Raw genomic sequence first — 72,089 nt, forward strand, 5'->3', positions numbered from 1 at the left:
CCGGTTTTCACAGTGGTAATGAACAGACATGTATGAAGCACCCACTATTAGCTTTGGATGGATTCCCGCCAGCCTGTTTAAACTTTGTGCCCCACACTGATGGTTTTCCACAACATGAATGAACAAATGTGAAAACACAAGAGAAATTATGTCAGTTTTATCTGCATCACACTATTACATGGGAGCTGGTCCCCTGGCTATAGGGCGAGTCGACTGGAAAAGTACTCAGGCTGACGGGGTCTCAGGGAATGTCCTCATTTACATGAGTCCTGGGTCTCCTAGTTTGTGGGGGGATTGGAGAGCCGGTGTCACACAAGGACGGGATGAAGTCTTTTTCAGGCATCCGTTCTGTTAGACATGGTCTTGCCTCTCTGGCTTACCCAGTTTTGCTCACGCTAGACAACAGCATGTCAAACAAAACAGTCATCTCTCATACCCCAAGCCCAGGAACGTGTATGTAACAATGCATGTGGGGCTTTGTAGCTCTGAGGCTTGTGCCAATGACAAAATAATTCGTAAAGGGGGACTGAGACCAAATACTGAAATGAGATTAACTGTTTTGCCAGTTATGCTGGGTGGTGGGGAAAGGGAGAGGCACAAATAACGCGGTATCTTCCTTTAGTTTATAATATCCCTAGTCTATCCTCCCATCCCTTAGCAAATGTAATATCCCAACATCTGGACAAAATGCAAAATATTATCACCAGGAACCTCAAAAACTGTGAAACACAATAGTGAATAGAATCAGCTACACAAATTATGAAACTTCCTATTATTATTATTTTTTTTTTTAGGGATATAATCTTTCAACATTTCCAGCAGGGAAAACCATTTTCCCTGTATTACGGCAGGAACGCACCACTGCCCTTTCAGCGAGGCTCCTCCTCTTACAAACCCTCCACCTCTGTGAGGGAGGGGGTGGAGGACCTGTGTTTACTACAGGAGCTTAAACTTAAATAATTAAAACAAAATAAGCCTTTGAACACCGCACCGCTAAGTCAAGAAAAATGTAAGGTACCCAGGCAAGCTACCTGTCAGCTCGGCACCTGCCCGACTTCCTGCCCGTTGGCTTTGCCTTGTCATCTTTGTTAGCAAACCGGGGCCCTTACCTGGTTCTTTGTGCTCTAACTCCCACCTTGAAAGGCAGTTCCTGTCATGTGTTCCGGTCTTGTTCCTTTCAGTCTGGCTTGTATCCTGTCTGGTGTTCACGTTTCCCAAGACCCGGGAATGTACCTTGTTTCTAGCCGATATGCAACGTGGTCCTGCGTCTGCTGTGACTGCCTTGGCAAGAGCTCTCTGTCTGTTCCAGGCCACTTGCCAGCCCAGATGTCTGCAGTCAGAGCTGCCAGACCCCCTCAGCTGCAGAGTATCTGTCTGGTATCTAGTCTTTGTCCTTGTAATTCCTGCCCCATGGAATTCGAACTAGCTGTTTCTGGTGGTAGATTAATGCTTGTGAGGGGGAAAACTGGGGGTGTGGTCTCAGAATGTAGCTTGATGTCAAGTCAAGGACGGTCTTGAATGCTTACTCAAGAGGGCGGAGTTCATTGTGGGCATAACAGGGAGCGACTGTTCTCTGAGCAGGGTAATGACAGGGTCCCAGCCCACTTCAGGAAGCGATGTTAACAGTATTTCTGGCATAGCCCCGCCTGACTCAGTGGTTGAGCATCGACCTATGAACCAGGAGGTCATACTTGGATTCAAGGCCCATGCTTGTGTAGCAGGCTTGATCCCCAGTGGGGGTGTGCAGGAGGTAGCCGACCAATGATTCTCTCTCATCATTGATGTTTCTATCTCTCTCTTCCTTTCCCTTCTTCTCTGAAATCAATAAAAATATATTTTAAAAAACTATTTCTGGAATAAATAGGATAGGAATAGGACGTTATTGTAAAAATGCAGCTGGAATACAGTTGACCCTGGGACAACGAGGAGGTTAGGGTAATCCCCAGGCAGTTGACTATACTTCTTTGTATAACTTTACCCCCAGGCAGTTGACTATACTTCTTTGTATAACTTTTTTGACTATACAGTTGGCCCTTCGCATCCATGGATTCAGTCAACTGCGGATCAAAAGTAGCGTTTGGGAATGGGCTGTGGCGAATGCGAAAATACTGTTTCAACCTGCAGTTGGCTGAATCTGCGGATGTGAAACCCAAGGGTGGAAACCTGCGGTCAGAAGCGCCGAGTGCATTCACTGAAAAGCATCCGCCTGTAAATGGCCCTGAGCAGGTCAAGTCTGCGTTGTTCAAGGGTCAGCTGTCTAACTAACCAAGACCCGCACTGAGCTGTGCGCTGCGAGTGGAGGCGGGAGAAGACTGCGCAGAGCCAGGCCCGGCGCCGGGTCCACCGGAGTGACTGGGTGAGGCTGAGTTAGCGATATGCTCTTTGTGGGTGGGGTGGGGGGAGGTGGGTGGGGTGGGGTGGGTGTGTACTCTTGGACCTGGTAGCTTCCGGTAGAGAGGGGGCATCTGTGCGGGGTAACCAGAATCCCTGAGATGGAGGATGGGGCCGGGGATGGGTCAGCGTGTCCGCGTGGAGACTCGCCATGGCTTTATGATGCTGTGCGGTGCCTGATGGTGGAGAGGCCTGTGCACGCCCTGTGGACCTGAACTTGAGCTCCAAGGCAGCCTCAGGGCCGCTGGAGCCGGATTCAGACCACACCCAGGGGGAGCCATGAAGGCTTCAGGCAGAGGAACTGATTCAAATCTAGCTCACGTGTGTACAAGCCGCGTGACCAGCGCAGGTTACCTAGCACCTGTGAGCCTGCGCTCCTCAGGTGTAAAACGAGATAATGACAATGCTCTCTAGCACGGGTATGAGGCGTAGTGATGCTTGACTTTAGTGCTTCTGGTGTTGTTGCCACAAAGTAGATGCGTCTTAAATTGTAGCTATTATTCTTATTATTACTAGACTTTGGTGTTCACAAATGATTACGGTATTTTGTAAAATGTGCATTCTGAGTCATCGGATGAGTCGCTTTGTGTTTTTACAGTGTTTTTTTTTTTTTTCACTTACATTCTTTTTAGTTTAAAAAATAATTTAATACTTTTTCATTGTTGGCAGTATTGCAGACGTCCCCTTTTTGCCCCTTTACCTCCCTCCACCCGGCGCCTGCCCCACCCCCGGCTTTCACCACCTGACTGTCTGTGTCCGCGGGCTGTGCACATATGCAGATGCAGTGAAACCTCAGTTCTCAAATGTTTCCCATCTTGAACAATTTGGTTCTTGAGCAAGGTGTTCGTGGAAAATGTCTTGCTTCTTGAATCCGACAACCCTTTCATGCAGATACCTGGGAGATCAGTCATGTGTCTTAGATGAGAAGGGAGAGAATGCATGAGTGTGAGTCAGTTTATGCTGTTAACATCTCAGGAAATTGTGCTGTTAATGTTTTTTTCATGTTTTTTTTTGTTTTTTTTGTTTTTTTGCTTTTGTTGCTGCTTATTATTGTTAAATACATACAGTGAGTCATTAAGGAGGTTAGTGATAACAGCAAAATAAAAAGGAAAGTTGTGAGAACAATAGAGCTTAAAAAAGAAATGATTGCTCATTATGATAGAGGTGTTCTCCTGTCTGATCTGGCTACCGAGCATGGCATGGCAAAATCAATGATTAGCTCTCAACATTAAAGGTTAAGTGCTAGTGTGCATGTAAGTTTTCATTTTTTACTGTACATTTCATTTCCCTTTTGTTAAATTTTCATTTACATTTCATGTCCTTTTTGTTTTTAAAGTGTTTATTTATAGATTAACCAATACATTCAAAATGTACTGTTTATCAGAATGGTTAAAATAAGGAATCATTTGGGGTCTGGAACGGATTGATTCAGTTTACATTACTTCTAATGGGAAAAATGATTCGGTTTCAAACAAATCACTTCTCATACAGCCTTCTGGGACAAATTAAGTTAGAGAACCAAGGTTCTACCGTATGTTCTTTGGTTAATCTCTTCCTGTCCCCTATACACTACTCTCTAAGATATGTCAGTGTGTCCATGCTTCCATGCCTCTGGACCAATTGTATTCATCAGTTTATTTTGTTCATTAGATTGTGCATATGAGTGAGATCATGTGATATATGTCTTTCTCTGACTGTCTTATTTGCTTAGCATAATAACCTCCAGGTCCCTCCATGCTGTCTGAAAGGGTAAGAGATCCTTCTTTTTCAAAGTTGCATAGTATTCCTTTGTGTAAATGTACAACAGCTTTTTTATCCACTCATCTGCTGATGAGCACTTGGGCTGTTTCCAGATCTTAGCTATTGTAAATAGTGCTGCTATAGGCATAGGGGTGCATATATTCTTTCTGATTAGTGCTTCCAGATTCTTAGGATATATTCCTAGAAGTGGGATCACTTGGTCAAATAGCAGTTCCACTTTTAATTATTTTAGGAAACTCCCTACTGTTTTCTACAGTGATTGTACCAGTCTGTATTCCCACCAGCAGTGTACTGGGGTTCCCTTTTCTCCACATTCTCACCAGCACTTCTTTGTTGATTTAGTGAGGTGATACCTTATTTTGGTTTTAATTTTGCATTTCTCTGATGATGAGTGACCTTGAACATCATTTTATATGTCTATTGGCCATCTGTTTGTCCTCTTTGGAGAAGTGTCTATTCAGATCCTTAACTCATGTTTTAATTGGATTATTTGTCTTCTTGTTGTTAAGTTGTATATATTTTGAAAATTAAACCCTTATCAGATGCATCATTGATGAATATGTTCTCCCATACAGTGATTTCCCTTTTCATTTTGTTAATGGTTTCTTTTGCTGTGCAGAAACATTTTAGTTTGATGAGTCCCATTTGTTAAAAATAAATTACAAATTTAAAAAGTTAAAGTTGTATATTTTAATTAGTTCAACATGACACACATAGTGAAATAATTATTACAATCAAGTGTATTCATCTTCTCACAGTTACCTTGGTTTTGTGGTGAGAACATCTGAAATCTACTCTTCGCAAATGTCCAGTATACTATATGGAATTACTGACCGTAGTCATTATGTTGTACATTAGATCTCCAGGACTCATTCATCCTACATCACTGCAACTTTGTAGCCTTTGACCAACATCTCCTCCTGTCCCCCTGCTCATGGCCTCTGGTAACCACCCTTCTATTTCTGCTTCTAGGAATTCAACTTTTTAATATTCCACTTATAAGTGAGATCATGCAGTATTCTTCCTTCTTCACTGTGTTTTTAAGTTCTCTAGTTCCACTGAGGCTCTCAGGACTGGGAAGGGTAGGAAGTTTTAACGTATTTTATGGATGAGGATCCTGGGGCCAGAGTAGGGGAGGCGTATAGTGACACTGGGGTGCAGGCCTTCCCTTCACACCCACAAGCCTGACCAGAAATCAGCAGTTCTGGGAGGAATGTGCTGAATCTCACCAGGTTCTTAGATCTTCCCTCTTTGTATTTTGCATTGTAAACTCTCCCTGGGAACACAAATTAATTATGCCTAAGTAACCATCTGGGTGCAACTGCTTACTCTCCCTTCTGGAGAAAAACAGGAGCCCACCCCCACCTCCCAGCTCTTATCTCGCTGTGCAATTCATTTGTGCTAATACCAGATCAGGTTTACAGATTGGAATCCTTGTTCTCTGCAATTCAGGATTCTACTTCAAACTCTGTCACCATCTGTGCGGACTGCATGGCAATGGGTGGGAGGTGGGGGGTGGGGCAGCAGGCGGTGGACCCTTGGCATGAGTAATCCTGCTGGGCCTTAACTTGCAGAGGGCCAGGCCCCCTAGGCCATGTGCGCAAGCACACAGGTCAGCGGGGCAGGTCAAAGGAGAGGGTGCAGGAACCCAGGAACAAAGACCTGTCCCTCACTGTCATCCATTGTCCCCAGTGGAAGCCATCCATCATGCAGCTTCCCGCCACAGCTGGATGGGCCAGCTGCCTCCCCAAGGGATCTTTTCTTTCTCTGGCTGCCCCAGGAGAACTTGATGGCTGTCTTTACAAAGCTATTTCCTCTTAAGACCTCTTATGCACAACGTTTTGAATACTGAGAGGCCACCTCCATTTAGGACCCTTTTGAAGTTTTTTTTCATTGTGGTGGGCGGAGGAATGCAAACTAGGGATCATCCTGGCTGATCCCTCAGAAGTTGTCCACAGCAAAATGGGGGCTTTGAAGTCAGGTTTTTGAGTGCAAAGACGTGTCATGCTTTCGAATCTCCCTTGTCTTGGTGAAGAAGAAAGAGGGAACAGGCGCATCAGGCAGCCTGTTGCTTGTGTGAATCGAGTGGTCCTGCCCCTTTTTCCTTCTGATGTGATGGTGTGAGCACCGGGCGCCCAGTGAATCTGGAGGCACATTGTTCTTGCATGTATGCATCACCCAGCCTGTGGTACAGCCCGTGTTATAGACGTTTTCCCAGAGCCCCGAGTGAAGTCTGGTTATGTTCAGTCGTGATGGAAACAAGCTGCTTGTGTGTTGCAAGATAGCAGATGAGATTTAGTGACTCAAATGAGCAGTTAACTTAGATTTAATGGGACGGTAATTGTGCAGTGAATTTTAAATGCCCTTTTGATTATTGCATCAGGGTTTTATTGAAATACACACTTGGCATTATGTCTTGATGTTTTAAAAATAATTACATCAAATCTAATGAGAGAGAACCCAGTAAGAACATCCAATTATCGCTCAAGGGTGCCAGGTTTTCTATTTCAGCTTTGTGGTTTTCACTGACCTTGACATTTTTCTCCTAATTGTGATATAATGGTAATACATTTGGTTGGCATAATTAATTATTATTCTCATTGTACAGTTTTTCTAATAAGGACCCCAAATAATCTGATCTACATTTTTCTTCTTCAAGCTGCTTGCTGCTACTCACATTTGTTTTCCACTTTCCCCCACCAAGCTGGTGAATTATGAAACAATATACTTATGATTCCCTAGATCAGTGGTCAGCAAACAGTGTCTCATGAGCCACATGCGGCTCTTTGGCCCCTTGAGTGTGGCTCTTCCACAAAATACCATGTGCGGGCGTGCACGTACAATGTGATTGAAACTTCGTGGCCCATGCGCAGAAGTTGGTTTTCAGAAAGGAGATAGACAAAACAAGTATACAAGACAAGTGTGGATGGGAGAGTTGGAAGGGGTTGACCTCAGCGAACGTACCTCCATAAGGTTGAGGATGTTTTTAGCAAAGGCCAGCTTAGGAGTACCCTAATTAAGTTAATAACAATGTACCTACCTATATAGTTTAAGTTTAATAAATTTGGCTCTCAAAAGAAATTTCAATGGTTGTACTGTTGATATTTGCTCTGTTGACTAATGAGTTTGCTGACCACTGCCCTAGATTAATGTGTTCTTTAGTCTAATTCAAGAACAGTTTGAGAGCCTACACCATAGTAGGCTTTGTACTAGGTTCTGGGACATCAAGGTGAATGCAAATATCCCTATTGTCTGCAAGCTTTGCTTCTTTAGTCTTCCTCATCTTTCTCTTTCACCATCATAGTAGTTATTGTCATCCTCATCATCTATTCCATATGTGCTCTAGGAGCCCTCACACTATCTTTCACATGTCTCCTCTCAATTACAGCTCATAAAAACCCTATGATTAGGTGCCAATATTATTTGCATTCTGCAGATGAAGAAATTAAGACTTGGAGAAGTTAAATACTAGGTGTGCCAGTTAATGCAGATTTTGTAATCAAAGAAAACACTATAATTTCAAGAGAAACATCAAAAGTGCTTTATTCAAAGTAATGTCCATCACGAGCTACACATTTCCCCATCTTTTAGGTAATTTATGGATACTGTCCCAATAGAACTTTTCTTGTTTTGAGGCAAACCATTCAGTGACCCAATTTTCCACTTCTTCGTATGCTTTGAAGTGCTGCTCAGAAAGTGCGTGTGCCATCGATCGGAACAAGTGGTAATCTGAAGGAGCAAGTTCTGGTGAATATGGGCGGAGTAGATCAATACTTCTTAGGCAAGATCTTTTAACATGTCTTTAACTGGTTTTGAAGTGTGTGATGGTGCATCATCATAAAGCAAAATTACTTTGCTGTGTCCTCTGGAACATCCTGGTCGTTTCACGATCCAAGCATGGTTCAGATTGATTATTTGTTGTCGGTAGCAATCAGTATTAACCGTTTCACCTGGTTTTAGAAACTCACCCTCCTGATCCCACCAAACACAGAGCATTGTCTTCTTTCCGAAGCAATTTGGCCTTGCAGTCAATGTTGATGGTTGACCTGACTTAACCCATGATTTTGTGCATTTGGGATTCTCAAAATAAATCCACTTTTCATCACTAGTCACAATTCAATGCAAAAAAGACTTTCTTTCATGTTGTTGAAGCAACATTTTACTGATGACTTTTCGGTTTTCCATTTGTCTTTCGTTCAGTTGATGTGGCACCCATTTTTCTTCCTTTAAATTCTTTCCCCTTGCTTGTAAATGATCAGAAATTGTTTGCTGAGCAACATTTAATCTTTCTGCAAGTTGTTTTTGAGTTTGACACGCATCTTCATCCAAAAATGCTTGTAATTGTTGGTCTTCAAACTTTTTCAGTTGACCTGGATGATCTTTATCTTTCACATTGAAATCATCAATTTAAAAGTGTTTAAACCAGCGTTCACAAGTATCTTGAGATGGAGCATGTTCACCATAAGCTTCTCGAAGTATTCAGCAGGACTTTTCTTCAAAATAAAGTAATGAATTATAACTTCCCACAAATGCTCTTTTTTTGCATGAAATTCAACATTTTTTAAGTGTAAAAATATCTATGATGTTAACACCTTCACCAAATTTGACATATGAAGTTTTGAAACTTGTTGTCAATACAACAAAATAATATACATATCAAATCGCATATATATCAACATATGTGTAACTCCATCTATTGAAAAAAAAAAAACTGCCTTATTAACTGGTACACCTAGTAGCTCAGCAGTGGAGCTGGGGTTCAAGCTGAGGTCTGTTTGGTCAGGGTTTCCACCCTTAGAACCTCAAGTCACCCCTCATGTCACTCTTACTCCCCACATTTGGAACAGCTTTCCAGGATCTGCAGAATGGGATGAAGTTCCCAGGGTCCTCCAGGGGGCCTCGCTTACCTTTTAAAGTTCCTGTTCCACTTCTGTGCCCTGAGAGTTAACCCAGTAGGTGGGACTACTCAACTTTCCCTTTCCCCTGCTCACCAGGGCTTCCTTTGCCAGGAGTGCCAACAATGTCTGTTCCTTCTTTTCTCCATCTGTCAAAACCCTTCCCACTCTCCAATGCCCCATCTCTCTGAAGTCCTCTCTCACCCTGATAGCAGTTCTCAACTTGTGGGTCGCAACCCCTTTGGGGTCGAACGACCCTTTCATAGGGGTTGCCTAAGACCATCCTGCATATCAGATATTTACACTGCGATTCATAACAGTAGCAACATTACAGTTATGAAGTAGCAACAAAAATAATTTTATGGTTGGGTCACAACATGAGGAAGTGTATTTAAAGGGCCAGAACGTTGAGAACCACTGCACCCTGAGTTAGAATCAATCACACCTTTCTCCATGAATTCAAACCTTGTTATGTCCTTCGCCGTCAGTAGACCATTCTGCCTTGTTTACTGTTCACTTTCACCCTCAGTGTTTTCCACTCCATATGGTTCTTGAATGGATCTTGCCCATCTTGGTAGCTCCCTGACACCCAACACAATGTTTTATTAGTATGAGTCCTAGAACTACTTGCTAAATTAAATATTTATTTAGCTGCAAGACATGGATGGCACAATTTAAGCTGTTATAAGTTAGGAGAAAATGTGTTCTATAATTCTAAGATACAGTTTCTGAAATTCTATACTAAAGGGCTTTATCTCAGAATCAGATCATTCAGAGAGAACTCAGAATGCTTTTTGCTTTTTGTGAACTAGGTAACTAACTACTAAAATTCTAAAGAATCATAGGAAAGATAAGGTTTCATCCCTGAGGCTACTCACAAAAAGAAGAAGTTTAAACAAAACTAATATAAACATGAATAAGCAATTAAGCATAGTGGTAAGGAATGGCCTTTGGGTCTAAAATAATGGAAAGGTACCAGCATGGATTTGTAAATTTAATCTTGTTTGTAGGTCTAGCTATATATGCAGGGGTGGCAAAAATAGGTCTACAGTTGCTTCTGTATCATTATTTATTATTTTTCCATACACACAACTGTAAACCTGTTTGCCCACCCCTGTATGTGTGTGCATGTGCGCGTGTGTGTGTATTCTATATAATAAAAGGCTAATATGCAAATTGACTGAATGGTGGAACAACTGGTCCCTATGACATGCACTGACCATCAGGGGGCGGACTCTCAATGCAGGAGCTGCCCCCTGGTAGTTAGTGTGCTCCCACACGGGGAGCGCCAATTAACCAGAAGCCAGACTCATGGCGGGCGAGTGCAGCAGTGGTGGTGGGAGCCTCTCCTGCCTCCAAGGCAGCGCTAAAGATGTCCGACTGCTGTGGGCCTAAGCTGTCAGTCGGACATCCCCTGAGAGCTCCTGGACTGTGAGAGGGTTCAGGCCAGGCTGACGGACCGCCCCCCACCCCCTCTGAGTGCAAGAAGTTTATTCATTGGGCCTCAGTGTACATATAATGTATATCACATATGGTATCACATGTCTTGACTTTAGGGTTAGTTCTCTTCTATGCTGCATGCTTTTGCCTTGATGTATCTCTTGATGCATTTACATATATAAATTATTCTACTTCCTTATTAAATGGTGAGCTTGCTGAGTGGTTGCTCTTAAGCTTTACCTAGCCTATCTTAATGTTTGGGAAGGAATGATGACAACAGCTAGCACTGCTTGTATCCCTACCATGCACAAGGTTCTGGTCTAAGTGCTTCTGTTCTGTTCTCATTCTCTTTTATGTATGAGGAAATTGAAGCATAAGTTTAAGTAACTTGTTCATGGTTACATATCTAGTAAGAGGTTATCCTACCAGAGTCCAACCTTAATAATGCCGGAGATAGTCATCTTACCCTGCATGTGCTTATGACTTAGTTTTTTGCAAGTGTGTTAACACATTCTCTTATATTATTCTTATTTACTAATCAACTTTACTCTAATAACTGTACTTTTTTCCTGGAGGAACAAAAATAAATAAGTGGCCAGCTCCTCTCAAAGACTCATTTACTTTGTGTAGATTCTAAAACCCCTCATATGGAGATTCCTGGTTGGGGCACATGCCCGAGTTTCAGGCTTGGTCCCTAGTATGGAACATTGCAGGAGGCAGTGGATCGATGATTCTTTCTCATCATTGATCTTTCTATCTCTCTCTCCCTCTCCCTTCCTCTCTGAAATCAATAAAAAAAAAATTAAAAAAACCTCAGGTGGCAACAGGAAAACAGAGTTGTCTCTTTTCTCTCAGTATAAGAAAGACCTCAGGATCTAGTGGGAATGACTTCAGAGCACTGATGACCTGTTTTCTTGTTCTGACATCTATAATAATAAAAGGGTAATATGCTAATTAGACCGGATGTCTTTTGGATGTCATTCAGGATGTCCTTCCTGATAAAGCCTGGGCTGGAGGGAAGCCAGCCCGGGTCCCGAGTGCCTGCAGGTGGCCCGGAGGAAGCCAGCCTGCATCCTGGGTGCCGGAGGGAGGCCGGTGCCAGCAGCCAGGGGAAGGAAGGCCTACTCTTGCACGAATTTTTGTGCACTGGGCCTCTAGTAGTTAATAAAATTTGTGGCATTAGACAAGCCATTTAATCTCCTGGGGATGAACTGGATGGTGAGGCTAGAATTAACTGATCATCAAACGCTCTAAGAGACTTTTAATCAGCAACGACTAATGAATTTTCAGTGTGTGCCAGATCTCACAAGGTGACTGAGTCAGGCCAAGCCCAGAGTTGAATAGCTTATTAAGGCCACTCTCTTAAAGCTGACTCTCGGCCCTTTTAGTTTTATGTGGAATATGAGGAGGAGTTTTATTTGTCTTTTGATTGAAAACAATAACATTTACATCTAAAATGAATCTTATTATCTTGTTTATGCACTGTACAGCTCTAGGGGGCACCGCTACATTAACTGTGATGGGCATGACACCCTTGGAATTGGGCAATGTAGTTAGTATCTCAGTCCTTGGCAACTCAATTTTCCAAATAAGTAGCTCCTTTGATATTGTTTTATTTCTATGTTAGGACAAAGCTCCACATTGTAGAATGAGAGCTTAATATAATGGCAGCGCATCAGCAGGTCTGCATGGTGCAATGGATGGAGATCTTGCATCCTCTAGGTCCCTTGTATCTCTTGATCCAGACTCATTTACTTTGTGTAGATTCTAAAACCCCTCCTGTGGTCACAGGAGACCAGCGTTGCCTTTTTTCTCTCAGGGTAAGAAAGAAAGCAAAATTGAGCCAATGATGGAATTGCATTCAAAATAGAAAACTGGGAGCAGATGGTGAGGGAACGAAACAAGTGTACCAGGCTCAAGGTCAGGATCAAGGGATGAAGGGAGAGGCAGAGATGAGCAAGGCATGGAGGTAAGTGCAGTGGTGAGGAACATTTGAAGATTCAGCCAGGAGTGGGAAGAAACAGAGCCAAGGAATCAAGATTTATATATGATTTTTAGCAGATTCATTTTTCAAGCCATGACCAAAGGTTCCAAGAGGCCCTCACCTTTCTCTTAAAAGGCATCCAGTCACCTTTTTGGTAGTGGTCAGTCTGAGTCCCTTATCACACTTATCCCAGAGGTATTTGCATTTTCAGTATGAGCCTGGGGATGATAATAGAGCGTTAAGTGCACCTTAAGTGATGGTTGAGAGAGAAATTTTGGGAAAGGACACTTCTTGGAATGCATCAAGTCAGGTGACTCCCTGCACATGCTTTTGAAGCCTGGCACAGTCCAGGAAAGGGAGAAAGCACAGGGACATCCCCACTCACGTGGTCCCAAAGGAAAATGTTTACCCGGAACTGAGAGAGGTTTTCTTTCCTCTTAATCAGGGGCCCTCAGACTTTTTAAACAGGGGCCAGTTCACTGTCCCTCAGACCGTTGGAGGGCCGGACTATAGTTTTAAAAAAAAGCTATGAACAAATTCCTATGCACGCTACACATATCTTATTTTGAAGTAAAAATACAAAACGGGAAAAAATACAATATTTGTATTTGCATGTGGCCCGCGGGCCGTAGTTTGAGGACCCCTGCTCTTAATAATAGAAACTCCACAGTCCACGTACTTTTGAGTTTCTTTGTGTGTTTTTTTTTTATTTTTATAATTTTAACACTTTATTAAATTTATTGGGGGTGCATTGGCTAATAGAACTACACAGGTTTAAAGTGTGAAATTGTAAAATGCTGCCTCTGTATATTGCCTTGTGTGTTCACCACCCATCATGTAGATATTATTATCACGTAGTACTTAGAGTCTTGGATAGGCAAAACAGTTTTTTCCTGACTCCTACAGTGCCTTCATGACTGTATACCATTTAAAATGAAAACACTAATTAGTTACTCAATTCAACATAATTGTCTATATTACTCACCTAAGTAGTTGCAGAGTGTTCTGGTTCCCAGAAAAATGACATCAATTACAAATTACCCAAGTTCTTTACAATTCTGTAATCCCAGGTAACCCATTCTCTTCTCTTTCTCTCTTGCTCTCTCTCTCTCTCTCTCTCTCTCTCTCTCTCTCTCTCTCTCTCTCTTTTTCTTCCCTCTCTGCCCTCCCTCCCTCCCTCTCTCTCATTGCCATGTATATAACATACACACTCATCACACCTCTGGCTTTCATTATATTCACTGCCCTCTGGTATAGTTTTTTAATAAATGCTTGTGTTATATTCATTATTTATTCTTAAAAGTGATAATAGAAAATAAAGGTTCTTGCTTCTGAGGCAATACACAAAGGGTTATGATAAAATTCCCTGAAGAACCGGTGGTGTTTTCTCAGTTCTGCTGTGAAATTCTCAGTTCTGCTGTGTTCAGTTCTAATTATTGTTCAAGAAGGGATTTAAACCACGACTTTTCTATCTAGGCAGACTTTATAGGACGGCCTTTTGCATTTATCTTTCAGTCACCCCCATTGGCTTTCTGGTACTTGCTGGCAGGATCCCGCGTTCCTCAAGCGCCGCATCAGCCACACAATAGTACCCTTTCTCTACCCTTTTGCCCTGTACTGTGGGCAACACTTCATACTCTGGAGTTTTCTCCCTTAGCATAACCCTGCATTCTAATAAAAAATAAACATTTGATCTTTCCTTTTGATTCCTTATCATAGAACTCCTAAAACACTTAGACTTTCCTGAGTGAGGAGTGTCTTTTGTATGCTACTATGATGATTCCTAGTGGGAGGTGGAGAAATTGGGGCATCAGGGAGTGAGAGTAGGGGACTAGATAGTTTCAGGATGGGGGTTGTTTGACAGAAAATAAGAAGGTATGATTAGAAGGTTGGAACTTCCAGCCCATCCCTGCACCTCCAGGAAGAGGAGAGGGACTGGAGTTCTCAATTATCAATTGTCAGTGATTTAATCAATTATCTCTATATAAAGATACTTTCAATGGATGGAACTGGAGAGCATTATACTAAGTGAAATAAGCCAGTCAGAGAAAGACAAATACCATATGATCTCACTCATTTGTGGAATATAATGAACAACATAAACTGATGAACAAAAACTGATCCAGAGACAGAGAAGCATCGATCAGACTGTCAAGCCTCAGAGGGAAGGTAGGAGAGGGTGGGGGTAAAGGGGAGAGATCAACCAAAGGACTTGGATGCATCCATGCAAGTCTAACCAATGGACACAGACACCAGGGTGGTGAGGGCATGAGTGGGAGTGGGTAGAGGGGGGATAAGAACACATGTAATACTTTAATCAATAAAGAAATTTTAAAAAAAATAAAAACAATCTAAAAACAAAACAAAACAAAAAAAGAAATTTTCATAAAAATTCCTAAACGATAGCATTCAAGGAACCTCCAAGTATGTGAGCACATCTATGTGCTGGGTGGGCGGGGGGCGGGGCGTGTATCCTGACTCCAGGGGACAGAGGCTCCTGTATGTGGAGCCCTTCTGGACTTTTCACCTGGCTGCTCATTTGCATTCTTTATAATAAACTATAACAGTAAATTTAGCACTTTACTGGCTCTGTGAGTTGTTCTAACAATCAAACCTTAGGAAGAGGCCATGGGAACTTTCAAATTTGTTTTCAGGCAGAAGTGTGGGTAGCCTGGTTACCCCATTTGTGTCTGGTGCCTGAACTGGGGGCAGTCTTGTGGGAATGAATGCTTAACCTGTGGGGATTGCTAACTCTGGATGTCAGAATTGAACTTAATTGAATTGAACTGAACGGAATGGAATGGAATTGAATTGCTAGACACAATTGGCATTGGAGAATTGGACAGGTGGTTGGTTTCAGAAAAAACACACATTTGGTGTCAGATATGTTGTCTGAAAACACCACACAGACCCTGATATCTGTTAGGACCACTTAAAATTCATATTAAAATTACTAACATCTCAATGTGAAACTTTTCCAAGGCAGCATACTGGCATTTTACCAGGATCTACAATACCTTAATTCCAAAGGGTTTTTGGTAGTGGGGAATCTCTAGTGTGGCAGGCCAGTGCAGAATATATATTTGGGAGGGCAGTGTAGCAATGAAGAAATCATATAACATAGGCAATAGATATCAAGGAACCATTGGATACACTATTTTACAACAGTGGCATCAATGAGGAAATATTATTTTTACCACCTGAAAGAAGTGGTATGAGTGGCTGGAGTGTTCACAGTGCATGTAGATAGAGGATAATAGTGATGATAATGAAGAAGGAGAAGAAGAAGAAGAAGGAGGAGGAGGAGGAGGAGGAGGAGGAGGAGGAGGAGGAGGAGGAGGAGGGGAAGGGGAAGGGGAAGGGGAAGGGGAAGGGGAAGGGGAAGGGGAAGGGGAAGGGGAAGGGGAAGGGGAAGGGGATAAACCTTTAGCATTTAATGATTCATATTCTCTGGCCTGTTCCTATCACTGTGGAAGCACTGTGAACAGAAATGTAATTATCCTTTTAGCTAGAAGGATGAAAGTTGCATTACGTTTCTCTACCGCAGTGATTATGGAGCCTTGTGTTGAGATGATAGAGCCACAAATTTGCTGGGTCTAGATTATTCATCACCACAAGGCAGAGAGCTGCATGGCAGAATTGTTGCAATGTGTAGATTTGTGTGAGAAAGAAATACACTATTATTGTGTTGAGGTGCTGAGATTTGGGGTTATTTATTGCAGGATTGTCTAGCTATGTTCCCTTTAAGAGTCATCTTCCTCCCAGGAAACCCAACATTAAAGCTCCCCTTTTTCTGTGCCTAAGCAAAGACCCTCTTATGTATCCCCAGTTGGGGTAGAAACTGGCTCCTCCCCCTTGAATATCTCATTTGAAGGCCAGGAAGGTACCCAAGGACAAGTAAAGGGCTGAGTCCATGCACCCGGCTTCTGTGCTTTAATCTATCCATCTAGCAATTTACTCTGCCTCTCCAAGGTAGGTCAAGAACGTTACTCTGATGGATGGTCTCCACGTGGGACCTGAGGCCTGGGGAGAAAAGCTTCCCTATAGTACTTCCCAGCCTTTTTTCTCTCCGCAAACATGGAGTGTACCCTTAAGCCCATGATCTGCTAGCCAGGTGCAGTCCCCTTAGGAAAGGAGATCACTGTCTCTCAGGGCAGGCCTGCCCTGTCTTCCTGAGACTGATTTCCCCAACAAACATTCAGAATTTGTCTTCCTGAGAGCACTTCCGGGCACTGCTGAGCACTTTGCCCCTGAAACTTTGAAGTGGGTCAGGCCAGCAGACCTGGAATTCATACCTAGTCTCTGAATTCACAGCTACAGTTTTGGGATGAAGGGTGGCCTTGGAATATGGGCGACACTCCTGGAGGGTGAGCAAGGCAATTCAATAAATTTCAGGAGGAAAGTGTTAGAACCTCTATTGGTTGATTTTTGTAAAAATGGGAGAGAGGAATTAATTTTTTACTAATACATGGTATATGGGTATATAGGTTTGGGCTATGTGTCAGTTGGTCCTCTGACTCTGAGCCAGGCAAAGTGCTGAAGGAAGAAGTGTGTTCCATAGTTGAGGGGGTTTGTGAGTAGTGCCCCACTTGGTTTCAGCATACCACGTTGCATGTGCTCGGTTAACTACAATGGCATATTATGTTATCTCTTTTTAACTAAATTGAACTTCACAAAATGGTTAAATGGCTTGAAAGGAGTTCCGTAAAACAATTATAAAACAAGCAAACATACGAACGCATTCTAGGTCCAAGATAATAAAAGCAAGCCTAATCAGGTCATAAGAAAATGAAATAGCTGATGCTTCTCCTTCTAGGATGAGTACTTCGGTGACATTGTGAAGCAGAAGTAGCCACAATCTTAAAAATCATGAAGAAAACTAGTTGATAAAAAAGAATTTACATCCAGGTTTACCCAAATGTATACTTTTTCTTGCAATATTAGCTATTGGTGATTTTAAGTAACCATACTTATTAAAATAGTAGAGGCCCGGTGCATGGATTCTTGCACATTGAAAGGAAATTAACTAGAAGGTGGCCTGCAAGGCAGGACTGGGTGAGATGGGCCATACACACCCTGGAGCCAACCTCTTGCAGTCCCTCCCTGGCCAGCCATACCTGCGGTGGTGCTGGAGCTCAAAGGGCTTCTGCTGAGTGAGCGGGGTCCCTTCAGCAGGTGGGGTCCCTTAGCCTGGCCTGCGGGGATCAGCCTAAACCAGCAGTCCAACATCCCCCAAGGGGTACCATAGTGCAAGAGGGCACTCTGCAAAGTTGCTGTCACTTGGCAGCTCCTGCATTGAGCATATGCCCCCTGGTGGTCATTGCAGGTCATAGCTACTGGTCAGACAGCTGGATGGTTGCTTAGGCTTTTATATATAGAGATATAAATTAATGCTTTAAATTTTTTGTTATAATTATCTATTTGATGGATGTATATATTAACACAGCAGTGCATGTGTATAATTTACATATTAAATTTTTAACTTAAAATTTTTTTGGATCTCTCTCAAAATTTTAATGAAGAAGTAGTCTATCAGATCTGAGCAAGTTTATTGCAGACTGCCCAAAAGCTCCACAGAAAGGAATTCTGGAACCAAATGGGAAACCCTGTTCCACCCATCAGGGTCTGGGATCAGTGAGAGCAACACAGGGCCAAGACAGAGGTCAAATTAAATTTGGAAGCTCCTTTTACATTTTTCAAGAAGGCAAAGATTGATTATGCACATATTTATTTAGTGTAGAACTTTTCAGACCTTGAAAACATTAATATGCGATGAGAATCCTTTGGAGGACAATATTCAGCACTTCCCGAATGATTACAGAATCCTGTGTGTCTGTGCATGCATGCACGTGTGTGTGTGTGTGTGTGTGTGTGTGTAGTAGCAGTACAAAGAACTACTACTTCATAGAAACACTGAGATTGACAATTTTATTTCTCTTCTTACATTTCCTTTACAAATGATATCTATAGCCCTTCAAGCAAATGCTATTGTCTCATGAGCCTTTCTCTCTTGGAAGCTCTGACATTTTTTAAAAATTAGAGACAGCTCTAAAGCTGTTCATGTATGTTTTAGGCAAGAACATCCTAAGGAAGTATTTAGGAGGGTAGCTTGTATTTAAGTGCAGGTGTTTTCTATATGTTTTAAGGGGTAGTGGTTTTCTATCATAACTTGAAAGGACTGGTCACTCACTCAACCCTGGGTGGCGCAACTCCCTGAAAGACAACCACTTTTGTTAATGCCACGAGTAAACACATTCCAGCTAGCCCCTGTAGCAGGCAGAAAATGGCCCCCAAAGTTGTCCACTTCTTAATTCCAAAAGCCTGTGATCATGTTATTTTATAGAACAAAAGTGCTTTGCTGATGTGATTAGATTTGCACTTTGAGATGGGGTCACTACCCTGCATATTCTGAGTGCATGGGTATCAGGTGTGGTAATCACAGGGTCCTTGCAACTGGAAGGAGGCAAAAGAAGAGAGACAGGAGATGTGAGTATGGAAGAGAGATACAGCTTTGCAGGCTTTATAGATGTAAGGGAGGCCAAACTAAGGAATGAGGGTAACATCTAGCAGCTGGGAAAGGCAAGGGAAATGGGCTTCTCTCTAGGGCATTAAGAAAGGAACTCGGCCCTACTGACACCTTGACTTTAGTCTAGTGAGAAGCATGCCGGACATCAGCCTACAGAACTGCTGGGTAATATATTTGTGTTGTGTTAAGCCACTGAGTTTGTGGTTATTTGTTATAGCAGCAATAGGAAACTCATACAGCCCTAAGGAAGACCTCTCTGTCTTGCTTTCTCTTTCTCTGAGGCAGCCTGCGCATGCCCTTGCTTTTATAGCATTGGCATCTGCTGAAGAAATTCCTGCTCCCTCCTGCCCCAGGACTGCAGGGCCCCAGAGTTACCAAAATGGCTGCTGTTCTGCCGAGGCACTGGCTTTAATTTCTACTTTGCACTGGGAGAGGGGTCCTCCTGGCTCCGCCACAAGATCCAAGGGAGGCAAAAGGTGCCATTAATACTTGTTTAATTTTTCTACTTTTATCTGGAAAATTTTTCCCATTTGGAAAGAGGGAAAGGAAAATAATCTCTAGCCAGTTAAAAACTGTTCTGAATAATTATCCTCAGAGCTTGATCTACCTATATTATCAATCTTCACAAATCAACATTTTGTCCTACTTCTTACTTCCTGAGGTTTAATGATTTGGTAGGGGTGTGTGTGTGTGTGTGTGTGCATGTGTGTGTGCACACATGTGTATGTGTGTGAGAGTGAATTAACCAGACAGTCATTTCAAATCATTCCTTATGTCCCAAGACTACACAGCCACAGCCTTAAGATGACATGTACACTCCACTTATATACTTTATATACTTTATTGATAATCTATCTTCTTATTCTAGGTTAAAGAATTGCCCTATTCCTCATGGTAACTTTCGTTAGAGGTAATAAATGCAGTTAGTGCAATGAGAACTGCAATAGCCTTTCAAAAATTATGTAACTGAATATCTGAGTAAGATCAGTAGTTTAATAGTTAATTACAATTTTTATAACTGCTGGAAAATGTGTGTTGTTTTTCTTGTTTTCTCAGCTGAACCATGAAATTTTTATATATTGGAGTTTGAATTGATCTTTCATAAAAATCTTAAGACCTGAAAATTTTCACAGAGACATTGGATCGATGTTATTGGCCTTTTCTTTGCGATTGTGTTTATATAAATTAAAACATTGTTCTTATATTTTAAAGGTTAAATATGTGGGAATTAAATTGGTTCAGTCCCGGTGTATTTGGAGAAAAATTTTTTGAAAGTTTTTGAATATGGCAAAATACTATTTTTACCCTAACTCTTTCTTCTTTGAGCGATTCATATCTTTCTACTACCCATCTTTGCATTACACATTTGAAAAGTCCAGAATAAGTATCTGCCATACCACAGAGTGTTTACAATTGTGCCTTGAGCTGACATCTGTTACAAACATCATATTACAACAAAAAGCTTTTTATGTGACACAAACAGCACCTGTATCACAAAGGTGAAGAGTATGCATTATTGCTTTTGAATGAAAGCTTGCCTCTGAGTTCATGCTATCTATTACATAATAATGACAATAGCAATGTGCTTACTGGCATTGCAGAGGAAAATACAAATATCTTGTTCCAGTATTTTCTGTTCAGGGAATAATGTAGACATCTCTTGGGTACCTTTTCCTTTTCTGACCTGCATACAAATGGGGGAGATATTGGTTTGTTCTGATACCTTGCTTGGCATATACAATAGGGCCAAACCAATTACCTTCTTGGCTGACCTATTTTAGAAAACTTGCAGATATTTGCATTACATGAGGGAATGTTTTGCCAGGACAAACACAATTCTGATCAATAGAATTTGATCAAGAGGACTTTTGTTTCTTTCAAAACGTCATTTGTTCACAAAACCGCACATTCTGGCCCAACTCTGAGAAGTGGTAGAGCACTACAGAAAGGATTCAAAAAATTCTTATAACTTCTGCCCAAGCTCCTGGCCAAACAGGAAGCCAGAATGTTCTGGTGGGGAGGAAAATATTCCTGGGAAGGCTCCATCATCAGTTTCTTCCCCAGGACCAGCAATAAGTGTAGCATTTCCTCCCCCTGCACTAACACCTTGCAAACTTCCCAGCCTTCCTTCTCAGACGCAATACTCGTCTTCTCCTTTGCTTTCAAGGTAGGTCTTCCATGACTCCCCCTTCTACCTCCCAGATTATTTAACCTCATCTCATCAAATTCTTCTCCCTCCACTACTATTGGGGTATTGAGGAATGATAATTTTAAACCAATAAGGAAAATATACAAACACCAGATAGGATGTCAAATACCCCCAATTTTTGTTAGTAAAGCAGGATTGAGGATTGTGACTTTAATCTAATACTGAACCACAAAAGCCTCTTTTTCTTCATCTCTTCAAGGTGCAGGATTCTACCCTGGTGGGTTAGTTTGCTAATTGGAGGAGGAAAGAGCAGAGAGGGGAAGAAGAGCAGAACAAGGTCTTAGAGCTCACGGGTTTCAAGGGAAAGAGCCAAAGAGAGCCTAAGACAAACATCAGTGATCACCCATCTCCCAAAATCAAGTGAATAGAAAGAGTTTCTCTTGCAACTGGTTTAACTGTTATTATCATTTAGTCATAAAAAATGTTAAAATAGAACTACCATATGATTTAGGAATCCCACTTCTGGATATATAATTGAAGGAAACAAAATCACCATGTTGAAGAGGTATCTGCACCCCCATGTTTGTTATAGCATTATTTATAATAGCCAAGACAAAGAAATAACCTAACTGTTATTAGCCAATCAAAGATGAATGGCTAATGAAAATGTGATATATATATATATATAAATATATATATATCTACAATAATAAAAGCATAATATGCAAATTAAACTGGATGTCCTTCCAGATGAACGAAGCTGGGGCTTCGAGGGAAGCCTGGGTCCTGGGTGCCAGAGGAAGCCAGTGCTGGCAACCGGGGGAAGGAAGGCCTACTCTTGCATGAATTTCGTGCATCAGGCCTCTAATATTAATATATATATATATATATATATATATATATATATATATATCCTATCTACTAATAGACAAACACGGTAATTAACCATAACTTCGCTACCCTTCCCATTGGCTAATCAGGGCAGTATGCAAATTAACCGCCAACAAAGATGGCGGCTAATTTACATACATAGGCGCAATGATGGGAGGCTAAAGGTGAAAGACAGAACAACGGTGGCAGGCTGCCTTTGCCCACCCCCCAGCCGGTGATCGCCATTAGAAAGCCTGGCAGCAGGCCAGGCGACACCCCCCCGGCCAGGGGTTCTGGTGATCGCCATGGCGATCGGAGGAAGAGAGAGCCGGGGTGTAGGACCCCCAGGGCCAGGGGTGCTGGCTGGCCTGCAGCCCCCTGATCTGCGATCCTGAAGGGAGAGGTGGGGCCACAAGGCACGGCTGCACCTGGGGCACTGGGTGCAGCCATGCCTGCGGCCCCCGGATATGCAATTTCTAAGAGAGGGGAGGGGCAGCAGGCATGGCAGCACCCTGGGCACCAGGTGCAGGCCCAGGGTACAGCCAAGCCTGTGGCCCCAGAGAAGGGAGGGACAGGGCCACAGGCACGGCTGCACCCGGGGAACCAGATGCAGCCGTGCCTGTGGTCCCGGATCTAGAATCGCGAAAGGAGGGGTGGGGAAGCAGGCATGGCAGCACCCTGGGCACCGGGTGCAGCCCCAGGGTGCAGCTATGCCTGCAGCCCTCTGATGTGCTATTGCGAAGGGAGGAGCTGAGCAGCAAGCATGGCAGCACCCTGGGCACCTGGTGCATCCCAAGGTACAGCCATGCCTGCAGCCTCCTGATCTGCGATTGCTAAGGAAGAGTTGGGGGCGCAGGCATGGCAGCACTCCCGGCACCCCAGCACCTACATGCAGAGGTCGGGGATAAAATGACTTTTCCCAACCACATCTGCAAATATCCTGGGGAAGGCATCACTAAAGAGTTCACAACAACTCTCTTACTTGGCAAGGAAGAAAAAAGTTGGCAAGGAAAACAATCCCTTACATTCAAGTTAAGGTCCCTCTGAGTAAAAAAGAGTATTTCCAACGTAAAGGAGGGAGCAGGCAAAAATAATAGGTTCTCATGACTTCCACTGAAGTTTGAGCATATGACAGAGTCAAAACGAACATAAAATTAAAACAGACAGTGGACATTCAAATGACCCGAATCAGCTGTCACTGTTTGTTCCAATAACAGCAATGCTTATGTGATCATATAGTTTAACAAACATACAAAACAAGTCACATGATAAGAGAGGTTCGGCTTCTAAAGTAAATTGAATATGTTCTTTAAAAATTCTCATGTCCTCCCCTCTGACTATAATTCTTAATTTTCCAATCAGAAAATTACCCCAGGTGATCCAGTAACATGTAGAACTTCAGTAACCTAACTTATTTAAAAACAAACAAACATCCCAACCATTTTTAAAATATTTAAATTGATATTTTAGGGTTTAAATTATAGAAGATATTTAGATCCAAATATATTTTCTGAATAGAAAATATTTCAGTTTTTGATTTAAAAAAAATAAACATAAAAATATATAAATGACACATTTTCCCAAGGAACTCTGAATTAGTACCTTTCCCTCTAACTTTCTTCAAATTAAGAGAATCTATCGAGTTCCCTATACTGCACAAGTTTTAATGAAAGAAAATAAGAATTTCTAAGAGCATCAAATACATGTTTTGTTATTTACAAACATATATACTCCTCTCTCTCTCTCTCTCTCTCTCTCTCTAAAATATATTCTTACTGATTCAGAGAGGAAGGGAGAGGGAGAGAGATAGAAACATCAATGATGAGCCCTGGCCGGTTTGGCTCGGTGGATGGAGCGTCGGCCTGCGGACTGAAGGGTCCCAGGTTCGATTCCGGTCAAGGGCATATACCTTGGTTGCGGGCACATCCCTAGTAGGAGGTGTGCAGGAGGCAGCTGATCGATGTTCCTCTCTCATCGATGTTTCTAACTCTCTATCCCTCTCCCTTCCTCTCTGTAAAAAAACAATAAAATATATTAAAAATAAAAATGAAAGAAACGTCAATGATGAGAGAGAATCATTGATCGGCTGCCTCCTACACGCCCCGTACTGGGGATCAAGCCCACAACCCGGGCATGTGGCCTGACCTGGAATCGAACCGTGACTTCCTGGTTGCTAGGTCAATGCTAAACCACTGAGTCACACTGGCCGGGCTCAATTCTAATTTATAAATTCATTCCAAGGACATATACAGCTTGAAAAGCTTTGGAAATAGTTTCAAAAAACTAGCTTTTAAGTAACAAGAAAACAGTTATAGAAGAAAGTTTAAATTAAAAGAAAAAATTGTTTTGATTTATTCAAGAGTGGGAACATCCTCCATGAAAATGTGTATCTTGACTGTGAATTTCTCTACCAGGGTAGATGTCTGTCAATAGAAGGTGGACATCAATAAAAGGAGGGGCTTACACAATCAATCCGGAAAGTCAGCAATCTATGAATAATCCAGAACCGAGTCTTTATCTCCTCTGCCACACACCCTCCCTCCCAGCCAGTGAGCAAGATAATTACTCTCAAGTCAAGCTTAGTGCCCCCCCAGTCACAGTGGCCCAATGCTGACATACAAAGCATACAAATAATTCTCACTCTGGCATAAAAGTGACAACTTTCTTGAAAGAAAAGCAGATACTATAAATTTCTCAAAGTCTTCCTGAAACATTTTTTTAAAAAGTTTTTACTTCTTTAGAAAAAAATGCCATGGGAAACCATCTATAATAAAATGTCCATTCTATAAAATAATTCATTTATACTAAGAAAATGGTAATATGCTAATTAGACTGGGAGACCTTCCAGATGTTCTTCTGGACAAAGCCATGGTGGCGGCGCTGAGGTAGAGGTGGTTAGAGGCCAAGAGGGGAGGGCAGTTGTGGGTGATCAGGCTGGTGGCGGGGCAGGGCCATTGGGGGTAAGCAGACCAGCAGGGGGGCCAGTTGGGGATAAGCAGGCCATCAGTGGGGTTCAGTTGGAGGTGATCAGGAGATCAGGATAGCGGGGGGACAGTTTGGAGTGAGCAGGTCAGCAGGGGGACATTTGGGGATGAGCAGGCCAGTGGGGAGGGAAGGTAGGGGCAAGCAGGCCAGCAGGGGGCGCAGTTTGGGGTGATCAGGCTGGCGGGGGGGAGGGCAGTTGGGAGCAAGCAGACCGGCAGGCAGAGTAGTTAGAGGCAAACAGGCAGGTGGGCAGGTGAGTGGTTAGGAGCCAGCAGTCCTGGATTGTGAGAGGGATGTCCCACTGCCAGTTTAGGCCCAATCCCTGTAAACTGGCAGTAGAACATCCTTCAAGGGGTCCCAAATTGGAGAGGGTGCAGGCCAGGCTAAGGAACATACCCTCCCCTGTGCATGAATTTCGTGCACCAGGCCACTAGTATGTATTATAAAAGGCCAGTGTCCATAATGCCATAACAACCAAACAGCCAGTCTCCAGGAGGTGCATGGAGCACTTCTTGGGCCCTCCCCCACCCCTTCCCGCAAATTGGGGTCACTCCACTATGCCCACCAGCCAGTCGGCTGAGTATGCAAATTAACCCAGCAAAGATGGTGTTTAATTTGCACACGCAGGCGCGGAGTGGCGGAGTGAAGTGGAGCAAAGATCGAAGGCTGAAGAGGCTTGGCTTCTCCACTGCAGCCAGAGTGAAGGCCTGGATCCCGGTTACTGGAGGAAAACCGGTGCCGGCAGCCAGGGGAAGGGAAGGCCTATTGCACAAATCTCTTCCTGCAACAGGCCTCTAATAAATATATATATACTGAGTGGCTAGATTATTATGACCACCTGATGCTTGTAGGCAAATTAGCTATAATTTCACACTGAAGTTGCAAGAGAGCCAGACCATTATAAATAGGGAAGCAGGTTGTTTACCATGACAGTAGAAGTGATTTTTTCCTGAAGATATGGGTAAACAACGCGATTTAACAGCCTTTGAACGTGGGATGGATACACACACACACACACACACACACACACACACACACACACACTGAGTGGCCAGATTATTATGATCACCTGATGTTATAGGCAAATTAGGCATACACTGCATCATATGGGATATGGAAGCCAAAGGCCTGTTTGAATACCTTTGCTGTCTGCAGTACCCAAGATAAAGCATCTCCAATTTGCACAGGAACACAAGGATTGGAAAGGTGAGCATTGGAAAAAAGTCATGTGGTCCGATGAATCACATTTCCAGTTGCATCATGCAGATGGCAGAGTGAGAATTTGGTGGAAACAGCATGAAAGCATGCACCCCACATGCATGAGTGCAACCCTTTAAGCTGGTGGGGCCAGTGTTATGGTTTGGGTCATGTTTTCCTGACATGATTTGGGTCCTTTAATTCATGTGGAACAACGTCTGAATAGCACAACATACCTAAGTATCATTGCTGATCAAGTTCATCCTATCATGTTGATGGCGTATCCCAGTGGAGATGGCTTCTTCCAACAAGACAATACGCCATGCCACGGTGCTCGTATTGTGCAGGAGTGGTTTCAAGAACATGAGGGAGACTTTACCTTGCTTAGGTGGACCCCACAATTGCCAGATCTCAATCCAATTGAGCATTTGTGGGATGAAGTTAAAAGAGCCATCAGGCAGCTGGTTCTACAACCATCAAATCTCACAGAACTGGACAGTGCTATTCATCAGGCATGGTGTCAGATTCCTTGCATCACCTTTCAACATCTCTTGGAGTCAATGCCAAGAAGAATCACCACAGTATAGAAGGCTAAAGGTGGCCCAACGAACGAAGTAGTGATGGGGTGGTCATAATAATCTGGCCACTATATATATATATCTCCTATCTAATAATAGGGAAACATGGTAATTAGCCGTAACTTTGCTACCCTTCCCATTGGCTAATCAGCGAGATATGCAAATTAATCACCAGCCGAGATGGCAGTTAACGGCCAACAAAGATGGCGGCTAATTTGCATACTGCAGGCAGGGCGGGACATCGCCATCCCGCCTGCCCCACCTGCCCCGCTGCCATCCGGGCCTGCTATTTTCGACCTGGGTGGCAGGTGGCCTGTATGAGAACAGACCCAAGGCTGGCGCGGAACCCCAGCGATTGGCCACCAGCTACACCCACAAACAGCCCTCCAGCGGGGATTCCCCGGGCAGGTGCTAATGCACCGATCTGCCACTGACCATGCCCACAAACGGCCCTTCACTGAGATCCCAGGCTGGCAGGTGCTAATGCACTGATTTGCCAAAACGCACACCCAGGCAGCCTTTGCCCTGCTTCAACTATGCAGCCGGGAGAGAGGAGTGGGGCCGCTGGGAGCAGGGCGGGAACTTCCCGGGGTTGGAGTCAGGCAGCTCAGAGCAGAGTGCGAACTATCCCCACTGGTAGCAGCTTGCTCATTCACTTACTCCTCATTCATTCATTCATTCACTCACTCATTATTCACTCACTCAGCAAACCCACTCAGGTACATGGCACCAGGCCAGGCACTGAAGTTGAAGCAGGATAAGACAGAGCTATGTCCTCAAGATGTTAGTAATTCAGTATGCATCCAGGAGAGGGGTGCCAGGCCACTGGGAGCAGAGCGGGAACTTTCCCGGGGTGCGCTTCAGGGAGCCGGGAGTGGGGCCGGAACTTCTGCCATGTTGCCATGGCAACGCGTTCCTGCCCCTTAGCTGCTTGCTCATTCACTTACTTGCTCATTCATTCACTCATTCACTCACTCATTATTCACTAACTCAGCAAACCCTCTCAGGTCCCTGGCCCCAGGCCAGGCACTGAAGGTGAAGCAGGATAAGACAGAGCTATGTCCTCAAGATGTTAGTAATTCAGTAGGGCGAAGCAGGCACATGAATGAGGCAGTTGTATGCACAGATGCAGTGTACTGGGTTCTGTGAGGGCTGTAACTAATGCTGACTTTGTTCTCTTGATAAAATGGGGCCTTGGGAGCCAGGCTGCCCAAGCCTGTAGGCCTGTGCCTAGGCCAGGAGTGGCCGGGGTCCCGGAACATGACAGAGGGTGCAGGTCGGGCTGAGGGGTCTGGCCCCACTCCTCACCCTCACCCCCGAGTGCACAAATTTTTGTGCACCAGGCTACTGGTATATATATATATCTCCCCATTCAAAGACTGTTAAATTGCCTTGTTTACCCATATCTTCAGAAAAAAATCACTTCTACTGTCGTAAACAACCTGCTTCCCTATTTATAATGATCTGGCCCTGTAGCAACTTCAGCGTGAAATTATAGCTAATTTGCTACAAGCATCAGGTGGTCATATTAATCTGGCCACTCAGTGTGTGTGTGTGTGTGTGTGTGTGTGTGTGTGTGTGTGTGTGTGTATAACTATTCAGCCATAAAAAGAAGGAAATCCTTCCATTTGTAGGAATATGGATGGGCACTGAGGACATTATGAAAAGTGAAATGAGGTAGAGAAAGGCATACACTGCATGATATCACTTATATGTGAAATTTAAAAACAAAAAAATTAAACTCATAAAAAAAGAGATCAGATCTCCTGGTCAGGAAACCTCTGTCTTGGAGGTAGATACTATTTCTGTCCTCCAAGTTTATTTTGCTATACAAATATTCTTGAAAAACAAAAGTCTGAGACAATAGCTACTAGAGTATGTGTAGAAACATCAGGAATAATTGTCTTCAACAAAAGGAACAGGTAGGACAAATAACACCTAGCAAGATGGTAGATTTTAATTCAACCATATCAGTAATCATATTACATGTGATCAGATTCAACAAACCAATATAAAACAGAGATTGTCAATTGATTAGAAAATCAAGACCCAACCAACTATGCTCCTTACCAGAAACCCGCTTTAAGTATAAAGACATCAATAGTTAAAAATAAAATAATAGAAAAAGATATGCCATGCAAATACCATCCATAAAAACTTTAGAGGAGCTATGTTAACCAAACAAGGTAGTCTTTAGACAAAGGATAGTATCAGGGATAATGAGGGATATTGCAAAAAGATAAAAGCGTTGATGGTGCAAGAAGACAGTAATTGTAAGTAAATGTGTATGCACTGAGACACACAGCTTCAAAATATATGAAGAAAAACTGATATAACTGAGAAGAGAAATCAACAAATTCATAAGTATAGTTGGAGATTTCACTACTGAGTATTTAATAGAGTAAGCAGACAGAAAATCAGGAAAGCCCTGGCCGGTGTTCTCAGTGGTTAGAGCTATATATTTGAATTTCAGTTCTGGTCTTTTTACCAGAAAAACTGGTAGTGAGTTAATGTAGGGATTTTTAAAAATTAGTTAGGAATCCACTTTAGGAAATGAGTTCTATGTATTGTGGGAGCTCACTGCATTTAGCAAGCTTTGCCAGATATGCCTTTGACCTGGGCTTGGATGGGTCTCTATCTTGGATCAATTATGTAGGGAATGTTCAATTCCAATTCTATTTTATTACCTGGTATTTACATAGCTATGATCTAAGTAAATATCACTGTTTAATATTACCTTTATACAGTATAATTGCTTACATGATCATCATAGTTTGTATTCATCATGAATTTACCCATCAGAGCAAAATTATTATTAGTAAGGTATTCTATTCCCAGGGTCAAGGTCCTCCTGGACAGAACAGGTGCAGGGAAATACAAAATGCTGCTCCTGTTAGTGGGTTTTTTGTTTTTGGTGTTTTTTTTGTGTGTATTGAGTTTTACTGAGAGAAGCACGTGTTATTTTAACCTTTTCCTACTGTGCCCAGCCATGAAGAATTCTTTGAAGCTGGCCTGAACGTGTTTTGTTCTTCCCCCGTGGGGTCTCTTTCTCCAACAACTTCTGATCTCCTACTTCTTTGGGGGTTGCTCTTGTATGCATTTTTCTCTTCCTCTATTCACCCCCAAGCTTTAGCATTTTACTTTTGACTTTGGCTTTGTTCCTTCAAACTTTTTTGCTTTCATTTGACAAGCCCTCCAGGGGTAAAAGAAAAAAAAAAAAAAGAAAAGAAAGAAAAGAAAAGAAAAAAAAATCCAGGAAAGTAGTTATTGAAAGTAGACGTTGAATTCCCAGTATTGCTCTGCTAGATTAATTAGTGTTAAGATTTTGGGTGATGACCAAAAACCCCTGTGTTTTGAAAAGAAATTACCCAAGCTGCATATAATACTGTTTTGCCCTCAAAACATTTGTTTCTACAATGGTAAGTGGAATTTCCCATACAGGGCATCGGCAGTCCTGAGTTAGTTTCACTTGTGTTTCATTAGCTTTAGTACACCCTCTAGCTAGACAAACAAAAGTTTTTTGAGCCAACTCTTGTACTAGATTGATGGGAATCTAAAGGCTCAGGTAAATGCAGCCTTCATGTGTTTCACTGTATTATTTTTACAAATACCAGCTTTATTGGGAAAGGGGGAAGTACTTGGGAGGGTAAAGGCAGAGGGGAAGGAGATAGAAAATAGGAAGGTGAAAGATGTCCTGAAATGCCATTCCAGCACTTTTTAGAATGTCTGACATCACCTGAGACCCTGGCTAAATGATTTTCAATATGTTTTATCTCACAGCCCACTCTCAGAAATGAAGACACACACATTCACAGGCAGATATATGAAACGCAACTTCACAGAACAATCTTTCCCTGTGCCTGCCCAATGCTGGTATTTTCTGTTCTATGTCCTTTGAAGGGCTGCTTGCAAATGACTACATTGATTTCCTCAGCCACTGGCATGTGGCGGGCTGCAGTTTGTATGACGCTGCTGTAGAGGTCGGGACTAGTTGTGCAATTCTGTGGCTAAATTCTCACATCTTATTATTTTCCAATCAACTTTTTTTATTGTCTTCTTTTTCTCATTCCCAGCAGTGGCCAGTACTGTTTGTCAGATGGATCATGGCTTCTCGGGACCCAGTTAAAGACTTGGAGATGTAAATAAAGGGAAGATTGAAACTCTGAAAGCCCAGGGCTTAAACGTCAGAAAAGTAAACTCAGAGCCCGGACCTTTTGGGAACAAATGGGAGGTTATGCGACAATGTGGAGGAAGGGACGAAAACACTGTTAATCACAGTCAGAATCTGAGAGTTCAATATAAGCAAATACCACATTCTGTCCACTGAAGTGCATGAGTTTACAGAAAGTATGTAGATTTCATCTACTATAGGTATGCTGTGCAGATGGGGCTGTTTATTGGCAGCCCCTCCAGTAGTGGGAGAATGAACCAACCCTAAGAATATCATTGAACACCCCCCCCCCAAACAATAGGAGTAGCTGCTATTAAGGGTAAGGTCACTCCTGAGTAATAGTCTCCCTCCATCCCAATCCCAAAGCCAGGCCACTCTCTGTTACATAACAAAGGGCTGCTGACTCTAGGGGGCCTCAGCACCTTGCCTTCTGGAGAAAGGACTTTCCTTTACTCTTGGAAAAGGCACTCTGAGTGGTCCTCCACTATGGGTGACGCATGGCATCACATGTGAGCTTTTTAAAAACATTGACTCAGATGACCCCCCGGGATGAGCATCCCTTAAAGGAGAAGAAACCAAATGCTTGCAGAGCACTGATGAAAACAAACCAAAAAATGGAAATCTGAACTGAGGACCCACAGTACTGACTGTTGGGCTTGACCTTTCTTTCCACCCTGCTCTCCCCCAGCTGTTCAGAGGGAGAGGCTGTTAGCACTTTCTAGCTGAGCCCTGGGAAGCCCACCCTTCCTACTCACAGGGTGGTCCACACCCCAGCAGTGCCAGCATCTCCTGGAGGCTGGTTAGAAGGTGTGGGACCAGCCCTGGATGTTGCTGAGGGGAGAATGGAAGGACCACTTTCCCTAAGGGCATGTTTCAGAACAGAGAGACTCAAGAAAGAGGATTAGACAGTGCCTTTTACTCATCCCTGTGTAACTGAGGGACAGAGGAAGCTATTCAACATTTGACTTTCTTCGGTGAAATTCAGTTTACACACACCTGGTAATGACATTTCTAAATCACATAAAAGAACAGTCAGAGGATTGTTGGCTCCCTGTAATACAGTGTAGGCTCCATAAGGTCAGGTATTTTTGTCTATTGTATTCACTGCTATATCTGCAATATCCATGTCACTTCATTCCCTTTCACACATACAGACACACATGCTCATACTTACACACAGGCAGACTATATACCAGTTTGGATAGGATAAGCCTGTTGCAGTAACAAACAGCACCCACTGCCTTCTCCTTCACACACACATTCAGTGTAGTTCAGCAGGGGAGCTCTGCTCATGGTAGTGACCCAAGGACGACGGGAGCTTCCTCCCAACATGGGCTTCCCGGGCACCATGGCAAAGGTGAATAAGCTTTTACAGGCTTCTCCCCAAAATGGCATCACACTCATACTCACATTTCTTAGGACAAAGCAAGTCATATGGTCACACCAAACCTCAGAGAGACAGGGAAGTGAAACCATACCATGCATCCAGAAGGAATAGAAGGAGAAATATTTGGTGAACTGCATAATGCACTAATGACCAGCAGTACTAAATAGAACTTATGAATCAAGTTCTACCGAAACACAGATGGCAGAATAATTTTCTTAATTAAGATAAACAAATACAATCTTCAAAACACTTTCAAATGTGGAGCTGTGTCCAAGATTTGGAAGCAGTCCAAGTCTCTATCAGTAAATGAGTGAATAAAAAGCAGTGGTATATTTACACACTGGAACAGTACTCTGCTGTAAAAAAGGAAGAAAAGTTTACCCTTTGCGACAGCATGGATGGATGTGGAGAGCATTATGCTAAGTGAAATAAGCCAGTCAGAGAAAGACAAATACCATATAATTTCACTCATATGTGAAATTTAATGAACATACTGAACTACCAAGTAAAATAAAGGCAAATTCATAGATAGAGAGAAGGCAGATAGTTTTGGTGGTGGTGTTGCGGGGGACAGTATTTGGGAGGGGAGCGTGGAGGGATTGAGCAAAAAAGAAAAAGAGCTCATGGACATGGACAACAGTGTGGTGATTGCAGAGCGGGGAGTGAGGAGGTAATTGTAGAAGGGGGCATAGAGGGGATAAATGGTGATGGAATAAATTAAATTATAAAAAGGAGTGCCAGGACCTGTGCTAAGTGCCCCTGTAATTACCTACAAAATAAAAAAAAAAAAGGTGGGGTTGTTCAAAGAAATTGAATTTTTTTACATCAACATATTAATTTTTAATGCAAGAAAATATTCTCAGTATCAGAAATAGATCATATGTTTCTCTGTTCTATTTCTCCTTTTATTCCCCCCTGCATGGAATGTATTCCTTTTTCATTTCTTCAGGCATTTGATAGATTTTTGTGATATAATCATAGGAATGTGGGCTGGATCATAGCTGATGAATGATTTGAAGTTGTTTGGATGATCTGTAGTAGTGTGCCAGATTTTCTCTCTCCTTTGACAATATTTATCATGGACCTGGATGGAGACATGGAAGATTATATATATATATATATATATATATATATATATATATATATATTCAGATCACATCAAATTGGGAGGGCTAAGTTGTATGTTGGCTGAAAAAATCAGAATCCAGAAGGATATTATACAAGAAAGATTAGGAAAACCACAGAATAAACTTAACAATAGATAAATGAAACCCTTACTTTCAGGCAAGAAAGAAAGATAATCACATAAACACTTTCTATATTTATATATCACTTTATTCCAATACAGATGTATGGTCATCTTCAAGGTATATGGAATAAGATAAGATGACTTAAATGAAAAGTATATGAGACAGAATAAAGAAAACAAAAGTTTGGGCAAAGAAAGAGCCACGAAAGGAAGTTAAAATTACCTACATGGTGATGTACATAAGATGGGAAAGTGCATAAAAACAAGATTATTAGAGTGTCCAGGATGCCTGTGGACAAAACAGAGGTCAACATGGCTCAGGATGAAGACAAGACAGGGATGGCAAGAGGGGTCAGGTTAGGTATCAGTTCTGATAAGTAGATTCTTTTTAAAAATACATTTTTATTGATTTCAGAGAGAAAGGGAGAGGGAGAGAGAGATAAAAACATCAATGATGAGAGAGAATCATTGATTGGCTGCCTCCAGCATGGTCCCTACTTGTATTTGAGCCTGCAACCTGGGCATGTGCCCTGACTGGGAATTGAACCATGACCTCCTGGGAATTGAACCATGACCTCCAGGTTCACAAGTCAATGCTCAACTACTGAGCTACACCAGCCAGCCTGATTAGTGGATTCTAGGAGCCATGTGATAAGAGGTCTTCTGAGCCTGGGTCTAGCAGGAACTGACTGGTCAAATAGCAGTCAGTGCAGATTGGAAGGGGTGGCATTTGTGCTGGGTATAGGACAATCCCAGGGCAAATTCCTCCATTTGGCGCTAGAAAATGTTCACAGTTAGGAAAGCAGATGTCAAAGCACAATGATTAGGAGTGTGAGGATTAGCTATTAGGATTTAATTAAGTGGCAGGTTTGGCAGCAGGCCCATTCAACACCCACACCAACCCTCTTCTACTTCATGAAACTCACTCTGCACCCCCTTTTACAGGACCTGCAGCCTACCTCATAGGTCTACATGGAGTTTGGTGGCTACTAGAATGGATTTGAATGGTTTGGCTTGCAAAGGCAGACTCTGCCATTCCAGTCTTTATTTCCTGAACTGTCAGAGATTCCCTGTTATGTTGCCTTCTGCTCCCAGTCTCCACTGGAGCCTTTCGCTCCTCATCAGTGCTACCATGGTATTGCTCAAGACAGAGTGGAGGATGGTCTCTTCTGAAAATTGCCAAGCCCGAGCTGCCTCCTTTCTACGGCCAACTGTCATCCCAGGAGCACAAAAGAGGGAGATATTTCCTGCACTGTGAGTTCTGAGGTTAACTTAACCAAGTTCTGGGAAGGTGGTTTTCTTCACAAATGTAGAACTTGGGGAGAGATTTAAATGGAGCAGATAGCATGGGATGAAGGTGTACCAATTAGCTTTTGCTACATAAGATGTCACCAAAATCCAGCATCTTAAAACAACAAACATTTCTTATTTCTCATGTTTCAGTGGGCTGGATTCCCATTTCTTCTGGTGTTGCAATGCTCAGCTGATCTTGGCAGTCAGCTGGTGACTTGGCTCAAGGTTTAGGATGGACCCCCTCACAGGTCTGGTTGTGGACTTGATCTCATTTCTGTGACACTTGGCCATGCAAGGTTCCCAAGAGCAGCAGGAGAGGGCAAGTTCCAATGCACAAGCACTTTTCAAGTCTGCTCCTAGAAGATTTGCTATTGTCACATTGGTCAAAGCAAGTCACCATGGCTAAGCCCGAATTCAAAGGGTGAAAATTCACCACTTGATTCAAGGGGGAAGTGGTGACTCCACCACTCCCTCATAGGAGGAGCTGCTAGATCACCTTGCAAAGAGTCATGCATGTAGAAATGGGAGGGGGTGTCTTTGTGGCCATTTTTGCAAACTGCCACAGAAGGGAACACATGCCTACCAACGCTGAGCAGCCAAATCAATCTGCGCAGATTGCCCAAGTATTTTAAAATTGGAACTGGAATCCCACTTTCCCACTGAAACACTTTCAAAGATGTTTAGGTCCCTTATGGAAGCTGTATTCCTGGAGGCCAGACCACCATTATATGGTCATGTTAGAAATTGGGTTTGGAAGATTCAACTTACAAAAGACCTTTAAAAACAATCCACTTGTAATGTGGGGATCTGCCTGTCTTGTTGGCTGAAATAGGCTTGCAAAAATGAGCGAGTGCTTTTCTCTAAAAAATACAAAACAAAACAACAACAACAACAACAACAACAACAAAAAACAACTGCATTCTGTACTCCGACAGTAAGAATTCCTCTCTGAGGTGGATACAGATGATTACCTCCTGATTTGAGTTGGAAGTTTGCACTATTTCATTTTTGGCTGGTTATAGTCAGAAATGCTATTTTCATTGTAGAGCCAAATGATTATTTATACTCCTCTTGGATCATTCTTTATATACCATTAGCAATGACATGCAAAGCACGAGGGACTGAATATTTACATCCCAAATTCTGAAGTGAATATTCTCCGTTTGGCAGATACAATTGCTCGGGGCTGTGAGGCCCGGTAATGAAGAACCATACGTCATTTCTGGATTGTAAGTTGCCACAGCAATGGCTTTCGAGCAGCTGCAGCTCTGCATCTCCCTGCTTCCTACTCTGTGTCTGAGTGTGGCTGGGGATTGGTTAGGTGTTGGCTGTTAAAGAACCTGGAAGACGATAGAAACATAGTTTTGTTTTTTGCTATTGACTAACTCCTCTTATGAATGGAGTACTGTTATAACCCACAGCATGGCAGGACTCAGGGCTCAATGCAAGAAAGAAAAAAATAGTATTTCATAGGTATTCAGGGATATTCTAGGCTTGAGATTATCCTGGTGAGCTGCGGAGCAGAAGACATGTTCCTTGGCCTCAGCCAGCTTATATACAGGGCGTCCCAATAAAATGTATACACACTTAAACAGCTGATAGCTTGATTTTGAAAATGAAATGTATTTTAATAAACACTGCCTTTACAATTATTCAGAGTGTGTGTGCACATATTTTGGGACACCCTGGTACTAATCGGGGTAAGGGAGGAGCATACATAATTGTAACAGCAGACAGAATGCACTGAGTCCCAAGAAGAATGCAAAGAAGGGGATATGAAATTCAAGGGACAGGAGGGAAGGATATTGTTCAACTTGTACTCATAGTACTTATCACATAACATTACACATTTGATTTTCTTGTCCTATTGAAGACAGATGAGGATCTCTGGGTTTTATCATCTCCAGTGTCTCTCAAAGTGCCTGCTACCCAGGAGGACAGATGAATGTTTTGCAAACAACGTTTGCAAAATGAATAAGTGAATGAATGCATTGGTTCACTTGACAGGAGGAAGAAGTGTTCTGTGGATGTGGTAAAAGTTCCAGGCGCTTAGAAAGACTGACAGACACCAGTGGATTTTGGAGAGGAAGCATTTGCAGTGGGGAGCACAGACTGAGCAGAGATTTGGAACTTGGAAAGTACAAGACATTTAGGAGAAAAAGTAATATAGTTTGGCTGCAATGTGGAGGACACATTGAGATCCCATCGCCTCTGAGCTGAAGCTGAGGTGTGCATCAGCCATGGGAGGTGCCTCTGTGCTCCTCTCCTCCCTTCCGTAAGGGACAAGCTTCACCCCATCCATTCTGTCCTTGATTCCATTGCAGATTTGGGCAGAGTAAGGTCGAGCAGTGACAGGATGAAGAGCCAGCAGTGCTGTTCATGGTACCTGAGTCCTCAAACAGTGACCACCATCATTATATTAATAATGACAGTAGTGGCTCCCAGACTCATGAGCTCATACTAGTTGTCAGACACTAATGCTGACTACTTAATATGACCATCTCATTTTATTTTCCCAACAGCCCTAATTGTAGTATTGACAAGAAGGCTACATATTCTACATGGAGATATTTGGATATATAAAGTAGCCACATTAAAAAAAGCCCAATTGTATCTTCCCTGTATGGTTCCCAATAACTTACATATGTTATTTGTCATTATCAAATTTATATTGATATCATATGCTACTTTTCATGATAAAAGAGAGGCAGTTCAGCACAGTGGTTAAGAACATGGACTCTGCAGTTATACATTAAATTCTGGTTCTAGTACTTTCTGTGACTGTGGGCAAGAAATATATCCTCTATGTGCCTTAGTTACCTAAACTATAAAATATGAATGATCATAGTAGAACCTACTTCACAGTGTTGTTATAAGAATTAAATGAATTGTTATTTGCAAAAGGCCTAAGGGACACTGTATAATCGTTGGCTGCTGTAACTGTGGCAATCTCCACTTTACAGATGGGAAGCTACGGCATGGAAAGGTTAAGACACTTGCTCCACATCCCACAGTTAGCAAGCAGTGGGCCCTCATACTGACTTCAGCCACCAGCAGTGTGCCATGAAGGAACCAGCCCTCTAGGGGTCTTATCCTGGCATCACTGCATCTTTCATAGTTGCATCCTTGGCCTAGTCTCATCATACTGACCCATGCAAACTTAAGCAAGTTTTCCTTTTTTTGTTGTTGTTGGAAGAGTATGAAAGCTAACTGCTAGTACCAGAAAGGTCACTAACCTCTGGTCAGCAGAGTTCTGTTGATCACCTTCTCTGCACAGGTACAGAAGTCAGGGATTCAAAGAGGTACATGGTAACACTCCTTAGCTCAGAGAGCTCACAGCCAATTATGAATGGACAGATGAAGGGTATTCGTGAGAAAATCCCAGCACAGGGCATATTTTACTACTGTTTTCCATGGACCATAGACAAAGAGGCAGTGGTCTCTATTTCACTGTGGGCTGGGGTGACTAGGAATGGAGACCCTCTGAGGAGACAGAAGTTATCTTAAACCTTGGAAGAATAGCCAAGAAGAGAGAATTATATCCCTGGGCACAGCTGATGTGAGGGCGTAGTGTGTATGTGTGTGTGTGTGTCTGTGTGTGTCTGTATGTGTGTGTAGAAAAACATGCCCTAAATGTTACATGAGAATATGTAGAAGAGAGCTGAAGGACAAATGAGTAGATGGACAGATTGGGACAAAGAACAAAGCCAAGAAAACAAAGGGCACCCTGAGGACCGATTTCGCAATCTTGGCGTGAGGTGTGGACTGGAGACTGTGGTTGTAGGTCTATAGTAAACCCCACTGCTTCATCTGGTGCCGCGGAGCACAGGTCCTTCAACATTCAGTCTTGCTTTTTCCTAAGTAGATATAGTTTTTACATAGTTTGACTGAACCAGGAACTCTACCATGTTTGGGACAAAAGCTTGCCCCTCACCCCCAATCTCCCTAATCTCCCTATTGTTTATTATCAAGGTGTTCTATCAATAAAAGTAAAGAGTTTCTCACCTGTGTGTATTTGGGTCAGTGATCTTCTAAAGAAGAATAAAGGAGCTCAACCCTAGTAGAATATCCTCTAATTATTATCTCACCAGTTTGATCATAGGCTTGGAAGTAGCTGGTATCACTTTTGGTCATTTATTGACTTCCTCTTTGAAAGCTTTCTGTTCCCATATATCATCATTTTGCACGCATCTTACCAGATCTCGGTACTTGATTGCTATTATACATTTTGCCTTTTTCTCACATACGGTTCAAGCCATTTTTTGAGTTAAAACCCATAAGTAAGTAATAAATAATTACATTATTGATTTCTTCTTGATGTCTTTGTGAAACTGCCATTTCCTAAACTTATATTTGTAGACTCAAAAATTAGTTCTAGCTTTACTGGGCTTACATTAAAAAATTCTTTTTTGGCCATAACATTCCCCAGTCTGCTTTTCAAAAATTCCTTTCCTATAATTTAATGAAAAGGGACAAAAGGAGACTGGAGGGAAGACATTGAAAAATGGCTAATGGGGAGGATAAGAAAAATGTCCTTTAAATATAGTGGCTTTGAAAAATTAACTTTTCCAAGTATTTATAAAAGTATTGTTTTTGCTGCTTTTTAAAAATAGGGTACAATTTTTATTTAAATGATTCTTGAAATTATAAAATAATTATGTGTCCTTATCATTAAGTCAGCTTAAAGCTTTATTACACTGGGTAAGTCTTGGCTTGTGAGCTATGTTTTCTGGTTCCTTCCAGGTGTAATTGGAATTCAGTGACATTATGTTTGGAAGCCAGCAGAGCAATTCAGTGGTTTTATTTACCATCACATAGGGTTTTTCTTACAACTGGTTTTGCTTATGCAGCTAAAGATAATGTCAGTAGGAGCCTCAATGCCTGGTTATAATGTCTTTAAATCCAGAGTACTTGTGAACAGGTTTGTGAGTAGGAGTGCCCCTTTATTTTCACATTGGTAACTTTAATTTGGGATGACAGTGGAGAGAAAGAGGAATTAACATGAATTAAGGACCACCAGAAAAACAGGCATTTTTACATTTAATGATCTGTGCACCCCTTACAAAGTCATATTATGATCCCTCTTTGAGATGAAGTCTGAGGCTTAGAGAGGTTAAGTCAGCTACCCAAGGTCACACAGCTCATAAATGGCAGATCAGATGCTGACCTTGGGTATGTCTGACTGTGAGGATGTCATCTTTCCATTGGAACCTGTTGCCCCTGACTGAAGAGAAGGGCTTCTTTTTTGTAGGAAAGAAGTATATGATGCAGAGATGGGTTGGGCATCTGGTCAACCTGGAAACAGCCTTGAGAAAAGCTCAGGTCCAGAATCTCTTACTTCTCCCCTCCTCCTTCCCTGCATGGCTACCCCTAGGCCTGTCCTTCGCCCTCACCTAAATCCTGGTCTCTGGGGAGGATTGGCATGACAGTGAGTAGCCAAGGCAAGGTCTGTAGTCAAGAAACGCCCAGGAGAAAAATCTCTCATTCCAAGATAACAAACATTAGTCTGTGTCTAAGGGTATTGAGCCTGGACAAAAAAAGAAAAAGAAAAAAGGTCAGTTTCCATGGCATGTATTAGCAAAACAACAATACTGTTAAGATGTCTCTGTAAACTGGTTGTCTGTAGAGAACTATGTGCGGGGTAAGAAGACACCCCTGACTATTGAAAGGAAGTGGTGTACAGGCAGGTCAATAGAGGGCAGCCAGGAAAGCCGGGGCTCTGTGCACACTGCTCAAGTCCTAAGGCCCAGCAGAGTGTGGCCACCAGAGGCAGGATAGGCGGTGGTTGGCAATTAAACTTTCTGGCTTGAATTACAACTCCCTCACTTATATCACTGTGCATGAATGAGGACAAGCAGCTTTCTCAGTCCCTCCATATGGAAAAAGAGTAACAATGTTGTCTGCCTTCGTGGAACTGTATACACCTGAGCACTTGGCACAGGCCTGTGGCACAGGAAGTGCTCGCATGGATTGCTTCTCAAATAGGCGATTGAAGTGCCTCCTCAAGCAGCCAGTAAATAAAGCCCTAGAAGATGCAAGATCTCATTAGGACTCCATATGACAAAAATTAGGAAGGACCACTCACCGAAAGTACATTTCTGAACTCATAGCAATTATTCCATTTATCATTCACTAATTTGATGGATTCTTCAATGGTTAAGAGAAAATGGAAGTTGGAATTATATACAGGGTTGGGCAAAAGTAGGTTTACAGTTGTTCATATGGAAAATAATGCCATAATTAATAAGTAATAATACAAGAATAAATAAGCTCTGTTTCGTGTACTCACAACTGTAAACCTACTTTTGCCTGCCCTGTATTAGTTCGCAGCATGCCCCCTCATGGATGGCCCACCCTGTGTGGTTTACCAGACTATTGGTGGGTTGTCGATTCACCCCTAATCTTCTTGATAGCTCTTTCAAATTAGTGTTTTAAAGTGCAGTCAGGGAATGCCAACACAATTCGGGGTATTTCTCTGCCCTCTCGGTTTCTCTGTCTCTCTCTCCCAGCTATACATTATTATCTGTTCACTAGATAAACATCTGAATCCCCTGGTGCTCAGCAGCCTACTGGTGTCACTAAAAGGTTGTCTCATCCAGCTCTGAACCTGAGGTCTGGTTTCTGAATGGCTAGCAAGATTTATTTTCCCTGGTGGTTGGAACTGATGTATTTTATCAAGGCAAACCCCCATGCAACAAAGGAATAAATGCATGGGGTGGAATCATTTGCATAAAATAAGTGAACCCCATCAATAAAGCCCATTTATTTTGTTATCAGAGAACTAGGCCTGTGCTGGCCTATCCATCAGAGACAGCCTCGCTGACCTTCCCCTCTGCAGTTCACACCGGACTGCACAGTCTCACCAGCAGCCAGTCTACTCCGAGTCAGCCCTGTGATTCCACACTCAGGGGCTTTGACCTCTGCCAGACTCTGGGGATGAGGAGGCCCCCATCAGTGGTACTGCGTCATCCAGCACAGTCCAATAGACTGTGAGCGCGAGCTTCCTGCTTGCTTCTTGGAGCTTAGCTTAGAGTTGACAGGCAGGGTGGTTTAAGGAAAACATAAATAACGCTGGGTTTAAATTGTGGCTCTGCCAATTCACATCTGGGCCTCAGTTTATGAATCTGTAAGATGAAGATGAATACCATTGGCCTCATGGCATTTTGTGAAGATGAATAGAGGCATATAAGTCATGTCCAGCATAATACCTGCCACAAAGCAGGTGCTAGTCAAATGTTTGCCACTTTTTCTCCTTTCTGCCTCCTTGCCCCCTCCCTTCCTTCTCTCCTTTCCTCCCTCTCTTCCCTTCCTTCCTCACAGGTGATCTTCAGTATGCCTGGGGCTTATTGGGTAACTCTACTAGTAAGTTACGGCCTCTGGGGCAATTGTCACTTTCAGGGCCTCAGATATGGCTCCTGAAGCCTGAGCATGGACCTAAGGCTTCCCCATCAGCCTTCAGTCCCCTCCTTTCTAGCCCAGGACACTCCCCAGCAGAGATCACGTCCTAAGGCTTCCCCATCAGCCTTCAGTCCCCTCCTTTCTAGCCCAGGACACTCCCCAGCAGAGATCACGTCTTTAGTCTGAGGTCCTTAGGTCTCATCTTTCTCCAAAACTTACAGATCAGTTTACTTCACCCCGACACTACTCTTGGGCAAAATTGCCAGAAAGTTGGCTTACACAGTAGATGCCCAATAAATGCTTGCTAAATTGGATGTATAGTGGCTAAGCTCCACGAGCTCATGGAGAATGAGATATAGATCCTGGGCATCAGGTATTGTGGGAGTCCCGTTAATCAAATATATAATCATCCCTGCCGAGTGGAGCATCCTCCCAGGCAGCAAAGGTTGCAGGTTCCATTTCTGATCAGGGCACATACCTAGGTTACAGGTTGAATCTCTGGTCCAGGCGCAGATGTTAAGCAACCAATTGATGCTTCTCTTTCTCTCCCTTTATCTCTCTCTCAAACCAATAAAAACCTATCCTTGGGTGAGGATTAAAATACATATATATCAGCAAGCCTGTCTTCTGGAAAGACAGCTGGGGAGTTGAGTTCAGAGCTTGAACTCTAGCATCATATTGGCTCTTATATCAAATTTCTTCATCTCTCTAAGCCTGGATTTCTCCATCTGTTAATGGGTGACAGTCAGGTGGTTTTGGAGTAAATGAAAAATGGCCTCAGAGGCACAGTACAGAGTAGGTCCTGCAGTAGGAGGAACAAAGCAATGGCTAGTTCTGAGATGGTCTGAAAACTGCTTCTATGGGCTGACTTGTGCCCACCATCCCACAATTCATATACCTGTATTGAAGTCCCAACTCCTCGTACCTCGGAATGTGACTCTATTTGGGTATAGAGTCTTTAAAGCGGTAATTAAGTTATAACAAGTTCATTAGGGTGAGCCCTAGTCCAGTGATGGAGAACCTTTTGAGCTCGGCGTGTCAGCATTTTGAAAAACCCTAACTTAACTCTGGTGCCGTGTCACATATATAAATTTTTTGATATTTGCAACCATAGTAAAACAGAGACTTATATTTTTGATATTTATTTTATATATTTAAATGCCATTTAACAAAGAAAAATCAACCAAAAAAATGAGTTCGCGTGTCACCTCTGACACGTGTGTCATAGGCTCGCCATCACTGCCCTAGTCCAATATGACCTGTGAAGAGGAGATTAGGACATAAATACAAGCAGAGGGAAGACCATGTGGGAACACGGGGAGAAGATCGCCATCTGCAAACCAAAGAGAGGCCTCAGGAGGAACCAACCCCGCCCACATTTTCATCTTGCACTTCTAGCCTCCAGAACTATGAGAAAATAAATGTCTGTTGCTTAAGCAACTGAGTGTGAGCACTCTATTGTGGCAGCCCTGACACCATCCCATGCCGGACTGTTTGTCACCCAGCCTGGGGTCCCGAGGAGAGCCCTGCACCCAGCCTGAGCTCCACCAGTGATAGTCTGATGGAATGGAACAAAACAAAAGTTTGTTTTGGCTTTTCCTCCTGGGTTTTTGCTTCCCAGTGAACAGCATCCCTGCCACAGGCTGGCCATGTTTCAGACAAGTTTCCTGTTTCACATGTGGAAGCCCATGTCGGCATCTTTAAACATCTCTGACTTTTTTCAGTGAGTTGGCCATCTGCCTGTGTGAGTTTCGGGTGTGTTAGACACCGGGACCTCATTGCTCCATCTGCCTTCTTGGATCTGACCTACTGCCTTGCTGACCTAGTTTTGCCATGTGAGACCTCAGTACTTTCCAAGCTTTGGTGGATTCACTGTTTCCTGGATAGAGTGTGACACGTATGCTCGGCCTAATGTCAATCTTGCCTGGTGGGTACAGTTAATGTAGCTGTGTCCATGCTACCCATGGCCTCGTGAGGAAGTTGGGGCCCAGACAGGGTCAGTTCCTGAAAAGTGGCACATTAGGCATTTGGTTTTTGTCTCTTGGACACCAAGACCTTCCCGTTCCTACAGAGAGTTTCACTGTGCCTTCCTGGATCTGACCCCTGACTCTTCTGTGACCTCTAGAACCTACCAGATCATTCTAATGCATCCCCAGAACATGGTTTCTTGCTTTGGACCATGACTCATCCTATGCCCCCACATGGCCTCATATTAATCAGCTGTAGTCTAAGGAATCTCTGTCCTGTTGAAGCCAATACCTCAGTGTGTGGGAAAAGGACAGCATAAGCTGACAAGCTGTGTCAGGAACTTCAAACAGGATCACGCTGCTATTCCTTGGACACCGTGAGCTTCTTAAACTGGCCCCTTCTATGTAATATGATTACATATGTAGCACGATTACATATGTAGGATACATGCTGAAGCTTTACAAGTGGCAGAACAGAATTTATGTTATGAGATCGAAGAATCCCTATATGGTCTTGATGACTATACCTTGGGTCCTGTGTAAGATCGGATTTCCTTATACTAGTAGATGAAGCATATTCAGGGCTGTGCATGTAAGTGGCTCATAGGAGTAAGGCAAGGAGTTAGGGCTTGGGCACTTGAAATAAATCTGGAGGTAAAGAGCAGACTAGAGTCAGGAAAATATCTAGTAGTCAGAATGGGGAACCACTTGGGTGGCCCAACGTAGGAACAAGTATAGCAAAAATGTAGTGTGTGACCTGGACACATTGTTTTATTGACTTGCTAGGAAGTCATTAATTATTTCTTGCCTCAGTTTTCCTTTTTAAAAAGTAATACTTTGGACTAGTTGATCTCTAAATTCTATTCCATTTTTTCCAGAATGCTAACCTGTTTTATTTGTTAAGTACCAGCACTAGGGCATGATAGCAGTTCAGCTAACAGCTACAAGATATCAGCAACATTAAGTATTTGTCATAGGAAACCAACTTCTTTTCTAGAAGAAATATTCTCTTTTGTATGATTTCTGGTAAGGCTGGAGCATGCTGAAACCCGGTGTAAGGGCTGGATTTAGAGAACAGCTTTGGGAGCATAAGGCAGGACTCTAGTAACACATGAGCTATTGGAACTCAGAGGCGGGGTCAGCAGTGCCTTTGAAGCTTTGGCACTGAACTTAACTTTGTCAAACCATCAATCAAAGCTCCAGGGCAATTTTTCAGTAGATTATGGTTATACATGAGCTTTGTGCCCACAGAATGACACAGTGGGACTGGCTATATAAAAAACAAAAAATGTTTCTGAACCAGTTCAATGAAGTGTGGTCTCACAATAAACAACGAACCGCTGGTTCAGGGCAGACCAGGGAGAACCTCCCAGATGATTCTCACCCTCCGTGTTTGCTGGGGAGAATCGTATTCCTAAAAACCCCTCCCCAGTTTTCTAATTGGCTCCAAAATGTAAGGCAGAATGCTGGGCAAGACAAAAGGAGGGTGCTACCCAGGATGGTTTTCCCAGCAGTTTTCAATTCCAACTCTGGACGCAGATAGATTGATACTGTCTCTCTCAGAACCAGCTGCATAATGTGCCATGCCCAAAGCAAAGGGAACATGTAGGGCCCCTGGTTCAGAAGTGACAAATGTTAAGATGGTGTCAGCATAACATTCATGCAAGTGCAGGTCCCTTCTGAGCAAGGAGCTCTGTGTCTGTGGAACAGGCCCTCATCTGTTCTCCCAATGTCCTCCTCCACTCCTCCACCTTCCTGCAGACAATGCCTGTTCACTCAGGGGCCTGGGGTTAGTCTCTGAGCTGGTCAACAAATCTCCCAAGTGGCTTGCATGCACCATTTTCTCTTTTGTACCGTCTTGTTATGAACTACAGGCTGTTTCATTGAGGTGAAAAGGCATCAGAATAAATTTGGCAATGCTGTCAAGTTCATGTGTTCCATGTCAAGACCCTCCTAGATATTCTTTCTGACTCTGAACCAGAGCTTCTTAAAGAGGAGTGAAAATCAGGATTACTTGAGATGCTTCTTCAAAATATACATTTTTAGGGATGCTAAATCTGTAAAGCAGTTTACAGACACCATTGAAGTCTTCTCAGCAAAATATTGGTAAAGAACCACTTGAAAGCTAGTCCACTTCTTTATTTTATATATCCTATATCATCGTTATTTTATGTTTGAGACATCTATGTAGATATATGTGTATACACACACCCCTCCCCTCAGAGCTAGAATCTATGAATCTTTTAAACTGACATTTGTGTCAGAGTGTCTTAAATTGCAATTTGGTTTGCAAATTTTGTGTGGTGATGATTATCCACTTTGACTCTGGGTGAATTTATTTGTGACTCGATCTAGAGAAGACCACAAACTAATGATTGCAATCAGCCAAGAAAAATAAAGGGAATGAGGAGGTGCCACGAGTATTGACAATATTTACTGTAGCATATGGCTAATGTATAAAGAGGTAATAGGACAGTGTAGCTCAGGGAATTATTCAGCAGGAAAATTACTTAAATTAACTTTTCGGGCAAACCAAATTATGTATGATAGCCCTCCTGTACTGCTGTGCAAAGTCAGGGTTTGTGAGAAGTAGCACTGGGGGCTATAAATCAAGCCTTTCCTGAGAACTCTTGTATTTGCAGGGACTTTTTTCCTTTGTGTTTTTGGCTCTGAGGTGAAGGAAGAATTTTCTCAGCAAATTATTAATTACTCCTGCTCGCCTATAGAACTGAGTTCACTGTAGTTATGTAGGAGTCAATGGTATTCAAACTGCAGCTTTTGATGAAGTAATCGGCTGCTTCTGGGGCCTCTTTCAGCTGCCCTGGGCGTGCTTCACATGTAAACGACTGCCAAATGGATTCTTTCGGCATTCCAGCCAATTAAAATACATTTAAAGTGCAGCTGGTGGAGAGGCGAGCCGGGCGATTGTGCAGAGAACTTCAGGGCAGGGAGACAAAAAAACAAACTCGGGGAACCCGGCTGGGCAGCCCCGCCAGGCCTCGGGGGCAGGGGAGAAAGTCACAAAAAGCTATCTTTAGCCGCCGTCACAATCAGAGATGACACTCTGAGCTCCACCGTAAGAGACACACAAAGGAGGGAAGCATGTTTGTTAGGGTGTCAGTTTTCTCCCCTCGCCTCTTGAAACGCCGTGTGCTGGCCGGTTGCCCACTGTGGTGCTGCATACAAATATTGACAGAACACAGCCGTGTTTGTGAAACCCGGCCTGGGGAAGCCAGTGATTAAAACTCTTGAAGGAAGATCCGAAAACCCAGTGACTCTCCTCAGTAGAGTAGGACCCTGAGCGAATGAAAGAGAAAGCAGAGTGGGCCAGAGTGAGCCGCTCGCCGCCCCTGTCTGCTATGCCTCTTCGGTAAGGACAGAATTTCCTTTTCTCTTCCCTTTTCCTTGAATGTGTATGTTGGTGTGGAGGCACGCGTGTCCAGCGTACCACGCTCCCTGCTCCAGAGCTCCGGCGTGCAGAGCGCGGGGGTGGCCTGCGATTTTTCTGGAGGACGTGAGGGGATCGCCCCGTGTAAATAGCCACAAGCACCACCCAGCACGTGGAGTCTGCCAGGGCTTTTCCAGAATCGGGATGATCCATTCTCAGATATGTGCTGCCTCTGTCCAGGTGTCCCCAGATTGATAGCAAACAGATTCAGCCTTTGAACGGGCCATTATGACGTGCATGCATCTTTTTTAGTTTAGTTTTAAACGTCCTCTGCTGCCAGTCTCACACCTATGCATGCAAAAAATGTTTCTTTCTCCTGGGTTAATATTCAGTCGAACACAAGTATTCTGTTTTGCTAAAGCGCATCCAAAGGGTTTGGAAATGCCTAGCTTCACCCTGACTTGCATTGAAGAAGCTGCTAACAGGGAATTCATCCTTAATCATTCTTTTCTCTGCTTTATGGAGGCAGCTGCAGTCGCACTGTCTCTGAGGTTCTGCAAGCTCTATAAACGCCCTGCTCTGTGGGTCCTGCTCAGACGCCTCTCTGAGAGTTCCTGCGGACGCTGAGTAAGGATGGCTGAGCAGAGGCATTGATTCCTACCCACCAATTTGTCAACGAAGACACACAAAGTTCCTGATTGCTTCCCGTGTTAGCTTCTCATGGTAGCCCCTTCTGGCTTCAGGCTTGTTCACTGCAAACAAAGAATCTTGCACATTTCACGGTGAAGGATCACGTTGCAGTGTCCTGAGCTCAGTTAGATGCACTTTATTAATCTTTAATGTGCCAGTAGCTCTGAGGCTATGCCAAGCTGCGACTTTCCAAAACTCTTCAAGCTGCCGGCTGCCAAGATAAACAGCGGTAGGCCCAGAAGGGATATTTTAAGGAAACTTGCCATAGCAAAGTTTTACCCATTAAGTTTGTCACGAGTCAATGAAAGAAATCTTAAATAAAGAAGATTTCAGAAAGACCTGCTTCAGCTCCGTACCCTCGGTGTGAGGGACCTGCTGGTGGGAGTCCATCTCCTCACACACAGAGGCCTATGCTCCGTGGAGGGAAGAGAATCAGGCTTTCTACTGTAGGGGTGTGGGGCTGTGTTTATGAAGTGGGTGCTGTGTGAATGGAGACATGTGTGAAGGCGGAAAGCTTTCCTGCCCGTGGCAGTATCTGAGCCCAGGGAAAAACAAGGCTCCACATGTGGTGGGCCGCTTGTCCAGCACAACCATTTCAGACATACCAGAGGAGCCAGGGATGGGCGATGGTCACAGCCGTCCCCTTGCAGGGAGATGTAACTGTACCGAAGAAAAACTGGGCACTGGTGGCGACTGAATGACTCAGAGGACAATGTGTGTGTGATTGGCGAGGCCCCGGAGAAGGTAAGGCTGCGACCTCTTGGATTGCTCATCAGGCTGATGACTGTAAACGGTGTCATCAACGCTCCTTGGGGATGCAGGTAGTAGGCGAAAAAGGGCCCAGCCTTCAACACAGCCCTGTAAACAGAGACTTCGTCTGGCAGGGTTGCTGTGAGTAGAGCACTGAGTTGGAGCTGGAAGAGCTCCAGGTTCATTCTAATTTAGAGACAGTGATGTAGAGACTTTACAGAGACATGCAGGCGATGATGAGAAAGGAGAAGGAGCGAAAGCTAGCTCCAATTAAGTAGATAGTTTCGTTACTTAAATTTTTTTTTTAAATTGATTTCAGATAGGAAGGGAGAGAAAGAGAGAGATAGAAACATCAATGATGAGAGAGAGAGTCATTGATTGGCTGCCTCCTGCACACCCCGTACTGGAGATCAAGCCCCAAATCCGAGCATGTGCCCTGACTGGGAATCGAACTGTGATGCCCTGGTTCATAGGTCAATGCTCAACCACTGAGCCACACCGCCAGGCAAGTTTATGCTTCACAGGCTAACATCTGCCCACTGTGTTTTTGTAAATAAAGTTTTATTTGCACACAGTCACAGCCCTTTGTTTGCATATTGTCTATATCTGCTTTTGTGCTACCGCCGCAGGGTTGAGTAATTGTAATAGAAGCCCTGCAGCCCCACAAAGCTGGAAGCCTTTGCTATCTGGCCCTTTATAGGAGGAGTTTGACACGGAGAACAATGCTTCTCCAACCGTCTGTGGTGAAGGACCAGTTTTGGTTTTCTTGGTTTTTAAAAATGCCCAGTTTGTTATGGGCTGGTAGTTTTATTAAATATGAATGTGCTATTTGACTGTTGTGATGATATTAAATTGATACAAAATTTCTAAGCATTTGCTCTTAAATTGTGTACTTATCTCATCACGGATCCTTAACAAACAGCAGACTCCAGCCAGTCCTGGGCCACACTTCGAGCAGCGCTAGCCCTGCTTCATTGTCTAGTCTCATTGGTGCCATTCGCCCCAAATCTCCGGCTGTGCTGCTGCTCCCGCTGAGGGCTGAGTACAGCGAACTCCCCCGCACCGGGGCCTGCTCATCCCGGGAATCTCTCACTCGAAATCTCTCCTTGGCTCCTTCCTCGTTTCCTTTACGTCTCCTTCCATTCACTTTGTCGGAGAGACTTTAGACCACCCCACCTGAAAACTCTGCCCTCACCGCACATCGCTTTTTCTTTATGGCACTTATTACTATGAGTACTCATCTTGTTTATTTGTCTCTCTGCCTATTTTCACTTGTTTCCATGTATTGATCTGGATTCATTAACAGATAACATAATGCATTTCAGATGGTGTAAGCAGGGATTTTGTGCTGGGTTTAGGTGGCATATACGATCTTGAAGGGTTAGGGGAACAGGCAGAACTTCTGAGTTAATGATCAGAGCAGCACGACAAATTACCACTTATCTCTGTCACTGTACGAAGCTTGGAATCAGGGAACTGATCCCGCCACTGCTGGCTCCGTGGCCACACTGCCTCTGCCGCCATCTCCTTCACCAAAGTGAGCATCTCTGTTTCGTGAAATGCATGAAGCTAGGGGCAGGATCCCGGGAAGACCACCTAGAGGTGACAGTCTCATTTTTCAAATGTACCTTGTTTTCCCAAATTGAAACATTTGGAAAATGTAGCTGCAGTTATCTCAGAGATAAGAGATTTCTGGTTACCAACTAACATGATTTATTGAGGACTTATTGTGAGCCATGCTCTCCATGAAGTGCTATAAATGCATTTGCTCATTTAATCTGCAAAACATCCCAATGAAGCATGCATTATTTATATTTACAGAGAGGAAACAGAGGCTTCAAGTAGCAAAGTGACTTTTCCATGTCGCAGAGCTGTTAACTGTTGGATCCAGATTTAATCTTATGATTATCTGAAATCTGTTTGTACCATTAACCTCTAGTTATAACCATGTATATAATTTATCTTTCTGGCTGTTGTTTCTTCACTTAAGATGAGCCTCTCGTGTTTTCATCCTAGCGGCTTATTAATCTACCTCATTATCTACTTTGTGCCTCAGCGAGGTGAGATCTAGTCAGCAGGTCTGAAATATCACTGCGGGTTCTTGGTCATCATTGCTGAATATCATCAAGGATTTTGTGGGTCCCTAGATGAGGATTTAGAAGGGATAGAAGAGAACTATATCTACAGTGATTAAGGATATCAAAAAACTCTTTTAAGATAAAAACCCTAGAAGATAGAATATTTCTCTTATAATGGGAAGATCTGCCAAACTCGTGCTATATGCCTGATTAAAAATTTTGAGTTTTTAGGTTCTGTTTGGTTGCTATTCTGCTTCACATTATCTCTATTAAACACAGTGATGTTTGGTAATAATTGTGCCTTGTCATTTGATAAAATAAAGTAAGCTGAACATTGTTTTTACATTAGAAATTTGTAAGAACTCAAAGAAACCTCCTTAGAAAGAAGTTCTAGCAAGGAGTGAGGTTCCCAACAAATATTACTTGACAGTAATGTATATGATTAGATAGTAATGTATATGATTAGGTATACTTAAAATCCTGATCCTAGTGCCTATAAAATGCTAAGGGGAAGAGAAGAACTTCTGGAACAATGAAATAAAAACCTCTGGAAATCTATGCTTTCATAAAACCGAGGAGAACATTGACAAAGAAATAGTCAAAATCAACATTTTAAAAAAAAATTGGGGCAATTAAACAGTCTTAGAATAATCTGAGGAACATTTATTCAGGAAAGAAAACTCCTGAATATCAGTAAAATCAGTGAGTTTTTTGTCATTTAACTTTCCCTGTTTCTTTCCCCCTTCCCCAGCGGCTCTGAGGAAGCCTTAAAAACCAGCAGTTTTGCCATCACAGTAGCTGTGAAAACCAGTAGCCTAGCAGCCACTAGAGGGGGAAACCTGTTTGGAGCTCTATAGAGAGCTCATTCCCAGAGAATCATCACCATTTGACCTACCTGGTCGTTTCCTGGGAACACCTATATGCAGGTTTTGTCCTCATTTGACTTCTGAACTTATTCAGTGCAAAAAACTTTTCAACTGGGACTTGTCAAAAATAATTACAGCAATCGTTTGTTTAACATTGCAACTGCCTGAGGCAGCAATAAAAGTTGGGGGAAACGGGATGCTAATCAGAAAATTTTAAATTAAAACTGGGGAATGAGTTGTCCATTAAAGCTTTGAAAAGCTCACATATTTGTGGAACTGTGCATGGAAAAAGGCATGTACTTGTGCAGAGGTGTGCACATTCTCAGGAAAGACTTGAGAAAACTAATCTCTCTCCTGTGGCTGACCTTGAAGCCCTACACAAGCAAGGTATGAAGGCAAGGAAGAGTGTAAGCAGCTGGCAAATTGGAGATGCGCCCCACTATACACAGAAATCCTTTCAGCAAAGGCTGGAATACTTCTTGTTAAAGGCATTTAAAAATGTGTCTGCCCAGCCATTAGCTGACCACTTAGCTAACCGCACATGACAAAGGAATATGGACTCCACAGAATAGGATCAGGAAAGCCACTAAATGAATAGTTACAACAATAATGACAACAAACAGAAATAATAACAAACCATGGTTGGAGAAGATCTAATTTCCAGAGTTGCTTAATTATATTATTTAAATGTCCAGTTTTTTTAAAAAAAAAATATAAGACATGCAAAGAAAAGGAAATGTATGTGCCATACACAAGGAAACAAAAAATCAGTCAATAGAAATTATCCTTGAAGAAGCCCAGACATTGGACTTACTTGACAAAGACTTTACATCAGTGACCATAAATAAATTCAAAAAACTAAAGCAAATCATGCGTAAAGGAATCAAGGAAAGGGCTAAAATAATATCTCATTAAACCAAAAACATAAAGATAGAAATTTATAAAAAGAAACCAAGTAAAATATTTGGACCAGAGAAGTACTATAGCTATAATGAAAAATTTACTAGTAGAGTTCAACAGCAGGTTTGAGTAAGTAGAAGAAAGAATCCGAAAAATTTGAGAAATATCAAATGAGATTATGTAATCTGAAAATAAAAATAAAAAAAAGAATGAAGAAAAATTAGCCAAACCTTAGAGACCTGTGGGACACCTTTAAGTGTATGAATATACCCATAATGAGAGTCTGAGACAGAGAGAAGAGACAGACAGGAGCAGAAAGAATATTTTAAAAACATTATGGATGAAAACTTTACATATTCAACGAAAATCTTGAATTTACATAATCTAAAAAGCTGAATGAATTTCAAATCCTACAAACTCAAAGAGATCCCCTCTGAGACATGTTATAATCAAATTGTCAATAATCAAAGATAGAATCTTGAAAGAAGCAAGAGAGACGTGTCTTGCAATGTACAGGAAGTCTCACTAATATTAACAGCCAATTTCTCATCAGAAATTATGGAGGCCAGAAAGTAGTGAGATGACATATTCAAATTATTGGGGGGGAAAAGACTGTCAAACAAGAATTCTATATACAGCAAAACTATTTTTAAAAAAATGAAGGCAAAATTAGGATATTGCCAGGTAAACAATAACTGAGTGAATTTACCATGAACAGACCTCTCCTTCCATAATTGCTAAAGGGAGTCCTTAAAGATGAAATGAAAGGGACTGGACAATTACATGAATCCACACAAAGAAATAAAGAGCACTGGTTAAACTATAAAAGACAGTATACATGTATTCTTTTTATAACTTCCCCTTCCTTTCTTATTTAAAAAAGCACCTGCAAGACAAAGCTATAAGTATAAAACTATATAAACTTGTATAAAAATGTAATGTGTATGATAATTAGCCGGCAATGTAAAGTAACTATAGAGTAGCAGTTTTTGCATACTATTGAAATAAAGTAGATATTAATTCAAGTAGATTGTTCTATTAGATAATCTAGATTAAACAGACAAATTCTTAATTACAAAATACTGAAACTGACTCAAAAAACAAATGGAAAATTTTAATGGACTTTTAACAAGCAAAATAATTGAATTAGTAAACAGCAAACTTACTACAAATAAAAGCCTGGGCTAAATAGCTACCTGGTGAATTCTATCAAACATTAAAAGAAGAATTAACACTAATCCTTCATAAACACTTCCAAAAAATAAAAGAGAAGGGAGCACTTCCCAACTCAGTCTAGGAGGCCAGTATTACTGTGATACCAAAACCAGACAAAGAAACAAAAACTGCAACTACTGTGTCATATAAATGTAGACACTATAATGCTTAACAAAATACTAGCAAGCCAAACTCTACAACACAAAAAGAGAATTCTACACCATGACTAAGACTAAATGAGGTTTATCCTAGCAATGCAAGACTGGCTATGCCTATGAAAAACAATAATGTAATACAATAACGTGTTAATAGGATAAAGAACAAAAATCATGTGATCATCTGAATAGAGGCATAAAAATTGTTCAATAATATTTACCACCTCTTCATGATAAAGACAAACTCTCAACAAACTAGGAATAGAAGAGAACTGCCTCAACCTGATAAAGGGCATCTGTAAAAAGTTACACCTAATATTCTAACTAACAGTGAAAGAGATTTTCCGTTAAGATCAAGTAAAATATAATATGTTTACTCTCATTACTTCCATTCAATATTGTCCTGGAGTTCTAGCCAGAGCAATTAGACAAGAAAAATAAATAAAAGACACCCAGATTGGAATGAAGAAGCAAAACTATCTTTATTTGCTGATGATTTTGCATATAGAAAATCCTATGGAATAGAATACACTATGAAATATAATTAATTAAAAAATTTAGCAAAATTACAGGATACAAAAACCAATTGTATTTCTATACAATATCAATGAACAATTCAAAAATCAAATTAAGAAAAGCAATTCAATTTATGATAGCATCAAAAAGAATAAAATATTTAGGAAGAAGTCTAACAACAGAAGTTCCAAATCTGTATTCTAAAACTATTAAGTATTGATTAATGAAATTAAAGAAGATGTAGCTAAATGGAAAGATATGCTATGTACAGATACTGAAAAACTTAATATTGCTAAGATGGCAATACTCCGCAAACTTATTTAGAGGTCCAACACAATTGTTATCAAAATCCAAGCTGCCTTTTTTCAGAAACTGACAAACTGACACTGATTTATCTAGAAATGACCCAGAACAGCCAAAAAAAAATCTTGAAAAGGAGGGAGCAAAGTTATAACTTACAATTCTTGATTTCCAGATTTACTACAAAGCACAAGTACTAAAAACAGTCATTATTAGCACAAGACTAAGCATAAGGATCAATGGAATGGAATTGAGAGTTCAGAAATAAACCTTTAAATTTTTGGTCAATTGATTTATTTTTTGTTAATCCTCACCTGAGGACATTTTTCCATTGATTTTTACAGAGAGAGGAAGGGAGAGGGGGAGAAAGAGAGAGGAACATTGATGTGAAAGAGAGACATCAATTGGCTGCCTCCCTCACATGCTGATGGTCTAGGGGTTGAACTTGCAACCCAGGTACATGCCCTTGATGGGGAATCATAAAACCTGAGACCCTTCTGTGCATGGGCCAATGCTCTAACCATTGAGAACACCAGCCAGGGCTGGTCAGTTGATTTTTGACAAGGGTGTCAAGAAAAGTTAATGGGGAGAAAGAATAGTCTCTTCAACAAATGGTGCTGGGACAGGTATATATCCACATGTAAAAGAATAAAGTTGGAAACCTAACTCACACCTAATGCAAAAATTAACCCAAAATGAATCATAGACCTAAATGTGAAAGCTACAGCTATAAAACTCTTAGAAGAAAACACAGAAGTAAAGCTTCATGATTTTGGATTAAGCAAAGGTTTCTCAGATATGACACCAAAAGCAAAAGAGAAAAAATAGGTAAATGGGACTTCATCAAAATTAAAAGCTTTTGTGATTCATAGGATACCATTCAAGAGAGTGAACAAGACAGCCCACATAATGATAGAAAAATATTTGCAAATCATCTATCTAATAAGGAACTTGTATTCCATATAATGGAATAGTATTCATCCAAAATATCTGAAGAACTCTTACTCAACCATAAGAAAACAAGTAATTTATTTTAAAAAATAGGCAACGGATTCAAAGTCATTTCTTCTGATGAGATATAGAGAAATACCATTTTTGTACTTACTAGGATGGCTATAATGAAAAAGAAAGCAATAACTAAAAACAGCAAGAATGTGAAGAAATTATAGCCATGACATATTGCTGGTTGAAATGTAAAATGATACAGCCATTTTAGGAAAGATTTAGAAATTCCTCAAAATGCTAAACATAGAGTTTCCACATGGGCTAGCAATTCTTCTCTGAGGTATATAACCAAGAGAATGGTAAACATGTGCCCCCACAATAATTTGTATATGAATGTTCTTAGCATGATGCATAATTACCAAGAAGTAGAAAAAAACCAATGTCTTTCAGCTGATAAATGATATGGTATATCCATACCATTGCAAGTAATATAAAGGAATTAAGTACTGCTGCACACTGTAATATAGATGAACCTTGAAGTATGTTAAGTGAAAGAAGACAGTTAAAAAAGGCCACATATTGTATCATTCCATTTATGTGAAATGTCCAGAAGAGGAAAATCTACAGAGACAGAAGGGAGGGAGGGAGGGAGGGAGGGAGAAAGGGAGGGAGGGAGGGAGGGGAGAAAAGAGAAAATGGCTACCTGGCCTTTGGAGCCTCAGGGAGCCAGGCTGCTGACATCATTACCTATGAGACAAAGCAGAGGCAGGTTTTGATGGGAGTGGACGAATCTTGAGATCTGGGTTTTGGGTATGTGGGGTTGAGCTCTGTGTGAACATCTGGTGTGAATGTCCAGTCACCATTTAGAAGCACGTGCTTGGAGCATAGAAAGGGGGTTTGATTTAGTAAAATGATTTAGAAGTCATCAGATATATCAGAATCCCAGAGGGAGGAAAATTTCACAAGGGCAAATAATGAGTAACAACCAAACAGAAAGAGATGCAATGAGCAGTACCATTAATAATTACATTCAGAAGCGTTCCTACCATTTGCTAGAAACTTTCATGCTGTATACTATAATCTCAATCATATGACAAATTTGATGCTATAGGTTAGAAGATGGCGATGATAAAATCCATAACCAGTAATAGTTAGGAAAAACAACCAACGTCAGATGAATCATAATGGAAAAACGTGTAATTGAACTTTTATATGTAAATTATCACTTACATAGAAAAATCTATATAACTGAGAAAATATATGACCAGCATAGCTTTTCCTGTTATGATTCCTTTTGTGTGATAACCTGTGTTTGAACAAAGAAAAACAGGCTGTTAATTTTTAATTGCCTTACTTGGATGATGATGTTATTTAGTGTTGCTGGAGAATTTCATACCTCGGAACCATTAATTAGACATTCCTTATCAGCTCTCTGCATTAAACCCAGTGTGTCTGCATTCTCGCTACTCTCATTTGAATTCACTGGAAGAAACACTTTTAACTAAGAACCTGCCTTGTTTTGGTTATTGAAATAGTGTTGATTTGCCCTGGCTGGTGTTGCTAAGTGATTAGAGCATTGGGCCCATGCCCCGAAGGGGCACAGGTTTGATTCCTGGTCAAGGGCATGTACCTGAGTCGAAGGTTTGATTCCCAGCCCCAGTTGGAGTGCCTATGGGAGACAACCAATTGATCTCTCTCTTTCTCTCTCTCTCTCTCTCTCTCTCTCTCTCTCTCTCTCTCTCTCTCCCACCCTCCTCCTCTCCCTTCCTCCTTCCTCCCTCACTGCCATGCTCTCTGAAAATCAATGGGAAAAAAATCCTTGGGTAAGGATTAACAACAACAACGAAAAGAAATAGTGTTGATTTGAGTTTGGTGTGGCAAGGTTTCTTTATTTACTAAATGAGGGAAATTTGCATGTTTTCACTGGCTTAAGCTTCAGTCTGAAACAACCTTCTGTACTGTGATCAGCAAACACTGGGCTGTTGCTATTTCCTGTCATCTAGGCCTGGTTCCAGGAGTCGCTGCTCTCACCTCATCACCAGGAAGTGCTCCAACTTGGGCCTTGTTCTTGTTTCTTTGGCTTCACTGGGATTTGGCATTTCTAGGGGACTCATCATACGTGTTTGCACAATAGATGATCACACTTCGTCGGTGGAGTGTGGGAAGGTAAGAAGTGGAATGTGTTCAGCAGGTTTTTAATCTTCAGTGATCAGCAGTCACATATTTGCAGTGAACTAGGAAGGAACTAGGTTTGGGCCAAATTTTAAAGGAGTGAGAGATTGCTTGCCTCCCCCTTGCAATCCTAGCAAATGTTCAGACCCTCCTCTCCTTTCCTGGCTTCTAGAGATGCTGCAGCAGATTGGCTGCCTCCCTCTGCGATTTATGTGTCTTGCTCTTTGATGTCTTTATCTCTAACCTATAGCAGAACTCTGGTTGGATATGAAATGGGTTGCTTTGAGGTAGGCTGTCTCGCAGTTTGATGGTGGGAGTATACTAGTAAATTGGCACAGCTTTCATGGAAAGCATTTTAGCAATATGTGTTAGAGCATTTTAATCTATTCCAATTTAATCTATTTAATAGAAATAATATGTGATATATACAAATACCTGCTTATAAAAATATTTGTTGCTATGTTATTTTGTAATGCTAACATTTGGAAAACAGCTATATATCAATAGAAGAATTGACAAATAATTTATGGACTAGAAAGAGCTCTTATAAATCAACAAGAAAAAGATTACTATCCCAATAGAAAATGGCTAAAGGAAGTGAAATGCAGTTTAACAAAAAGAAATATATAAATGGTCAAAAAACATTTGAATTAGGAATTAAAAGGATACAAATGAAAATAATGAGATATTATTTTAACGATATAGAAAAGACGAAACTATTCCCATGGATGAAGAGGTGGAAAGCAGACATTTTCATTTATTCTTGGTGGAAGTTAATTGGGGCAAATTTAGGGGAGGAAGCAATTTGGGTGAGGCAGAGCATAATTTTGACTCAGCAATGCACTTCTAAGAAAGTACTTTAAGAAAGAATCATGCCCTGGTCAGGGTGGCCCAGTTGTATGAGCGTCATCCCATACATCCAAAAGTTATGGGTCCAATTACCGGTCGGGGCACATACCTAGGTTGTGGGTTTGATTCCTGGTCAGGGCACATATGGGAGGTAACCAATCCATGTTTCTCTTTCACATCCATGTTCCTATCTTCCTCTCCCTTCCTCTCTCTTTAAAATCAATAAAACCATATCCTCAGGTGAGGATTAAAAACATAAAAAGAATCAGTCACAAGTTTACAAAGAATGTGTATAGGCTATCACAGTAACATTTATACTAGTGAAAACTGAAAGTAATCCCAAGTCATTGGCAGGTGATTGTTAAGTAACTTGGAGTGCAGCCACACAATGGAAAAGCATGCAGTCATTAAAAATGAACTTGGTTGTTAGAAATTATGCCTATGATACAGTAAGTGGAAAATGTAGACGAAAAAAATGAATTTGAAATCCATTTAGTGTTAATAGAATTTATCCACAATAAATACCTACAAGAATGACACTTATGCCCTGGCCAGTATTGGTCAGTGGATAGAGCATCAGCCTGTGCACTGAAGATTCAGGGTTCGATTCCCGGTCAAGGGCATATACTTAGGTTTCAAATTTGATCCCCAGCCCCAGTCAGGACTCTTGCAGGGAGGGAGCCACTCCATGTGTTTCTCTCACATCCATGTTTCTCTCTCTCTTTCTCTCTTCTCCTCCTCTCTCTCCCTCCTTTTTTCCCTCCTTCCCTTCCACTCTCTCTAAAAATCAATGGGAAAAATATTCTTGAGTGAGGATTACTAAAACAAAAAGAATGACACTTATAACTAAATTATTTGTAATAAAATACATTACTTTTATATTCAGAAGTACATTTTTTAATTATTTTAAATACATGTGTATAGTGTCCAATTTCTCCATACTCTCTTTTATAAAGTGCCACCAATCAGAATTCCAGTTACCTACTAACATAAATTTTTGAAAAGCACATGCTGTACATACCAGATTTATGTCATGAGCCAATTAAGAATTCTTGTATGTGGAAACGTCTATAATTGTGGTCACTGTAGACACTGTGGCAAGTACATTTTTAATTAGTTGGGTCTTCTGGAGAGTTAGGCCATATACACACTTACTAAATCACTTCTGCATATTTAGAAAACAATCTACAGATGGGTAAATGGTGAAAACAAATTAGGATCCACATTATTATACTATCTGCTTTTTCAGAGAGAGAATTTTTAAAATTTGGTGAGGTGTATTTTTTGCCAATCCATCCAAAGTAATTTAATAAGTTAGTTCCTTATCCCCAAGAAAAAATTACCTTAAGTTTATTTAGTCTATAAACTGTTTAAATAACCTTCTTAGAATATGATCTTTGATTTTACAACAATTCTGTGAGGTGTGCAGGGTAAATATTTACATTTTATAAGTAAAAGACGAGGTTTGAAGAGGTTAAATACTTTACTCAAGATCTCAAACTAAACTGGGCCAGCATAGTTCAGTGGTTGAGCATTGACCTATGAACCAGGAGGTCACCATTCAATTCCTGGTCAGGGCACATGCCGGGGTTGCGGGCTTAATCCCCAGTGTGAAGCGTGCAGGAGGCAGCCAATCAATGATTCTCTCTCATCATTGGTGTTTCTATTTATCTCCCCCTCTCCCTTCTTTTCTGAAATCAATTTAAAAAATACATATATTTTTTAAAAAAATCTCAAACTAAAGAAGTCAAGGAGCTGGGATCTGAACTGCCATTTTTCTGACAACCCAGGTTAGTTCTAGTTACTGCTGGGTGTACTGACTCCAGATCCAGTTGTTTCCTGCACCGTACTATTCCCTTCTCCCAGAAGCTTACTAGAAACAGGCCTCGGATTGAAGCTGGATGGGTTTTCTAACGAGGCACCAGTGAGCATAAAGGAGAGGAGAAATCTAGATAACTGACTGTGGTAAGGCACAGCCAGGAGAAAGGGCTGGGGTGGGAGGAAGAAGGGTATGGTCTCAAACCCCAGTGCCTGCAAAGGCCATGCAGGTTACTCACATGGAGGCAGCCTGCCAGCAGCGAGAAAGACGCAAGTGGCTGCGGGGAAAGAAACGGAGCTGCCACGGACCTCATCGTGGCACAGGCAGGGTTCGTGGGCACGCGGTGAACTGAGCGTGTTCTGCTGTCTGAAGGACGTAGCTCTGATTGTTGCCGAAAAGGAGCTAGTTCTGTGTCTTTATTTTTTTTTTAATTATTTAAAAGAAGCTGTAAGTCTTATTTTTAGGCAAAATCTCTCCATTTTAAGTGCTAGCACTAATTTAAACTTAATATTTTGTAGGCCAATTAAAATATATCCAAAGGCCATCAAAACCCCTCAAGTTGCCGGTTTGTGATTTCTGGGACATATTCTGTCTATGGGCTTGTTAGGCTCCTGACAGATCAAATTCCATTTCTGTTTTCTCGATGACTTAATGATGCCACTATAATTAGTATCCATTCAGGAAGACATCTTGTTTTCATCTTCATACCCACCTGAGCCAGTCACCCACCTGGTTCTTTCTCACGGTCCCTCTGAGAGATGGGGAGGGAAGGCTGTGCCTGAGAGGACATCCCCGAGTGGACCCCTAGACCAGTCTACGTAGACAAGGCTGTCTGTGAGGGCAAGGACGGGCCCTCAAGGCTTGGGAAAGATGTGCTTTAATTAAGTTTCATGTCTGACTTTAATGACTGCCTAGAAGTTTTTGCGACACTGTAATGTAAGAGTATGGCTTGGCGTACAAATCACTCAGGTTTTCCTCGTCTGGGAAGAATGCAACCAGATGGCGCTAAGGCAAACGCCAAAGATGTACAGCCTCGGCTCAAATCGCATGTCAAATCTGCACACGGGATTGAACATTTGACTGCGCTGGCCTGATGGCAAAGAGATATGTTCTCCTAATTCCTCGGGAAGCATCACAACGAAGGCAAAACGTGCCCCCCCCCCTTTCCTGCTCCCCTTCCCCACACACCACATAGATTTAGTCCAGTGAATATTCTGATACATCTCTGGGGGCATCTTGACTTTGGAGATAATTCTCCTTATAAACCACTTTGGGGCTAATTTACAATATTTAAGTATGTAATGTTTTTCCATTTATAGCATGTTTTTAATATTCCTTAGTGATTCTTTATGGAACAGTTGAAAAACACCATAAAGTATCTGGAAGAGGATAAATATGGACATGTAATCGGCTCATCTAGAGACACTATTGTGCCAGCCTACACTTGTCTAATTCTTGTGCTGTGCTTTAATGAAACACAGACAAACAGGTGAACCCCCCCAAACCTCCAAAACAAACAAGCTCTTGAGTGTATATGAAGAATTTGAATTATTTTTGGTGAATTCATTCCACAGACGTAAGCAATAAAAAAACAGCTCTGAGAGGTGAGGCCACCAGAAAATCAGAATTCAACTTCTAAGAGGGGCGGGAGCGGAAGCATTTCCTTAGCAGCATTTTAAGTGCATTTTGGCTGCAGGGATAGAGGCACGGAGGACAGAACCACTGGGGCACTGGATACACTGATGACAGGTGAGACACACACGTACACAGCTACAGCTCCTATGAGAAACACACAGGATTCTCACAAAAGAATGTGTCAGTCCAATAGTTTTGGGTTGGGAGGATCCTTGTACTAATCCAGCCTGAAGCCCCTTCCATAACTCATTCTGATTCCAGGACTTTCTGCCTAGTCAGTCGACCCTGATAAATAAAAGCTAAAATATTTTGAGCAATTACCACATGCATATTTGTATGCAATGGTTAGACGTATACCTTTTATACATGTACACTATTATGTATGCACTCGCATTTTTTTTTAGTAACTTTATTGAGATACCATTCATATACCGGTTGCGGTATATAATCCAGTGGTCCTTAGTATATTCACACGTTGGCAGTCATCACCACTGTATAATTGGATGGCATTTCATCACACTGAAAAGAAACCCTCTATTCGCAGTCACTTTCATTCTCCCCAAACAGCCCAATGTATTCTGGTATGCAAGCCTTACCAGTTATATAATTTGCAAATGTATACTACCATTCTATGGCTTGTATTTTAAATTATTTGAGGGTGTCCTTTGACCTTCAAGAGTTTTCAGTTTTGATGAAATGTTACTGATCCTCTGGGTCAGGGACCCAAACCAAGGTCCTTCTGCTCAGTGCCTTTCACGCCAATAGGAGACTGAGTTTGGTAAAGCAGAGCAGAAACCTTATCCTTTGATCAAGGAGTGGAGACAGCGAGCTCCTGCTCTAAGGGCACCGTCTTCCCCACTGGGGAGGCCTTCTGCACTTACAGGCTGTGGCATGGAGGGGTTCATTTCTTTAATGTGTAGTTATTCTTCTGTTGAACTCGGCCCTTTTGTACACAGTCCTTTCTGCACACGATGCCCCAACAATAGCTTGGGTTTTGCACTCAGCACCTTGGTTTTTGGGCTCAGTCTTCCTCATTTGAGGTAATTCCTGTATAAGGTATGAAGTAAGTAGGGATCAGCTTCATTCCTTCACAGGCGGATACCAGCTGTTCCAGCACCATTTGTTGCAAAAACTATTTCCCAATTTAATGTTTGGATTAATTTTCACAATAGTCCAATGAGGTAGGAATTATTGCCCCTCTTTGCAAGTGAGGAAACGAAGGCTCTGGAAGATTAAGTGACTTGCCCTAAGCTCTGGAGAATTCCAAGTGAGTAGTAGAATTCAAATGAATTCCAAAGGCAAGGTTCTTTCAATAATACCAACATGGGCATCAGCTACAAGCCAGGTGTTGGTAAAGCAATCGTACACAAAAAAGAGTCCTCATCAGCTGATGACTTTATTTTTTTTTTTTTTTTTTGGTTAAATATACCCTTCCCAAGAAGCTACTGTGTTGAGAGTTTCAGGGCTAGAAAAGATGAATAAGTACAGTTCCTATTTTTATTTTTTTAAATTCATTTTGAAATTACAGTTGACATACAGTATTGCATTAGTTTCAGGTATAAAACATAAGGATTAGACATTTATATACCTTATGAAATGATCACTCTGATAAGTGTAGTACCCCTATGACATCATATATATTTATTACAATACTAGTGCCCCAGTGCACAGATTTGTGCACATTGAAATGAAATTATTTAGAAGGTGGCTGGTGGGGTGGGACTGGGCTAGACGGGCCAGACACACCCTGGAGCCAACCTCCAGCAGTCCCTCCCTGGCCTGCTGAACCTGAGGTGGTGCCTCGGCTCAAAGGTCATCTGCGGAGTGAGCAGGGTCCCTCTGGCAGGAGGTGCCCCTCTGCCTGGCATGTGGGGATCAGGCCGAAACGCAGTCTGACATCCCAGGAGGAGACCTGGATTATGAGAGGACAGTTCTTGGGTGACACACCCCAGAATTGGGCTCCCTCCTCTCTGGTTCCAGGTATGTCACCTGAGAACTGCCATTGCCAAGTCACTGCAGCTTGGCAGGTCCTTTGTTGAGAGTCTGCCCCCCCCTGGTGGTCAGTATGCATCATAGCTACTGGTCTAGTGGTCAGACTGCTAAGCCTTTTATATATGTAGATTATTGACTACATCCCCAGGATTATTTTTGTAATTGGCAATTTGTACTTCTTGATCCCTTCTCTCTTCTTGTCCATCTCCCCAAACATCTCCCATCTGGCAACCATCAATTTGTTCTCTGTATTGGTGTTTGTTTATGCTTTGTTTGTTCATTGCTTTTGTTTTTAAGATTCCACATATGAGTGAAATCTTATGCTAGTTGCCTTTCTCTGTCTGATTTATTTCATTTAACATAATACCTTCTAGGTTCATCTATGTCATCACAAATGGTAAGATTTCATTCTTTTTTATGGCTGAGTAATATTCCATTGCATATAGGTACCACATCTTCTCTTTCATTTGTCTGTTAATAGACACTCAGGTTGCTTCCACATCTTGCCTACTGTCAATGATGCTGAAGTGAACTTGGGGGTGCATATATCTTTTCAAATTAAAGTTTTGGATTTTGTTAGATAAATTCCAGAAGTATAATTGCTGGGTCATAGAGTTCTTATTTTTAAAAAGTTAATAATAATACAGTAGAAACAGTGGAATTTCCTAATAGAGGTCAATATTTTTGGTCAAAGAAACCGAAACCAGCTTAAGGAGCTCAGATAGTCAGCAGGAGACTGGAGCCCCAGCAACAGTGTGGACCCAAGGCCAGCTCAGAAACAGGAAACTGGAGATCGACTGTTCTGGGCAAGAACACAAGGCCTGGACAGCATAGCCATTGCAGAACCCTGCCTTAGACATTGTGAGTGAGCCTGATTGTTCCTGAGTCTTTGCATTGGTAGGCCTAGATGCAGAAAAAGGTGGGAGCATCGGCTGGCGAGCCCAGCCTGAGCTGTGTGCCCGTGCTGTGTGGAAAGGGGACTGGGGTCCATCCCATCCATGTCACACTCAGTGAGGAATCCTCCATGATAATGGGGAGTGGATCCTGGACATACCCACTCCCACGACAGCACAGAAACCCCTCTTCCCTCTGCGATTCCGGTTGTTTTCTTTGCATCAATGAGCCACTGAGCCATACGGTCTCCGTCTTAATTTTAGTCCTCTTGATATTTCACATGACCCGCTTTCCTGATGAGAGTCTCATCCTCCCATGGTTAGGAACTGCATTTTACATACCGCTTGCTGATGACGCCTAGGAAACCCTAATCAATTTCCCCCCAGGGAGCCCAATCAATTCTTCATAACCCATGTGTGGATTCTCTCCAGCCAATTTGTAATTTTAAGTCTGATTTTCCTTCCAGCCTAAAATGATCCTAAGGACCCTGCCCCTACCATTGACGCACAGGGAGTGTGTTTACCCCTTTCAGCATCAGCCTGACTCCAATGAGGGGCCGAGGGTGATTAGAGATGAGCTCCCTTTTTTAGGGGAGCACTATGGGCCAAGTTCTAGCTTTAGCCTTGCCCGTACATTGCTATTAATATTGCCTGCATTTTGAACTTTCCAGTGCCTCAAGGCAGTTCTTTTTAGGGCTTGTTTCATCCATCAAAATTCTTTGGAGTTTTGGGTTTTTTCTTTTGTTTATCATCAGGGGCCAGAACTGGTTGTCCCTTCTGCTTTGCTAAGCCCCAGGGAGAGAAGTGGAATCCCCCAAATAGCTGAGCTCTGACTCAGACATTTGAGGACCTTCTCCCCTGCCTCTCCCAGCTCCTTTCACCAGCTTGCCATAGTTTACAAAGCCCTCAGGTCATGGGATCCACTCACAAAAAAAGTATCTGTGGCTGATTTGCAAATATCAGGTTCTTATTTTAGTCACATACATTCAGGGTGAAGGCTGCTAGACACCATGGAAAGCATTAACTTGTTGTTGTTCCATTTCCTGCTATAGCTTTTCTTGTCCTTGGCTGCAATGTCTCTTGAAATTTCTGAGAAAATAGATATTCACCATTTGTCTTTGGAAATAACATGCAGTTTTTGTAAGAGCCAAGTGGAAAGGAGGTCAAGGTGAGGAAAGATGAATAAATGCAGTCATTAATTGGTAACATGTTCTCAAAGTTTGCATGCTTAAAGGTTATTTTTCTCTCAGGCAGAAATCATAAACCCTGGTTGTGTAAAAATATATTAAGTGGATTTCAGTGGTTTGAACTATCAACATGTTCATTAGTGGCCGGCTAACATGTGTAGCCAGGACTTCCCCATTACATGTGCCCTTGACAATAGCCCCACTGCCAACTTGTTCCTAGTGACTGAGGGGCATGGGGAAGGCGGGCAGGGGGGAACTGGTCAGGACGTACAATGAGCTGTGCTGTGTTGATGTCATAGGAAGACAAAGGTGTCTTGTGATGGTGGTGGTAGAGACTGGAATTGTCTCTTGTTTATTAGGATGTGAATCCAAGGATAAATAATAGACATCTCCAATGGTGAACCTTTAAATCAATTTTTTTTTTTTTTGTATTTAGAGTCAAGACTGATGGAGAGGATACCACACTAGATACCTTTTATTTTAAATTGGACTTCGATTGTTGATCATTCTTTACTCCATTAAGATAAGAGCCTTTCCAATGCCATGTCTGCCTGGGAAGAGACAGATGCTGAAGCAGGGTAGAGTGTTCAGGGAGCTGTGAGGGGGGAGTTTATTTTTCTTATTCCCCATGACTGTGTTAGACTTACCTCCTCTCTCCTGGAGGCTACTTTCTAGACCCCGTGAACCAAGTAACTCCCCTGTCCCATTTTTCAGATCTATGTGAATCTGATGGTAGGATTCCATTACTAATTCCCGAGTGCCTACTCTGTACCACACACTATTCTAACAACAAGCCATAACCATAGCTACTGTATTAGTGTTTACATGTGTTGGGTGCTTTGCGTGTCTTACCTCATTTCCTCCTCAACCACATATTGTAACGGGCAGGTAAGGCTCAGTGAAGTTGAATTAATTGTCTAAGTCCGTGGTCGGCAAACCGCAGCTCGCGAGCCACATGTGGCTCTTTGGCCCCTTGACTGTGGCTCTTCCACAAAATACCACGTGCGGGTGCGCACGTACAGTGTGATTGAAACTTAGTGGCCCATGCGCAGAAGTTGGTATTTTGTGGAAGAGCCAGTATTTTGTGGAAGAGCCACACTGAAGGGGCCAAAGAGCCACATGTGGCTCGCGAGCTGCAGTTTGCCGAGCCGCGGTTTGCCAACCACTGGTCCAAGTTCAAATAACTAACAGGTGGTCAAGTCATCATTTGCACTCAGTTCTGTTTGATTTTAGAACCATCTGCATTTCATTGACTGACTTCTAATATGCTCCTTTGTCCTATTTTTAAGGTAGATGTTGCATTTGAATAGGGAAAGGGAGATACATTAAAACTTCTGAAAATTTCTGAGACTATCTAACACACCTGCCAGAGAGGACACAGTTCAGCAGCTGAGCCGCCCCTTGGCAATGCTGTAATCTCAGAGCCTAGATTAATACCTTTGGTTACCAAGCTCTGTCTGTACGGTCCCAGCCCGCTGGCCGTGATGTGCAGGCAGAACCTCTCCAAGCTCTTCTGGCTCCATGCATCCTTCAGATCTCCATCTGCTCAACTGGGCATCAGAATCCTGTTATCTCTCAAATGGGATCTCTAAATTCCTCCTGCCAACATTCATCGCTGCTGAGTTGCAGCAGCTGCTACTAGTTTTCCCTGTTAGCACACTGTATTCCCCTTACTCTAAGGCTGTCTCTGAAAGCCCTTTTTCAGACCTTTAGGATCAGGTTCCCTCCTAGGTTTGGGGAACAGAGGACAAGGCAGGGAAGGCCATGCCCTGAGACTCTGGATCAGTGAGACACCCACTTAGACCAGCTTCCAGATCCATCTCAGACCTCTGCTGGGTCTCAGTGTATGTCTAAGGTAAAGTTGATGGAGGATGAGCAGCATTTGGGTGTCAAGTGCAAAGTCTACTAACTTTATGGGGCTCTGTTCTCTCTTGATATCCACATTGCACCCTGGTCCCAGCCTAGTGGTTTCATTCTAACTTAAGACCATAACAGAAAAGAGAAACTAGCCCTGACTGGTGTGGATCAGTGGGTTGGATTCCTCCATTGTACCCAAAGGTTGATGGTTCAATTCCAGGTCAGGGCACATGCCCAGGTTTCGGGCTTGATCCCTAGTAAAGGGCCTACAGAATGCATCTGATCGATGTTTCATTCTCTCTCTCTCTCTCTCTCTCTCTCTCTCTCTCTCTCTCTCTCTCTCTCTCCCCTCCCTCCCTCCTTCAATATGGGCATGGTGACTTACACTGATTTTATATAATTTTACCTCTAGAAAAAAGGTATACCATGTGTTTGCATTGATTGACTGCAGTAGGACATTAAAACTACTTATTTGTGTGGAAACCTGCAAACTAGAGAATTGAAGTCTACTCAGTTGAATAGCCAAGCCCTTTCACGGTAGAGTGAAATCACAGGTAAGATACTGAGGACGGTGCTCCATTTGGGAGACTATTTCTCCATAAGGTTGTCATGATCTTACTAGCTGTGGGAGTAAATGATGTCCTTATTTAGAAATGTGAGAATTCAGTCCAAAGAAAGAGCTGAATGATGAGTGAATGGTGGCATGGCTGCCTGCAGGTAAGGTTGTGGGCTGAAGGAGGCTTTGATTGAATTGTAATGTTAACTCAGTTGAATAGCCACACCTCATGCTTCTGCAGGTGAAACCAGAGTCTGCTCCACGACCCACAGGGAAGGTTATGGCACTTTTCAGGGTATAAAAAGGAGCCTAATTAGGAAACTCTGTGGTGGTCAAGAAGATGGAAAACATGGCAGTTGGTTCCTTAAATGATTTGACTAATGAAACTACTCCTTATGGCAACTCAGCACTTCAGGTCCTGTCACCACCAGAACAGTGTCTCCCCCTCAAACATTCAGCTTGGAAAAACGATCAAAAGCCTCAGTAAAATGATAGTAATAACCACACTGTACCTTCCTAAAAGTGGAGTGCTGTGCCACCTGTTCTCCTTAATTTTCTTTCTGTTGTCAAGTCTAATCTTATGATTTCTGATCTTCTCTGTAGTGGAAAGCGACACAAAGGCTGACTTGTGTAGAAGTCTGTTATTTTCTAGACCAAACACAGCACCTTCCCCGGACATTTGGACAACAGCTAACTGATCTATGGGATCTGGCCCTAGATGTTGCTGAGTTCATTTGAACCAAGTCTTTAAAATGTCCTGTAGCTTTAAGAGAAAGATTATTTATAGAAGTTTCTGTCCACTATTTAGCCATCTGAATTATTGATGAATTAAAGGTGATTTGTAGTAATGTTATCTTCAAAGGACATTTAAAGTGTATTTAATAAATGAGAGGTTATGTTAATTTTTGAAAAATTGTCTGATTTCATAAAAGTGATGGTGGGTTAGCAAGTATTCATTGAGTATCCACTATGTATGAAGACATGAACTGGACTTCCTTGTAGGAGAGTGAGTAGAAAGCATTCCTTCTATTTTTAAGAACCTTAGCATTTATTTGAAATGAGGCACACTTCTGAGAACAGTTATAGAGCAACTTGGCAATACATTGTTCTTTTTTTCTTTAATCCTCACCTGAAGATTTTTTCCATTGATTTTCAGAGAGAGTGGAAAGGAAGGGTTGGGGAGAGAGAGAAACAACACCAATGTGAGAGAGACTTGCTTGCCTCCTGCACGTGCCCCAACTGGGGCCGGGGTCAAACCTACAACCCAGGTACGTGCCCTTGACTATAATCAAACCCACGACCTTTTGGTGCACAGGCCTATGCTCTAACCACTGAACAATTTGTCCAGGACGAGGATACATTCTTTAATATGCTTTGAGTCAAAGGCACATGTTCCACTTGTTGACAGAATAAAAGGAGAGAGTAGAGAAGGAAAGATTACATTATGTTTTGGATCCTGAAAAAACTGATGAAGTGCTTTTCCAAGGCAGTCTCTAATATTAACTTCATTTAAAAATCTTCAAACCATTAGACAAGTTGCAGCCTGAAGACAGGCCGTGGACTAATCCCTCAAATTGGGAACTGAGGTTATAGAAGAGCGAGAGAAGAGAAGAAACTTTACCTCCAAAGCCTGATGTGAAACAGGTACCTCACACTCATTACTGTGATAATTCCAAAGTTCTCTCCTTGTTACATATCGGGAGACTGAGGTTCAGAGGGGCAAGGTACAATTTTCTTCTAGCTAGTAAGGGCCAGGGTCAGAGTTGGCCTTAGGTCTTCCTGGATAAAGAAATCACAGTGTGAGTGGTGACAAATGACACAAAAAGAATTACATTCGAGTCATCATATAGTCAGATGATAAACTCAAGGGTAGAATAATGACTAGCTGAGATCACTATCCTGTCCTGGAAACAGCAGACACTTCGATGGAACCTGCCCAGGCAGTGGGTTCCAAGCCTGGGAGACGACCTGTCTGTGCCTCTTATTCCCCAGCAGCTTTTAGGAAGTCCTTTGGCCAGAGGAGAGCGGCAGAGCAGCTCGAAAGCTATATAAAGCAAGTGTGTAATGGTGCTGGCAATGCTCTGAAAGTAGCTACCAAGAATGCAGCCTCCCGGGAGGAATGAAGAGCCCACTTCTGGGCGAAATCCATTATGAATGGAAAGCTTTTAATGGATGAATTTTCCATCAATAAGTTGCTGCTTTCCATTTAATTGTCATTGTTAACTATTTTATTTATAAATCTTTCTGAATGTATGTATGTGACTACATTGGGAGGCAGTGAATATTTGTTCCTGAACTGTGTCCTTTCTTAAAGAGTGAATAACTATGAAACTGAACACTCAGCATCCTCTTCTCTTGAATTGTGGTTATCATTTGTTATATTTAATACACAATATGGCTCTTTATGAAAATGTGAGAACTTGGCCTGGCCAGTATGGCTCAGTGGTTGAGCATCAACCTATGAATTAGAAGGTCGCGACTGATTCCTGGTCAGGGCACATGCAGGGGTTGCAGGCTCAATCCCCACTAGGGGGCATGCGGGAGGAAGCAGACCAATGATTCTCTCTCATAATTGCTGTTTCTCTCCCTTTCTCTCTGAAATCAATAAAAATGTATTTTTAGAAAATGTGAGACGTTGGATTTCTCTAGTCTGTCTTACTTAATTAGAATTACATGGGTGAATCACAGCTACTTGAACATGTTAAAATAGGAACCAAGCTCTATGTGCTTATCAGGTGCCTTTCATGGCCTTTGTGAAATAGTGAGTCACAGCCCTCCTGAGTAATCTTGCGGACTTGTCAGATCAAGAGGGCGGCCCTCCAGGCTATGCTCTCCCTCTAGGATGTCTTGTTCTCCTGAATTCTGAAGGTGTCTCCAGCAGTAGTTCCTGCCTCAGGGCCACGAACTCTAGGAGGGGGAGGGAACTGCAGAGTTATGGGAAGGGCTTGTAAATTCATATGAATCTCAAATAGTCGACATGTACTACAATTTTCCAAAAGTATAAAGAAGTATGTAATGCATATGTGTATGTATGTAAATACATATATATCTAGTATAATGAATTAGTGTATTATAATGACCTTTT

The sequence above is a fragment of the Myotis nattereri genome (assembly GCF_964212035.1).
Source record: "Myotis nattereri genome assembly, chromosome: 7".
NCBI lineage: Eukaryota > Metazoa > Chordata > Mammalia > Chiroptera > Vespertilionidae > Myotis > Myotis nattereri.